Raw genomic sequence first — 72,089 nt, 5'->3', positions numbered from 1 at the left:
ATTGGATTAACCCTTGGCTGCTTGGATTCAATACAGTTCCAGAAAGGCGATCCTCCTGCAGGCTGCTCAGTGCAGTTGTACACTGGTGTGTGTCTGGCCTTTCTGCCTCTTCATGTCCTGTCGGCCCCTGCATGTCTCGTCTGTCTGTTTGTGTCGTGTATGTGTTTGGCTGTGTACTTCATGTTAGTCCTTGCGTCACTCTGGCAGCCTCTATGTCAGTCTGTTTGTTTCTATCTCTCGTGCCCGTCCTTGGCTCACTCCACCGGTGTGTGTCCTGTCTAGCTGTCAGCCTGCCTGTTTCACTGTGTGCTGTCTGTCTGTCAGTGTCAGCGTCTTTGTGAGTTTTTCTATCCTGGGTGTTCAACCTGCCTGTCTCTGTGACTTACTTACCCTTTCAGGTTTCCCCTTGCACCACAACTTGTCTGGACCTATTGTGGGCATACCAAGAACCTACAGTGGCTAATGACCCACCCTATTGCTTGTGGTTGGTTGGTTTTATTAGTGTTATCATTGTACGCTTCTTATTCATTAGCTTGCACTTTCCTTTATCCAAGCTTGTCTATCTCCCCAGGAGTATATCCTCTTTACCATGTCTCTGGTTTGCTGATGTCTGTCCGTCAACTGCTCATTTTTAGGGAAATATTTTTTTCTTTTTGCCTAAGCACTCCATGAGAGTTGATGTGTTTTCCAGCTGTCTCCCTTGTGTGCTGATTTTCCTTTCCCTGTCCACTCCCCATTGCTCCCCCTTCTCCTGTATTGCCTCCCACCAGCCCCCAGGGTCATCACCTCCTTTCTATTATTTTGAAACATTTTATTTTCATTTATTTTTCGTTTAGGGCCGTACGGGGCAGCATAATGGTGCCGGTCCCTCTGCCTTAAAAAACAAGCATAGTACTTTTCCACAACTTTTTTCTTCTTTATGTACTCATCGATCTCTGTCATTACAGCCATGTAATTGCACCTTTTCTTTCCTTGACCTTGGTGCACAACATGCAATTGCTTGTTAATTTTGTTTATCTGTCTCTGTGTACCCCGTATACACGTTTCACGACAGACAGAGCTCAAATCTATGCCAGAACTTCTCCTATCCCTTAAAATCAAAATAGACTGCGTTCAGCAGAAACCAAACAAAAGATCACACATTTCAGGCGAAGGCTTGCCAAGCATGCTGCTTCAGTTTTAAGAAGGCACTGAGTTGTAGGCAGCACCTTCTATGAAATATGTAGTGTAACAAAGCATCTTCTGAAGGTTGACATTAAGTTATGATTTAATGTCTTTACAGAAACACAATGTGATTACAGAAAAAAATGTGTGTTGTATTCTCTTAGCTTGTGTTGTGTAGGCAGGGATGGCCTTCACCTGTTTGGACATGCTCATTTCTGGAGTTTTTACTCCCCCTCTTGGATTGATGGTCCTGTTGCATATATAAATGTGTGTTGTATTCTCTTAGCTTGTGTTGTGTAGGCAGGGATGGCCTTCACCTGTTTGGACATGCTCATTTCTGGAGTTTTTACTCCCCCTCTTGGATTGATGGTCCTGTTGCATATATAAATGCACCGAAGGGGACTTATCTCCCTCAGAGAGGTAACAGTTCCCAAAAGCAGGGTTTATGTCTTGTTTTCATTTAAACTAAGCACATTGGCATTCATTCAGGCCTGAATTTCCTGGAAATTATGCCTGACAGCTGCTAGATTTTGCTCAGGACTTTATAATAAGTGGATCACCACCTGGGTGTCATCAGCACAGCGATGAAATTAGAAATCTGGCATCTGGAAAAGCTTGCGAAGTGGTAGACCATGGAAGTTAAATAGTGGTGAGAGCTGTGACCCTTGAGGGGCTCCGTAGTGCACTGCTATGGGAGGGCAATCCTGTTCTGTACCTGTTCCAAGATCCCACCACTTCCCTAATGTATGTCTGAAGATTGGAGAGAGTGGCGATGTCGAATGCACGACAACCTAAGAAGCACAGTGAGGGTGTGGTTTAAGATGAGGGTAAAGGATGGTTGAACCTCAATAAGGCACATTTCCAGCCTCATTAACAAACTCACAGGGTCTTGTTCGCCTCTCTCTGTGTTAACACAGAGAGAGGTTTGTCAACCAGTGAAAGAAGGTAGGTGTCCACCAACCCTGCCATGCCCCTCTCCCAACTACAGCTACTCTCCGTAACTGTGACTCGGTGAATCCACTTCAACAATACAGGTAAAACAAATGGTAACAAATAGGTTGACGCCCCTCTTCTGCATGATAAAAAACACATGGTTCTGAACTTAGACTCCTCATGTCATCAAAGTAGGTCAACATGTTTCAGCATTCTGAAAAAGTATTGGAGCTTTCATCAGGACTAAACTCACTCATATTGATAGAGAATACAACAAAGATCACAGTTGACTTCCCTGAGACTTCCAAAAAGGATATGTATCGATTATTTCTACAGTATAAGGTGCGTGCTTCCTTACACCTCCACTCATCCATGAGATGTGCCTTTGCAAGGAGTCCCACTAGGCCCGAGATCTGACTAGACTTGCACTTGCTCAGTGCCAGGATACTTTCTCGGTGATAGTGCACTCTAGAAATCTGCATAACATAAAACTTAACAAAACCTGCTTAGCTCTAGGATTCAGCTTGGATCCAGCTTAAAAACACAGTGAGACACTGTGCATGTGGGAGGGGGGCACGAGGAATCTTATGCTCCTAGTCTGTCATTTGGCTTCAGGATGCCAGACTCCTCTCCGAAACCTATTTCAAGGCACCTGATTACTTCCAGGACCCTCACAAATGCACCCAGGTGTACATGAGAGGAGCAAGGAAGGCAAAGCTGTAAACCAAGTTCAAGGCTCACAGGTGTGGGTGAGAGAGAAATCACCGGAGGGATGCTGAGCATACCTACTGAGGAGGATTTTTTTTTGTTTCTTACCTGTATTAAGGATGTTAGGTTCCATGTTTTTCTCCTAAAGAGTACTTAGACCTTTTGGGTAAGACTAGTCTATCATGCTCTTGTTATTACAATAGGGGGCATTAAACAAAATCTAACCATCACTAGCAGTGCTACTTACTACCGCCACATAGTGCCAGTCCCAGATTTACTATTTGTTTCTGTGTGGCTGTTGTATGAGTCAAAGTGGAGCATACAGGAGTGTCCATTCACCTACTCGCTCTAAAAGTCTTTGTGTCTCCAAAGCTGAGGCAAGTGTAACCCCAAAAAGGCCTTGCATCACAAAGCACCAAACTCAGGTTAATGTATACAAAGAGGGCAAAATGCAGTGATGGGGCATCGGGGAGGACAGCAAAAATCCCATGGACTTAAAACAAAGTAAGACGTACTAACCAAGCGTCACTTTGTATCACATCTTAATGCCAAACAATACCAGGCGCACACACGGAGCATGCGTAATAACACATTATAATCTTACACATGACGTGTCATTTTGACAAAATTACTCATTTTAAGTACTTTATACTTGGGGGGGCTTTGTGTGGCTGTGTGTGTGGGGGGCTTTGTGTGGCTGTGTGTGTGGGGGGCTTTGTGTGGCTGTGTGTGGGGGGGCTCTGTGTGGCTGTGTGTGGGGGGCTCTGTGTGGCTGTGTGTGTGGGGGGCTCTGTGTGGGTGTGTGTGTGGGGGGGCTCTGTGTGTGTTTGGGGGGGCTCTCTGTGGGTGTTTGTGTGTGTCATTTGCGAGATAAAGCTAGTGGCATTGTAAATGACAATGCCATTTATTTATGTTAAAAAAAACAAATAAAAATAATGTCAAGAGCAATGCCAATAGCTCTAACTTTAACAAAGGCAAAACCATTGCATTGTAAATGCTTGTTAGCGCTGGGAGCTTGTTCCACACTATAAAATCAACACGAACAGCACCACGTGGCGCACCAGAGGGCGCTGGATCTTTCTGCCGCTCAAGTATATTTTCTACTTGAGCTGCAGCTTTTTCAATGCAGACGGTTGCGACCTGCCGCGACTGCCTGCATTGAGAAAATCTCACCTGGTGGTGTTCTAGTGTCGGCTCTCTTACCATTGCCAAGCCGGGCACAAGAAAAAACTCTGCTACGCTGCAGTTGAAAGAGTTTTACTGGAACTCTGTGAAACAAGCATAACACAGAGTGGGCAAAACTCCACAAAGTCCGCTGGTGGACCGGAGTTTACTGCTCATCCCAGAAGCTCACAAATGCACACATGTCCAGCTGCTGTGGTGAGGGTAGCTGGGTGTTCCTGGGGCCACCAGGAATGGACTGGCCTATTGGGCAATCTGGCAATGCCAGAGGGGTAGGTTTGAGAGTTCAGTGTGAGCGCCAGTTTTTTTAATGCTAGTGGCCTGTTTTATGATCTGGTGGGCCGGTTTTTGCTGTTGATTTAATTGATATTATCACAAACATTGCCTGTAACTAGCACAAATGTCTGCAGTCTTCCATGCCATAATAAACACCTATATAGTGTCTATCATCAATCAAAACTGCCAAAATGTGCAAATTTGAGACCCTTTTTTGGGTAGCAAATCTGCTAATGGAGGCCACTTTTATTTTGGTGCCTAGGCCTACGTTCTCTCCCAGTCCAGCTCTGAGGGTCGCTCCCTCATGAGTTAGCCCCTGTGTGCAAGTTCTCTCACTGCTAAGCCCTGAGCCTATACTCGCCAGACAGTCTGAGACTAATGCCAGACAGCTTATGATTCAGCAACAGTCTTAGGAATGTTCTGTGCACTGCAGCTTTGTACAGTAGGAATTACATAGGCCTTTATAATTCTAAATGCATGCTCCCTGTGGTTGAGGCACCAGTGTGAAACAAATGGCTGCGAATCTGCAGATCTTTCTTGAGCATGATCATTCATTAGGGGTAACAGCCTCCAGGCCGGGCTTGCCCTTTGTTACCCCCTGGCACTGCCCTTGCTTACCCCTGATCTAGCCAATGGAAGGAACAGAATGGAAATTGTACTCTAGGAACCACATTCACTTTCTGCAGTTACCACTACATAGTCTTTCAGCAGGAAATCGGAGATTTATAAGGGGCAAGGGACGGGAAGTGGTCAACCCTGTGATGTCACTGGGCGTCAGTGATGTGTGGTGTAGTGAATCAGTGCTCATGTTCTTCAGGCCTCTGGTGGCACATAAATGTAGTCTATTCACATCTAATGTGAGCCTCCTATAAGACACCATCCACTTTTGAACCTGACCCAGTTATTATGTAGTGAGGAAAGGCTGCATTACCACTGCCATCAACAGTTTTTACAAGGATATACAATGAGACAGTACCACAGAACTGTTAATAGATGTCCTTACTTATAATTAGAGTACTTACACAGAAGCTTCTATATTTTGAAGAGCACAGCCTTCATTCTTTACAGTATTTGATTGTATATTGGGGATATCATACTACTTTTGAGCAGTATGCCCTGCCATTCTCCGCACAGGACAAGAACACCGTGGATTTTAAAGGCATTTGGTAGAATTTGTTAGTATCGTTTGTGGATAAGACTGCATCTGGATTTGTAATGTCCTCCTGGGTTATAGATAATCAGTAATGATATCCGTAAGCTGTTAGTGGAAGTGTTGACATCAACTGCTTGTGATGATTGTGACGGCGGCATTGATGGGCATAAGGAGAATTGCACCCTTTTCTCCCTACATGGAATAACTGTGGGCACATATATTAACTCTCAGCCTGACATCCCTATATATTACATTTTAGGGCGTATATTAATTTATAGTCAGACTGCAGCCATTTTATCAATATAATAAGAGCGTGGGCACCCACTAACTGTGAGTGGAACTGCAGCCTTTAGAATACATGTAATAACCATGCCCAAAAAACGGTTATTGGTCACATTACGTATAAGGTCATAGTTGAGGGAAATTATGACGTCATTTTTCATATTATGTCTGATGCCCGGCATGAGGGAGGGGTGATATAGATATGTTACTAATCATAATTTTCTCAGTGTTAATAGCTTCTATGTTTTTCATTTAATAAGTGGGTATTAATGTTTTAAGGCAGTACTGTGTGCTTTTAATAGCCTTACACACAGTCCTTTCAAAAAAGTGTTTTTAGTGAATATTTTTGGTTTTATTAAATATATTGTGTCCACTCTCATTAGTATCCATAGTGCACAAAGCATGGATATGACCATACCCTAAACCTTTGTCTCCCTGCCTGCAGAAACCTCTTAGCAGAAGCTATTGGCATGCTCATGAGATGCTACACAAGGTGGGGATGTCTGCTCCCAGTGCCTGCTTAGCAGTAAGTGTGGAATGTAGCCATACCGTGTCATGCATACCTCTGTTCTCTGTGGCCACTAAGCATAGGGGATATCTTTTGGCCACAATATGTCCATGTCCATGCCATCAAAACTCTAGGTGCATGCCATCTACCCATGCCTAGTTGTTAATGGTCAAAATACATGGCCTTGGGCCACATGGCATATGGCCCATCGCCATGAAACCAGTAGCTGCTGGACATGGCATGCAGCAATGCCAGGCAAGTACTGGGCACAAACTTTGGTCTCAGGATGAAACCTGCGGACTCTGGGGACAGGGGGCCTGAGCTTAGGGCTTTCTCAGAATGGGAAAATGCAGAGCCCAACAGATTCAGTGGCAGGTGTATTCAATGGGTTGCACAAAGTAACTTAATGAGCCTGGAGCGTTGGGGGCATAAGCAGAGACGTCTTAAGGCATGGGCAAAGTGGGCAATTGCCCAGGGTCCCACCTTATAAGAGGCCCCATAGGAAAGTAAACTTTCCCTACAGCTCACAAGTGGGGATTTTCGTATCCTAATCTGTAACGTATAAGTCAATATTGTAAGGCAACATAGGGCTTAATTAGCAATAAAAGGGTTTAATTCTTAGTAGTTCCAAACAGGGACTCCAAATATTTCGTCACAGGGCCCCCGAAAATTCTTAAGATGACATTGGGCAGAGATGCCAATTTCAGGGGGGTGGCTGCAAGCCACACCCATTAAAAACGTTTTCTGGATGTAGAGTGGCTGGGTGCAGGGTGTGGCCAAAGGCCATGCCTTGAGAGCTTCAAGTGTTGGTCTTTGGGTGCAGGGTCTGGTCAAAGACTACGCTAAGAAGGCTTTTGGAGTAGGAGAGGTGGCACAGACCTCACCCAAGGTCAAGTGGGCATAGAGTAAGTCTGTCACCTGGGATCTGGGTCATGGAACTTCAAACGGTGTATCTCCGAAGTTCATGAACTCCGCCCTGGCCACAGAACGTGCCTAGTGGGAACACTGGGAAACATAGGAAATAAACTGAAAAAATATGTTCAAACATGTTAAAGGGTCGTTATGGCTGCTTACTCGGATAACTGATTATATTTGTTACTTTAAGAAAACCATTTGATGGTGCAGTACGATTGTGGAGTTTTGCTTTAACGATTTGTTATAAACATTGGAGGGAGGGGCGGTAACTCCCCCAACAATAACGTTTCACAAAAGCCCTGACAAAAACAAACATATATTGACAAAGTCAGAAACCTTGCAGACAACAGCATGCGTATTGGTTTTGACAGTGCTCGTTTCTCAGTTACGTTGGGCTCCTTCTCTTTTCCCCACTGGTACAGTTACCAGAGTAGGGATTATAGAAGTGCAGAAATGAGCCACCAATCAAATGACAGTAAAAAAATAAAGCACAATTGCGGGCAGTTTGTTCCCCCATCCACCTTGGGTGCGACATCTGGCTGCAGCAGGTTGATTGGCAAAGTGAAGCTACAACTTCCTCTGGCAAAGTTAGGGAACTTCGTACTAAACCTCAAATGCAAGGTTCTTAAAAACACTTTGACCGACACTAATTGCCATTGAAGTGTTTTACTTTTTGTCCACTGATCAGAAATTACTCCAGGATTTACATGATTCGTGATATTATAGTTAATATCACTATCATATTAAGCCCTGTATAAAAACTACAAATAAATAAATAAATACATAGAAAAAGTGGCCATATGGCAAGATGCTGTCGTACTATACAGAACTAAGAAAGATAGGAGGGGAAGAAAGAAAGAAAGAAAGAAAGAAAGAAAGAAAGAAAGAAAGAAAGAAAGAAAGAAAGAAAGAAGAAAAGAAAGAAGGAAAAGAAAGAAAAAGAAACGAAATGCAGAAAAAAAAATTAGAAAAGAAAAAAGAAACACTAAGGGAAACAAACGGGCTGCGACCTCAAAACATTTTGCGACCGCAATAAATAAAAGAAAGGTAAATAAAAAGAAAGATAAATGGATGGATGTATAGCTATACATAAAAAACAAACAAAGAGGCGGTAGATAGAGAACAGTGTATTTGTAATGCATGCGTTTAGTTAAGCTAAAAGTAGGCAGAATGAAAAATGAAACTTTCAAACTGCTATAGCAACCATACTAGAAGAGAGGGAATCGTCTGATCGAAGTGAAACAAAACCATTACAGAGGCGTGATTTTAAAAGAAACGAGCGCGAGCCGCGGGCTGCCTCCAGCCCCGCCCCCGCCTCACAGGTCAACAGAGCTCCCCTTCAATCGAGCTGAAAGGAAAACACTCTTTCACCTTGTGGTTCAGCGTCCGGGAGTTCAGTCGAGGCCCCCAAGAGATCAGGCGTCTGAAGAATGATGTCTTATGAAAAATGTATACACAAGGAAGGTTTGTTCAAGGAGGGGTTTGGGATGGGTCCAAAGATACATAAATATATACATAGAGAGCAGAAGATAGTGGTGCCGCCTGATACCCAATATAGCATTTAAGAACCCGCAGCGCGTGGTTCTGACCCCCGCCCATCCAGAAGTCTATAGGTCGGCTGTCTCGCGCCGTCTCAAGGGCACAATTGAGTGGTAGGGAGGGGCCGCGGCATTTCTGAGCCCTACACCTACATTGACACTACCCTTGAAACCTTCAGACCACACCAGTTGCAGTCTCGCTTTGCAATTCACTTTTAGGGAATCCATCCACACATTAGCTACACATTATAGTTGGCAAAAAAACAGAATCAACTTCTATTAAAATCCAAGGGTGGCCGCCTCCGCGCTCCCAGAGGGGTTCAACCGCTTCTTGAGCCTGGCCTATCACTGGGTATGTTGGAATCAAATGAGAAAGGGAGGTTTGTCTCTCAAAGCAGCACAGAAATCCATCTTACTCAAAAAGTAAACATATTTCAGGCTGCGCGGATAGTGAAAAGCGATTTCTGCAAAATTGGAATCCCCAATGTGAAGAAAAGGGAACATGCAGGGAAAGAAACACAATATGGGTTGACTCATCTAAAATTAATTGATAAGTAATGTAAATGAAGGAGTTAATTCCACAGACTGTGAAAGGACACATTGCTGGAGCTGCGTCACTTTTGTGACACACTCCAGCAATGCGTCACTTTTGCGCCATACAGATACGTCAGAAATACTGGCGTATCTGTAACTCCTTGCGCCATGATGCGTCATACTGTAAATAGCATCATTGGTGCCGCAAGAAGGGCGCAGTGAAAAGTGACGCATCTCTGTTTTCACACAGCGATGTGTCACTTTTCATAAATGAGGCCCAATGTCTTTTTGGGTTCAAGAGGGAACAGTTGTCATGATTGTTTTTTCAGCTGTTGATCTTTAGTAATACAGGTACCTTTAAATTATTCTGAAGAGTTCACACATAACGTTCACATTTGGTTCTTTAGAGACACGGGTCATAGCTGGACTGAAGCTGCAAGTAAGTATGTTTGATCTTGGAAGTGAATAATTGGCACAGTAGAATTCGATTAGCATGTGCACTGCTCCTGGAAATGGAATGTGGAGGAAACCCTCCCCTTATGTCACTCATTGCACTGACATACACAGTCACCAGTGAGCACAAGAAGTCTGAGTCCACTATATTTGTTGCTCCATACTGGCTGCGCCCCGCTGACTGCGCCTTCAGAAGAGAGGTAACACGCCGGGCCCTTAGAGTTAATTCACAATCATAGTTATGGGATTAAAAATGTCCACTAAACCGTCAAGCAACCTCTCAGATGCTTGCGGAGGAAGTAAGTCAAGCAATTTGACAGAAGTCAACGGGCCTCATTTATGAGGCCGTGCGTGCCTTTTACGACGCCGGTGAGTCACTTTTTGTGACGCACTAGCAGCGTAAAAAATGTGTGCCTTGTTGCACCATATTTACAAAGTGACGCATCTAGGTAGATGCGTCACTTTGTAAGCCCCTGCGCTACATTATACCTACGCCAGGTATAATGTATGCAGGGGGGGTTTCTGATGCAAGAAAGGGTCATAGAAGTGACGCAGTGAAATCTATAAGATTTCACTGCGCCACTTCTAGGACACAAATGCGTCATTTTCTTACACCTGCCTCACAGCAGGAGTAAGACTGACACAGGCCCTTTCACATGGGGCTTGCCCCATGTGAAAGGACACATTGCTGGAGTTGCATCACTTTTGTGACACACTCCAGCAATCCGTCACTTTTGCGCCATACAGATACGTCAGAAATACTGACATATCTGTAACTCCTTGCGCCATGATGTGTCATACTGTAAATATGACGCATCATTGGTGTCGCAAGGAGGGCGCAGTGAAAAGTGACGCATCGCTGTTTTCGTGCACCGATGCGTCACTTTTCATAAATGAGGCCCAATGTCTTTTTGGGTTCAAGAGGGAACAGTTGTCATGATTGTTTTTTCCAGCTGTTGACCTTTAGTAATACAGGTACCTTTAAATAAATCTGAAGAGTTCACACATAAAAACGTTTCTTTCGACTGCTTTGTATTAGATAAAAAAATTATAAACTAAAAAGCTTGATATACTCAAATAAATTCATATACAAAAAAAACATTAATTATTATTTTGAGAAAGAATATTTAGGAGCTGATTATACCTTTATAGGCTCCCGAGGCCATTATGCATAACTGTGCAACGAGATCCAACGTTCTCCTTTAGAATTGTGTTCCACGTCATTGCTCACCCCGAGAAATATTGCTCAGTACCTGTTTAAGGCACATATTTTGATCGTGTGGCAAACAAGTCTTGCTGGCGGATCACTATCTAGTTGAAAAGAAGTAAAGGGGTCGCATGCAGGTGTTCCATTCAAGGGATTATATCAGTGCACAGACTTAAAATCGCATTTCACAAACCCAACAAACTAGATGATTCACGGCCAAAAAAGTAGATGCATCCACATAGCATAATCCTTAACCACAGCCTGGCCATCAACCCGTCAATCTATCTGCTTTTTGAAGTCCCCTGGATATATCTTTCTCCCTTATCAACCATGTCAACACTCCGGCAACTCAAATTTAGCAGCTCTGAGTACCCAGGAGGTTTCCACCCTGCCCTTAGAACTGGTATTTGCACATCCATTTCTCTTAACACCACAACATATTTGATGGAATGCTTTGCAAAATGATACAGCAAATTGAAGAGCATGACCAACATCAAAGTTATGGAACCTTCTTCTAGCTTCTGGAAACAGAGACACGAAGTAAAAAAAACAAAAGGACATCCATCAAATGCACCCACAATATATGCGGGGGCTACTCAGCCTTCCAAGAAGTCAAACATGTTCAGTCAAAAGAACAAAGGAAATTTACCGACTAAACTTTTAAGAAAATGTGGTTTCTCTTATCATCTTTAGTTGGCTGATATCCAAATTGCAGATACTGAATCACACCTGCATTCTAAGTTGAGTAGTGAAATAAGAAATGTATTCTTTGAACCCGCACCTTACTGACAGAAGTTATCAGCAACACCCACAGGCCTCATGAAAGCCTCCTGCAATTCCAGCCTCTAGCTCCAAACCACTCTTCGGAAGTTCCAATTCTACCTTCCTACCCAGAACTAATCATACAGGACTTAAAGAGACAAACTATTCAATAACAACTACAACTCGCAGACAAGTGCAACACATTATGATTCATCAAACATTTTTGCGGGCGCAAACGGTGCGAATCTCAGAATTCGTCCGCTTGCGCCCGCAAAAATGGCATTTGGAATTCATCAATGGGTCATGAACTCGCAATTTGAAAAATCGCAAAAAATTGCGATTTTTCAAATTGCGATCGCATTTAAGGAATCTCAATTTGAGATTCCTTAAATGCTAGTCATGAACCATTAAAAAAATGCGATTTCGCTATTTTTTGCCGCTATTTACCGTGAAGTCTGACTTCGTGGTAAATAGCGAAAACTGAGAACAAGCACTGGCGTTGCCAATAGGTCTCGCAGTAGGAAAGTTTGAGCTATTGGTCTTGTAAATGACATTTTTTTTAATTTATGTGTTGGTTTTGAAAATAGCTACATTAATAGCTTTGTCATTTACAATGCCAATAGTTATAACTTTCGCAAATGTGACACCTATATTATTTGTAATGCAACATGTTTGTATTTACGTGACTTAGATGTATTGATATTACAAATTACAATGGCTTTTAATTGTTTTAAATAATTAATACTTAAATAAAAGTGATTTTAATTTATAATGGAAATAGCTTAAACTTTTGTAAATAACTTTTGTGAAGATTATGTTCAGTGTATTTTATTGTGATTAAAATCCAAGAACAGAAGTGAAATATTAACATCTTTTTGTGACATTTGTAATAAAGCTTGAAACATTGAGAGAACATATTTAAACCAGTTGTTGTTGAATGGTTGCGCGTAATTATGTGGCACTGAGTGGTATTTGGAGTGTATGTGTTTTGTTATGCTATACTATGTTTTGTAATGCTATGCTATGTTTTGTTATGCTATGCTATGTTTTGCTATCCTTGTGTGTGTGTGTGTGGTTATGTGTGTCTGTGTGTGTGGTTGTGTGTGTGTGTGGTTGTGTGTGGGGGTTGTGTGTGTGTGGGGTTGTGTGTTTGTGTGTGGGGGTTGTGTTTGTTAGTGGGGGGTTGTGTGTGAGGGGGCGGTGCGTGAGGGGGCAGTGCGTGAGGGGGCAGTGCGTGAGGGGGCAGTGCGTGAGGGGGCAGTGTGTGAGGGGGCAGTGCGTGAGGGGGCAGTGTGTGAGGGGGCAGTGTGTGAGTGGGAAATGTGTGAGTGGGCTGTGTGTAAGTGTAGTTGTGTGTGTTTGTGTGTGGGTGTGTGGGGGGGTTGTGTGTGTGTGGGGGGGGTTGTGTGTGTGTGGGGTTGTGAGTGTATGTGGGGTTGTGTGTATGTGTGTGTGTGGGTTTGTGGGTTTTTTTTTGCATGTGTGGGGTTTTGCGTGTGTGTGCCGTTTTGTGTGTGTGGTTTTGTGTGTAAGGGGGGTTGTGTGTGTGTGTGTGTGTGTGCGTGTGTGTGTGTGGGTATGTGTGTGTGGGGTTGTATGTGGGGGTGTGGGGGGTTGCGTGTGTGGGGGGTTGTGTGCGTGTGTGTGGTTGTGTGTGTGTCCTGTTGAGTGCCACTCACAAGGCTGGGAAGCACCATATATACTGTTGAGGTCACCTCTGACGCAGTTAGAGGTGTCTGGTGAGATGCAAAGCGCTAGATGCAGTATTGCCATGCAATGTGACGCAATTGCAATAGGCTAACAGGGTGGCATGAACAAGATGTATATATTTATTTACATAGCGCCTTACTATTCCTGTCGAGAAGTTGACTTGTGCTGTAACGCACAGGCTGCTAAAAAAGCACCAAATATGCCTCTCAGGTGATTGAGATGCGAAGCGCTTGATGGAGGAGTGTCCCGTGGTGTGATTATGTTACACAGTTGTAATACTGTGAGGCATGGGACGGCAATGCTGTGAACAAAAAAAGCGAGAGCCTGTTGGGGCAGGGGGTGAGGCACAACACTGAGAAGCGGCGTCTAATATGGCCGTTGCGGGAGGCTTAGGAACGAGAGGTGAGCTGTGACGCAGTTATCAATGCAGAGGGATGAGGTGCTGTAATGCCCCATGATGGGTGCCCTGGTAGGAAACTGAGGGAGCTGGCAGCATTAAATAGACTGTTGGTCTTTTAACATAACGCGTGCGAGCCAGGAAGTCTGTAGCTGAGATGCAACCACTTGTGAGGCTCAGCAGGAGCAAGTGGGAGGAGGGAGTGGGAGAGGGGAAGAGATCTATATCAAAGCGCTTTCCTGGTGTCAGTGCTGCAGGCTGCACGTTTGGTTGTATCACTGACTCCCTTTCAAAACACACAATCTTACAAACGTGTCAGCTATGCATATAATTTCTGAACTGTAGGTGTGTTGTATAAAAGTTCAAAAGAATAAAACTGATTTTACAACCATCAGAACAAAACCATGAGAACAATCGTTACTACTGGGAGTGGCTTTATAGGAGAACTCTGTCAGACGGCGACAGCAACGACGGAACTGCAAGTTAGTGCAGAAGAGCGTTCATCTACTTTTCGTAATAAAGGCGGTTGTTTGAACAGCTATCATAATGTAAACCAACAGATCTATTTAGCTCATTCAGCAGGAACCAACTTTGTTTACATTATCTCATAGCTGTGGCAATGTAACTCCTCTTTAAACAAGGGATTGCTTCATAAGGAAAGTTATTAGTTGCCGCTTTCACCTTTTAAAATGTGTATGTTTCAAAGTGTCTGATCGATTGCAGTTGTGATTCGTAAATCACGCTCGCTTAATATATAATGTGCCCCTGTGTAAAATTAAATTAAGATCGCCTATCCACACTCGTGATTTAATTTTCAGATGATGACATAGGACAATCTTACGCCTTCTCTCTATCGATATAAGTTGAGCAAACGTTTCCTTTCCATGAGCCAGATGGTCTTTGGTAACCTACTGTGTGCAGAGTTTTTGGTGCACTCCCATCGCTGGAGATGTTCACTGTGCAGCCCGGGGCAGCCCCACCGCGCTCGCAAAGTACTGTGAGTCACGGAAGGATGACAAGAAGAACAACACGAACCAGAATCAATCTAAACATTGGGTCGGAACGACCAGCAGTGTGAGCAGACCAGTCAAATCTAACGACAAAGTGAACTTTCATGGCTTCAACAAGTCGGAAGTGTGCAAGGTACTTAGTACACGTGCACTGGCACACACAAGTTAATGACCTTTAAAATGAGGACACTTTAGAAAGATTTGACTGCCTTTTTATACAACGAAGTGTTAGAAATACCCATGCACAATATTACTAATGAAACGTACCAGTGGCTCCTTCTGTTTTGAAGTCAAAAGCAGGCTAAGACAAAGACAAACAAGACGGAGGGAAGGCAGAGAAGGGGAGGGGGGAGGAGAAATGCGACACGGTGTGAAGCAGCAGGGGCCTTTGAAGTGAAGCTAAGCTTCACTTCAAAGGTGTGGGAGGAGTGCTGCTACGGCCTGGGGGAAGCTGGCTGGGGACAGCGGCCGGGAAACTGAAAGTACGGCCGGCCTGCGGCCGGCCATGAATAATAAGGGGAGGAGAAGCCCTTTGATGTGCTGGGCTGGCCGTGAATGCGCGTGCTTGTTTGCTCACGTGATTCACGTGAACTTAAAGAAAACCGCAGGAACGAAGCCCTTGGTTTGACGAGGATTTTCGAGACCTGAATTCTCGCTCCGCTCAATGCGCTTGCACGCATTGATAGGTCGCGAGACCTAAAAATGCACTTTTGTGCATTTTCTCAGTTGTATGTTACACACACACATGTCCTTTGGACATGTGTGTGCGCAACATAAGTCTAAATTTACATTTCAGGGGTGCTACAGGGTGTCCGTTGGCCACCCCTGGCACCCTTGAAATCGCATCCTTATTTGCGATTAGCAAATTGCTAATCGCAAATAAGGAATAACTCCCCATTCATTCCTATGGTCCTTTGGGCCCATAGGAATGAATGGGGAGTTATTCCTTATTTGCGATTAGCAATTTGCTAATCGCAAATAAGGAATGTTTAGGAATCGCAATTTATTTAGCGATTCCTACATGAATCCCGTTTTCCAAGTCCTTAATAGCGATTCCTTAATAATCGCTATTAAGGACTCGCAAAACGGGACAATGATGAATCTAGCTGTACGTTATTAAGTTGAAAAAATACAAACTACACAAAAAAAATGTTGTGGCTTATTTCACATCACACGTACAAATATTTTCTATAAGAGACCTGATCGGCTTTCAGCTCTCCATTTTAAATTTTGTTAAAATGGAAGTCACTTACTATCCAGCCTTATTCGCACCACCATGCTCCCCTCTCATATCATGTTCCTTCAATCATATTGCTACCAACTCCAGCAGTCAGTTTTCTTATGTTGGTCGCAAAACCTAGGGTCATTGTTGCTGGGGTAATTGCGAATATCACCATGAAAGCTTCACTGACTGACTAGAAGTCACTTCTGGGGTGATTGTGGCAGTGCACCATCTGGGCCTTCACCAAAGATGAACCAGACTAACACAGATGGATATTTCGAACTACAATACAAGGGCGATCAAATACATGCTAAATATCAATCAATCAATCATTCAGGGTATTTGTTAAGCACGACTACTCACCCGTAAGGGTCTCAAGGTGCTGTGTGGGGGGGTGGGTGTAGGTTCAAGTCCATCAAGGAGGGGCTTTGTCGAAGAGCCAGGTTTTGAGTTTTCTCAAGAAGATGGGAAGCGATCATGTCTGTCTGAGGTGGAGCGCTAGGGCGTTCCAGACTCTGGCCGCGAGGAAGGAGAAGGAGCAACCTCCCGATCTGGTCTTTCAGGTGCGGGGGACCATGGCATAGGAGAGCTGGGCTGATTGTAGGGTCCTTTGGGGTGCGTTCAGGTATGCTGGTCCGGTGTCGTGGAGAGCCTTGTGTGCGTGGGTGAGAATCTTGAAGGTGATTCTAGCCTCGATGGGGAACTATTGGAGTGTGCGCAGGTGCTGGGAGATGTGGCAGTGTCTTGGCAGGTTGAGGACCAGTCTTGCGGCGGCATTCTGGGTGTTTTGTAGTTGGAGGTTTTTGTTTATTCTGGCATAGAGTGCGTTGCCGTAGTCAAGTCTGCTGTTGACGAGTGCACGAGTGATGGTCTTTCTGTGCTCGATGGGGATCCATTTGAAGGTCTTACGTAGGAGGCAGAGGGTGTGAAGCTTGAGGATGCGACATAGTTAATCTTGCGGTCCATTTTGAGCTCTGAGTCCAGGATGATTCCAAGGTTGCATGCGTGGTCCGTGGGGGTGGGTGGGCTTCCGAGGGTGGGGGGCCACCAGGTGTCGTTCCTGGTGTCAGGGTTTGGGCTCATGATGAGTACTTCTGTTTTGTCGGTGTTGAGTTGTAGGCAGCTGCTTTTCATCCATTTGGCGACAGCTTCCATGCCTTCTTGAAAGTTCTGTCTGGATGTTTTGGGTCATTGGATAAGGAGAGGATGAGTTGGGTGTCATCTGCGTATGATACAATGTTGAGTCTGTAGGTTCTGACGATGGGGTGAGAGGAGCCATGTAGAGGTTGAAGAGCGTGGGGCTGAGGGAGAACCCATGGGGGACTCCGCAGGTGGTTTGAGTAGGGTCCGAGACGAAAGGGGGAGTCTGACCGGCTGAGTTCTGCCGGAGAGGAAGGAGTGGATCCAGTCGAGGGCCTTGGCCCGATTCCTGCGTCGTGGAGTCTGCGTATTAGGGTGCTATGAGAGACTGTATCGAACGCCGCTGAGAGGTCAAGGAGGATGAGGGCTACTGTTTCTCCTCTGACCAGTAGGGAGTGGATGTCGTCTGTTGTGGCGAGGAGGGCGGTTTCTGTGCTGTGGTTTCTTCTGAAGCCGGGTTGGAAGGAGTCGAGGATGTTGTGCTCTTTGATGAAGGTGGCGAGTTGGCAGTTGATGGCTTTTGCAATGACTTTCGCTGGGAACGGGAGCAGGGAGATGGGTCTGTAGTTCTTGAGGTCGGTGGGGTCCGTCTAGGGCTTCTCCAGGAAGGGGTTGATCTCGGCGTGTTTCCAGTCATCGGGGAACGAGGCGTTCACCAGGGAGTGGTTGATGGTGTGGCGGAGCATTGGTGCGATGGTGTCGGCGGCTCAGTTGAAGATGTGGTGGGGGCAGGGATCTGTGGGAGCCCTGGAGTGGATTGACTTCATTGTCTTCAGTGTGTCTTCGGTGGTGAGGGCTGTCCAGTTGTCAATCGTTGGCTTCCAGCTGTCGCGGGTGGCTGGTGAGGGTTCAGTGTGTTGGTTGTCTTCGTCGAAGTTGTATATTTTCTTGATTTTGTGATTAGAAGAAGATGCTGAGTTTGTTGCAGAGTTCTTGTGAGGGAGGGATGTCAGTAGACTCGCTGGTGGGTTGGGCGAACTCCTTGATGATGCTGAAGAGTTCTTTGCTGTTGTGTGCATGTGTGCAGATTCTGTCTTCAATCAATTATTTTCTCATTTTTCTGATGAGTTGGTGGTAGGCATTGATGGCGGCTCTGAAGTTGTTGTGAGCCTCTGTGGATTTGGAGTTCCTCCAGGCATTTTCTAGGTGCTGGCACACGTGCCTGGTCACTCGAAGTTCAGTGGTAAACCATCCGTCCACGGGAGTTCGGTGGTGTGGCTGAAATTAAAGGAATTCCCTGTTGTGAAGAGGGGGTTGAGGGTGCGTCCTGCTGAGTGCGTGGGTTCGGTCACGATCTGGCGGAGTCCAATGTTGTGGAGGTTGTTCAGGAGGGATATGGTAATGAGGTCTAGTTGGTTGCCGAGGTGGAAGTTGAGGTCTCCCAGCAGGGTTTAGTTGGTGGATGCGATGGCATGCGGGCGAATGGTCGGCGGGGTCCAGGGGGTCGGTAGAAGAGTGTTCCCCGGAGGGTGGTGGTAGGTCTGGCCAGTATCTTGAAGTGAAGGTGTTCCATCAGGTCTGTGGGCTCGTTGGGGAGAATGCTAAGTCGGGGTGGTGCTGTCGAGGAGGTCCCAGATTTCGGTGGCGTCTTTGTGGAGTGATCAGACATTGAGGAGGATGCATTGCAGGGTCTTCGGTTGTGTTATTGCGGGCGGGTTGTGCTGGGTCAGTGTTCTGGCGGTGCTGCAGGTGTGTCTCCGCAGCGCTGACAGCTGAAGGTTACGTGGGTGTCGGCTGGTGATGCTAGCTTGCTGCTGTTGTTGCGGCCTGGGTTAAGTGCGTGGAGTGCCACTGGGTCGTAGTGTTGGCTGTGCAGAGATCCAGGGTTCCTGGCACTGGTCACGGTTGGGTCGTGGATGGGCGCAGACATGCTTGCCTTTAGCGGTGCAGCCGCCCAGTGGCCGCCATTAAGTACGGGTTTGGGAGGGCTGGACAGCTGGGAGGCGGGAGCGGGGAGGGGAGCTGTATCAGTCCGGTCGCGCTGGTCGTGCTGGGGGGGAGGGGAAAAAAGAGTGAAATAAAACAGAAAAGTGCTAGAAAAGTGGAGGAAGGAGATGGAAAGGAGAGTAAAAGGGAGAGATCAGAATGATCAGAATGAGGGTCAAAAGTGAGTAAAGGTGAAGGAGGGGCCAAGGGGCAGCAGCGGCGGGGGAAATAAACGGGTGAAAAAAAGTGGAATAAACAGAAAAGTGCAAGTGAAAAGTGGAGGAAGGAGGTAGAAAGGAGAGTGACAAGGGAGAGATAATAAAGAGGGTGAAAAATGAGTAAATCAGAGTAGGACAGGAAAAGCGGAGATGGAGACAGAGGTCCACTAGACCACCAGGGATGAGGCACAGGTATAACCTGTGGGTGGAGGAGGGCCTTGAACACCAACACTCGAGAGTGGAGGGGCTCGGCGGAGGCCTCACTTAATGGTGGAGCTGCGAGGGGAGGGAGAGCAATTTCACTGACAATGATTCAGTGGCTTACTGGTAAAATGCTGGTCAAAGGAGCAAATTTTACCAAGCAATCCAGGATGCAGATAATCGCATTCCAATTAGACTGCTTGTAACAATCAATAGAAAAAACAACTATTATAAGCTCCCCCTGAGCAAAGAGATCATCTATGAAATAGAAAAAATAAATACCTTATTGGCTTTTCATTTTTTTGTCCACATCTTGCTCATATTTTTAAATCTACCAAACAGAGAAATGTCAGATGTTTTTGCCGGAAAGGACCAAATTCAATCCGGTACTCCCAGAGAACAGCTCAAAATCATTCAGGATTTACTAGAAACAATAAATATAGCAAGCTGGCCTGATTCTGTTGGCGATGGAGGGTTATAAGAGGGCAAAGGAAGTTGGAAAGAAATTAGGCCAAACAATGAAGAATTTTTCAAAAGTTTTGACTAAAAGCCTTACAACTTGCAGTTAGTTAGTAGGAAGAAATGATGAAACATTCAATACTTTAGAGTCTGATTTCAAACAGTACCCACGAGCACCATTTATCAGTAGCAGTAATTCATGCATGTTAACAATTGCTAATTGTGCTCTAAATACAAAATACTGAGGGGCAGATTTACGAGCCCCGTGCGCCACATTTGCAGCGCCGTTGCGTCACTTCTGTGACGCAGCGGCGCCGTAAACCATGCACCACGTTGCACCCTATTTACAATGTGACGCATCTAAGGAGATGTGTCACGTTGTAAAGCCCTGCGCCACATGAAACCTGCGTCACGTTTCATGTGGGTGTTCCGGCGCAGGGGTGGAGGGGGCATTCCATCGCAGTAACGCCTGGAAAAGTGCCTGAGTGAAATCTACAACATGTAGATGTTCTTGATTTTGTGGTAGAAGAAGATTTCACTCAGTCACTTTTCTGACTCCGCTGAATCTCGGTTCGAAAAACTGTTTCCAGTAGGCATGACCGTCACATTTTTTCCCTGTGCTAAATTGGTGTGATTTGCCCTAAACTATGCATTGCCACATTGCTAAGATCTTCATGCTGGTAGATGGAGAGAAGTTCATTTTCCATACAGTCCTGCTTCACATATATACCTTCCAAATGATTCCGGGACAATAGTTCTAACTAGGGCCCTGATTTAAATCTTGGCAGAGCAGGTCCTGTCATCGCTTTTTTGACAGTCTTCCAGTCTGCCGGACTCGGGGTCCGCCTGCCATTTTTAGATGTTAGCTAGTATGAACCAGAACTCTGGCGGTCTTTCATCTATGAAGATGAAAGACCGCCAGAGTTCCGCTGACTCTGCCAGGAATTCTCAACGGCATCAACGGCGGTCTAGGCAGAAGCTCCTGTCTGCGGGGCGCCAGCCCAGATTCCCGCTATCCTGATTACGATGCGCTTTTCTGCCGTGGCAACTGTGCAGGAATCCTTCCTACTTCGAGTTGGCAGAATCAAAGGAAATGAGGTAAAAACATACCTTTTTTCCTGCTTCTGTTTCAGTCATGCACCCCATCACCCAGGTCCCTTATTTGCTGCATCTACTCCACCATGATGCCCAATAATTCCATTGTCACTGAGATCAACTGAAAGCTACTTGTACAATTATCATATGTATTGTGTATTGGCAAGTGCTGTAGCCTCGTGTTCTTATGCACTGCTTTCATATGCAACAGTTTTCTTAGGTGTAATGCAGTAGTGTTCATTTTCTAACTCATCAAGGTAAAATAAATACACCTGTATTGACATTTAAAACAAAAAAGTTGCTTTGGTACTTGTGCATGTTGTGCTCGTATTACCTGGCGTTCTCGCCCCTGGCAAAGAGGCCCATCACTTCAATCTGTATATTCACTGGGGTCCAAATCAAGACAATATTCTGACCCTTCTGTTTAATTTCAATTGTACCCGTTAGAAGAATGTGTAGTCTGTAAGATGGTGCATCATTTGCAAGACTTACCAGTCTTGGCCAACGGCTCTTCTTAAAAGCTAAATTCTCTAATGCAGGAAGCTCCAGATCAACATGAAGCAAATCTCTACTTACCTTATTGATGCAACAAACCAGGAAAACGAAGGCGGTAAAAGCAATACTTTTCGTCATTAGCCCCTTGCTTCCAGAACCTACTCCTAAAAGAGACCTGCTTCCATGGATAATTTCTTTTAGTAAACACTATTGATTAACCTATACTGTCGTTAAGTCAAAAAAATATTTACCTGTACATGGCTGCTAGTTGCGCCCACTGCCTTCCAGGCACTGGCTTCTTACACTCTCTCCCAATGATAACCCTTCACAGTAGAACAATCCACCTGTTTCAGTGTGTTGCTGAGTGGATTGTCCTCTTACTCCTACAGCCAGCTTGTATTATTTTTGAGACACTGACAGTGTCTGCACTACTTATCAGTAACTGACGAGCTCACATCATTGCTATTACACGGCCTGCCTTCCCATCCAACGCTCTCTCTGCTCATGTGCCTTCATCTGATCTTCAAGTTACACCCAAACGTACACTCCTTCCTGCTGCATGTCACAATGCTCTTCCACCAATTCCCAGTTCTGATCTCACTGTCCACATCTAAGCCATTCCTCAATCCTCATGGCCTATTCTCCAAACACTCTGTGTCCTCTTTCTTGCATTACTCATCTTGCACAATCTTCACCACACAACAGACTTCTTTTGCAAGTAATTTCTATGTCCGATCACTCCCCTGACTCACCCCCACCACATCTACGATAGTCCCTTCCCAGCCATGTTATTCCATTTAGAGAATTATGGCATCTACCTTAAAATCCTGAATACAATTGTTTATTTTGTTTCAGTAAGTTGTCCCTCGGGACAGCTACATCTTGGCTGGACTACTACAATTCCCTCTATTTAGGACTTTCAGCCTACCTATTACAAAGACTGCAATTCATTCAAAACATGGCTGCCCACCTTCTCTTGGGCTTACCTCCTCGTTCACCTATTTCAGAACATCTAATAACTCTCCACTGGTTACTGGTGGCAGAGTGGGCTATTTTTAAGGACTTCTGCCTATGCAGACATAGGGCATCAGGCAATTGATTCCGGAACAAGGCCTCAAAAGAAGTGGCGCAGACTCTCATTCTCTCTAGGCTCGACTATGGCATTGCCCTTCTCTCAGGCGTTCCCAAAGTTCACCTAGCCACTGAGAGCACCACTACATGCTGCAGCACGCTTCATCTTAGGTCTCAAGAAACATGACCACATTTCCCCTGCCCTGCTAACCCTCCAAAGGCTCCACATTGACACGCGGGTCCAATTCAAAATCGTTTGCATTACCCACAGAGAGCTGCACTCCTCCTCCCCCTCTTATATAAACGAGAAACGGAAAATCTATGGAGCAAATAGGAATTCCAGAAATGCCCAATCTCTGTTCCTGGAACCCCCCCATCTGCAGTCGAGAACGATGCATGGACCATTCTTTCTCTGGTAGTGCCACTAGAATCTGGAACTCTCTGCCTCCCTCACTCCATCTAACCACCTGCCTAGCAACCTTCAAAAAGGACCTCAAGCTCCTCCTACTTGACAGACAGCTTGGTTAATTCACCCTTGACCAGACTTAAGTCCTCTATCTACTGCTTCCTGATCTGCTTGCGTTATGTGGTCTAATCATCTAAATTGATGCTTGAACTGTGTATGTCCTCTGCCCAATTGTTGTAACTGTCTCTTGTGGAAACTCCAGCACACTTACACCAATGTAAACGTCTGAGTTTAACTACTATTACTGTAACGCGCAACAACCTTGTTTCCTGTGTGTTGTAAAGCACTTTGATGCCTTTGGGCTATGCCCACACTATATAAAATTGCAAAAAAGTGTACAATGGCGCCCGGCCAGCATAGCTTCAGAACTTTGTGGTCCTGGCAAGCAGTCTTTTGTTTAGGTTACTTCAAACCTTCTTCAACTATATGGGATCAGAAAAGCTGTGTTAGGAGGCTGTTCTTTTTCATTTCTTGCCGCTAAATATTCGAATTCTCTCCCTTCAGAAACGCGGCCATTGTTCATTTAGCTCAGTTACACAAGCAGTGTGAAATCATAGTTTTTATAAGTCTGACACTGCAGCTTAGCAGGTGAAATGTTCATCACTGACATTTGCTGTGATCTGCATATCACAAATGTGAACCCCAGCAATGACAACTCAGCCTTTCATCCTTCTGGTGCCAGTTTCTTTGATATAGGTAATATCAACACCTGCCATTTTCAGTTTTCTTCCAATGCAGGAAGTACTAATAGCCTGACATGATAACGGAGGGTGCCACCCTGGCTATGGGCTTGGGTAAAAATCAACTGAATGTTCAGTACGGTGGAAGGTAGCGCCTGAACACATTTGAAAGGTGCAGAATGGACTTTGGAATCCAAACTCGTTTTCGTATTGATTTTGCTCTGGCAAGAAACAGATGGCCTATTGCACATGTTAAGTTTGAAAGTACAGAATGAGTAGAAGTGGTGATGAAGTGAAGAAGTAGAATGTCAGGAGGGCCGTTGATTCGCAAAAAGAACACTAAGATGTGTTACAGTGTGGGTAATGAGCCGGGCTTCTAGACACTACAAGTTTTAAAAGTGGCTGACTAGGTGAACCCCTCTGTCTCACTGTGACAACGGTTTCCATCAATCTCTATATTTTAATGAGCGGGAAGGTGCAAAAAGCATTACAACTCCCAACTAATTTCAGCACTCCTCACATCATCTCCTTGAGTTTGCTTTGTTCGCCCTAAGTTGGCAGGGTATGCCCAGACGTGGGTCCCTTGCTCACTTTGCCACTGGATTCAAGCTATGGGGGGGTGTTACCCTGAAACCGGCCCCAAGATGCTTGTTTCCGGTCCAAGGAAGACGTGGATTGGCAGTTCGGGCTTGACTGTTCCCATAAGGGAAATGAGTTCTACAATAATCAAAAAATCAAAAAATCATCATCAGTGATGTCATCAAATTCATTGCATATACTGTTATTAATCATCTTAACTCATTTATATTAGTGCTTGGATATATAAAGCTCTAAGTTCATTTGGTGCGCGTTACATGTTGTTCATCTCTCATTGAAACCGTGTAAACAATTGGACTATCAAAGGTAACATTGAATGGCTTTCACTGAGCGCTTACTTCACGGGTATTTTGCTATTAACTTCTCTGGCGGGTGTCTGCCGTCTTTATGCTTACTACTAAGTCGCCGCTGATGTTCTACCCTCGTAACTAATAATGGCGTTTCAACCTCGCTCGTGCGCGCTGCCCTTTCTGATTAAACAACTGGTGAGATACTGCTCTAACGTCGTATCTACAAACAATGTTGGCATCTTGGTTGCAAAGCGGCTTACGCGCTCTCTATTTAGAGCCCCCCGGTCTTTAAGATACAATTTGCTCACCTCGGCGTGTGTTACGCCCTGCTCAATAGTTCAAACGACGCGCTACCTCTCATCTCTTCTGGTAAGCGTTGAGAGAAGTTCACGCCTGCGCACTGATATCGCCTCCGCGATTTTTTACTTACAATGTAACTTTATTGCTCACTAAGTTAATGCAAGGGTTGCCTGTTCGATCCCCCCTGGCGCCCGCTACCACCTATGATTAGTACTGCCTAAAGCAGGTACCCAATTCACAATGGTTAAATTGAACTTTTAAATAAATAGTTTAAACTGGAACATGTGTATTTATAATTAACATAGAAATTCAGTCCGTTCATTGAGTCCGCCTGGTTTCAGGCTGCAGAGATTATATATCCAATAATTCTCCTGTTTTAATAGACTGGTTTTATTGGAAATTCCTTCTTTTTTGGGCAATATTTCCAAAACGCACACTCTTAGTTGGCTGACGTTATGCTGCTTCTGGATGAAATGTTCTGCAATACTGGTCTTCAAGGATTTCAACCTTATGTTGCTTTTGTGCTCATTTATACGTGTTTTCAATTTTCTTTCGGTGTGTCCTACATAGACATCTCCACATGGGCACTTTATCATGTAGATTAAGTTAGTAGAGTCACATGTCGCATTCACTTTTAATGATATGGGATGCCCCTTTTGAGGATGTGTTATGGTGGATCCTTTTATAATGTTGTTGCATTGTAGAACTCATTTCCCTGATGAAGGCAGTAATCACTGCCGAAATGCATTGGATTTCATGAGGAATAAATGAAATTATGGATAACAAAACATGTTTTGAAGAAGCATCATTGTAATTAATTTGAACTTTAATTTCGGATTGAACATTTAGAGCTGGTTGCTCAGCACGAATCGGTGCCCAGGGGGACAGTAATAGCCAGCTAGGTATCACTGCTACTTGTGGTTCATAGACTTAACACTCCGGACGGGGGGTGAGCCCTGGAGGCACGAAAATAAGAGAATAATACATAGGTCTAACAGCAGTGCACGATCCTATACCTGCAGCTGTTCCCATAAGGAACATGGTCAAGACTGCTATGCATATAGCAGGGTCTGCACTGGGGTAGTGAAGTAAGCTAAAGAATGATGATGGATTCAACCCAGATCAGTGACTGGAGGTAAGTGTCTGAAAAGTTTCAGCGCTCCGTCCATCATCTCCTTGTGTTTGCTTTGCAAACCTCTATTAATAGACTGAATTTTTTAGTTTGAATAACATTTACTTTGAAACAATTAGTTACAAATTGTTGACAGTCTATCTTTTTTTTTTTACAGTTAGTTTGAAAACGTAAGGGGAAAAAAATGAATCATTGCTTATCCTATTTTTACTGTGTACTTAACTGCTACTGTGCAGTTACCTTTTCTTACCTCATTAGGGGTAGTAAGCGCAATACAATAAAAAAATAAAATTTACAACTACTATTTCAACCGAACTGTGTTTTAACCCCTTACCTCCGGCGGCTATTCCGCCGCAGCGCTAGGGGGAAGGGGGGCCGTGCGGCGCTCTCGTACTCGTGACGGAACCGCTCCGACACGAGCCTCGGGTGGGCTGTGCTTGTGACGGAGCGGTTCTGTCACGGCCCCGCCCGCTCTATAGAACGCGCCGCGCAGGCGCGGCGAGCGGGCCGTGACGGAACTGCTCCGTCACCAGCACAGCTCACCCGAGGCTTGTGAAGGAGCGGTTCCGTCACGAGCATGGAACGGGTTAAAAATTTAACTCCAGTTGTAAACACTGTATTCACAGACACATATTCAGTAAAATGTTAGGGGTAGAAGAAGATATGCTGCACACCCATTGACCCTTCCAAAGGCTTCACTGGGTTGTCCTACACTTATCCCCTTAGTATTCTCCTATTTGCTTCTCATGGGCTAGAAGGATGACAGGGTTCTATGTGCCTACTTTCTGTTCCTGCTGTCCTTCTTGACTCACAAGAACAGATCCAGGGCAGTGGCAGGAGACCAAATGGTAAGCCCTGGGCAGCATCTGTGTCATGCCATTCTGTGTGTACATGGAATCATGGGTTGCTAATCCGTGTTCCATAATTACAAGTTTTATGTTCTTTCCACTGTAAATCCACTGCAACTGATAAGGGCCAATATGGTCAGGAGCATACCATAACATGTGTATTTGTAAAGCGCACGTTCAACCCAACGAGGTCTCTTGGCGTTGAATAACGATGTTTATTGTTACACAACTCAATGGTACTCATTTTATCGACCTCAGATGGATGAAAAGCTGAGTGGACCCGCTGGGATTTGAACCTGTGACCATGAGGTTGAACACATGCCCCTGCAATGGATGCATTACTCCACTGAGCTACCAGACACAGCATTCGTTGCTATTGATGAATGAATAAAGTGAATTTTTTTAACAAGCAAACTGGTAGGCGTGTGAGTCACATCACAACATTTTAGCAATGAGGATGGAGCACCTGGAGCCGTATCACAATAAGTGCCATGGGGACGCAACAGGTGTTTGCGCCCACTTTGAGCGTCCGGGGCACTTTAGTGCTAAAGAAGGGGAGCTCAGATACTATTGCGTTCCCTTCAGTAATACCGATAGTGCTGGCACAATTAAACCACCAGTGCTACCTTCAGGGGGCGTTCCCTCATTTCCTTAGGGGCGTGCCACCTGCACTGTGAAAACACGGAGCGGCTGCCAGCAGCCGCCACCATGTTTTGTTGCCCTGGGGGCAGCGCAAGTTTGCGGCTGCCCTTGTGGCACTGCATACATCGTTTTATGGTACATTGTCATTGTTTGCGCCTGGCGCTCCTTTTAAAACCCACATCCCTTAAATCGGCTCCAGCACTAAAAACTACTCTGACCCCCTGAACTAAGCCCTAAATCCCAGCCCCCAGCCATAAAAACTACCCTGCTGCCCCACGGTGAGCACTAAAGCTCAGCCCCAGCCACAACAGCTACCCGACCCCAATCCCCCATTCTGATCTCTAAAACTGGCCCCTAGCCCTATAAACTGCCCAACTCCTTTGCCCTGAACCCTGAAACATGGCCATAGTCCTAAAACTCACCCCTACCCCAGCTCCAAACCCACAGCCCTTAAACCGGCCCCAGCCCTAAAAATGACTCTGACCAGCCACTCTAAGCCCTAAAATCCGGCCCCCAGGCCTACTTATCAAGCCGCGTCCCAATCCTTCCTGTCCAAATCCTTCCTGTTCCTCCTTCCAATCTCCCCGCACATCCACTCTGAATCTAGAATGCTGACTGCCTTTACCACACATATGCGTGGGAAAGGAATATGCGTGCCAAAAGCAAGCGTGGTTGTATTGTATTGTAATTGCATTTATATAGCTCTAACTACCCCTGACGAGGCGTCAAAGCCCTTTTTCAGCGAGTAGCACGCTACTCCGGAACTCATAAAGGATTAGTGGTGAATTAGTATTGTGAAATATGAAAGTAATTTGAGTGGTGCATATTATTCAGTTATTTGGATTGAGAAGTATAGTGGAGGAATAGAAGTGGGAAAAAGGTTTGCATTTATAAAGTACTTGCTATCCCTAATGAGGTGTTGACGCTCTTTTTCGGCGAGTAGCAAGCTACTCTGAAACTCATAAAGGATTAGTGGTGAATTAGTATAATAAGTTAGTTGAATTAGTTCCGCCCGCTTTGAAAAGGCCGTTTCCCTTGCATACCGTGTGAACATTGAAACATGGGGGCTTATTTATGAGCCCTTGCGTCAGTTTTGCGCCGCCGGTGTGTCACTTTTTGTGACGCACCAGCGGTGTAAAAAATGCGCCTCGTTGTGCCATATTTAAAAAGTGGCGCATCTAGGTAGATGCGTCACTTTTTAAACCCCTGCGCCACATTATACCTGCGTCAGGTATAATGTATGCAGAGGGGGCGTTCCCCCGCAAAAGCCTCGTAATAGTGACGCAGTGAAATCTATGAGATTTCACTGCGTCACTTTTAGGATGCGGTTGTGTCAAAATCTTGCGCCTGCCTCACAGCAGGCGTAAGACTGACGCAAGCCCTATCACATGGAGCTTTCCCCATGTGAAAGGACGCATTCCTGGAGTTGCGTCACTTTTGTGACACACTCCAGCAATGCTTCACTTTTGCGCTTACAGATACGTCAGAAATACTGACGTATCTGTAACTCCTTGCGACATGATGCGTCATACATTAAATATGACGCATCAGGAATGTCGCAAGGAGTGCGCAGTGAAAAGTGACGCATCGCTGTTTTCACGCAGCGATGCGTCACTTTTCATAAATGAGGCCCATGGATTCCAAGATCCGTTTTCCATTTCTACTATAATTTGAAAATCAACCAGCATTGCACTGCCCTGGATGTGGGTCTGCCTGTCGAGGAGCATTCGCTGTCGGGTATGAGTAAAAAAGTTACTTTGTTTAACCAGCAGACGCGCTGACTTGTGGGCCACGTCACAACCAGCTGCTATCCGACAAACAGCGAATTGTCCTAAATGTACTAGTTTTCTATATATAGTAAGGCCTAAAAACATCTCCTCTATTATGACATTTCATTTCAGTCTTTGGCACTCTCCCTCACAGCGCTTTAGCTCTCTCCTCTCTAGCGAGGTCTCTCCGCTCCCCCTTTCCCTGTAAAGTCTGAAGCTGAGGACACGCTGGCAAGCATCCTAAGGCAAGCCTGGCTATCTGCCCTTCTCATCCATACTCCAGCCTCTAATATAAGGCATTTGGAGGCCCACCGCGGCTGGGGCAGTCATGTACTTTGACATATGTGCTCACACTCTGCCTTTGGTACAAATAAAGCCCTTTGGCTTGGGTTCACAATGTGTGAGCTGTTCTCTGGCAAGAACAATTGCTCTGGGGGCCATCACGCGCGAGTGGAGCCCGGTGCCGAGGTTTCCTTTCAGTTGTAGGTTCATGCAAGGACAGGACTATTTGTGCATGTTTCTAGAAAGGAGGGAGCACAAAACAAGTGTTTTTTTTACTGCTTCCCTGCTGCACGGTCTCGATGAATTGCTGTTTTCTGGTGTGAATGTTTGTCACGGTTTCAATCTCATAGTTTTCGTTTTTTTCGTCTGTCGTCCTCGAGTCACCCCTCTACCCATTGACTACACTATTCAACATACAAAAAGAGCCAGCGTTTCAAGGAAAAAAGCAGCGCTAGGATTAGTTTAGCCATAAATTAAGTCTGTGTCGAAGCCCAGCGCTCTAAAGTAATAAGAGGTTCCCATGCGGTCGTTCGGCCCTTTGTCTGCAAGTCCATTAAAGGGCGTCTCCTCCTAAGCGTGACTTCTGCAGTCACGCAAGGGAGGAGGCCGTGACCTCAGCGTGCACCTTAAAAAGCAATCTAAAAATCTTTAATACTCGTTTTGTGCCTGTGCTAACAACCAGCAGTGCGTACCCCGTTGAAAACACTGCCCACACGTCTCTTCTGGGGGCACCTGCCCAATGACCCTGCCAGCCTTTTACCTGAATGTCTAAAACGTCATAGTCAAAGGTAGTGACGTCAGATACCCTTTGACCCCCCCCAAAGGTTGAACCTTTGTTGCACTCTTAGTCTGTCAATGTGCTCATATTTGCTGCTGAGAGGCAAAGGGTGAAGACTACAGAAAGTCAACAGGGCTCCTGCAGCCTTGCTTACCTGCCTTGAGATCCGCCATGGTGTGCATTACACCCTATAATTCATGCCCACATGTTTTGGTCTTTGCAGACAACCTTTTTATGGTTGGACTTTACAGCACAGCTGTTGCCAGACAATTATATGAGGATCACTTCACGGGGCTTTGGCTCCGCCCTCATGCTGGGAGCCAGGAGTACATGTTTTGATTGGGCAGAAGTAGTGTGCCTCAACAAAAGTGATTGCCCTCCACATAGCTGTGGTAAATGTGTTTATTAATCCAGCTGCTTGTGCATCAACTTTATGGGGCACACACCCTTAATGCTACTACAGTGTGTTAGGGCCTTATTATGACTTTGGAGGTGTGGGAGTGGGCCCCCATTTTGCCGACCCGCTCTCTCACTGCCAAAGCCAAAACAGACCACCCACATAATTACGACTTTCAAGTTGCTGGCGGGCAGTTCTTTGCCATCCCCATAGCAGTGCCTTTAAAATTGGAAACGCAATGGGAATGTCCAAGCATGTTCCTGCTCGGACCAAAAAGCACAATGTTGTGCATTTAATCCGTGCAGGAACATTAGGGTGCATGAAGACAAGGGGGCACACCATGTGCTCCCCTGCATGCACCCATGGCGCAGAGGCACACTGAAGCATTGTAGGGCGTCCTTTGTTTCCCCACCGCCACACTTTTCATGGCGGTGAAAAGTGCTGTAGTGAGGAAACTGCTAATATGCTTGGCGGTGCCGCAGTGGCACCGCCAAGCATATAAGGGGCCTCAGACCGCTGAGCCACTGCCAGGGATTGAGGATCTCTGACGGAAGCAAGAGTCCCATAGTGGTCTAACCGCCACAGTCCTAATATGGCATACAAACTGCTAGTCTGGCGGTCCACAGCCCGCCACCACAGGGTCAAACTCATAATAAGACCCTTAGATATCTAGATGATGTATGCTGTTTTTCTCTGACAGCAACGCAGAGAGGAAGGTAGTAATGAACCCACATGAATTTTTAACTCTGGCTTGAGAGTGCAACTGTCAGCTGACATTTTAACCTGCACCAATATTATTATACAGTTCTTTGCCTCCCCACAAATACATATCCATTCCCATGCTATCTACCTGTAATACTTCGTATTACCATACAACATTCCTTTAAAGTCTGGCCTATTGGCATTGTCAGTGCTTGTTTTTATAAGCCATCGGCTAAGGGGTTTATGGAGGGGGGAGGGTGCTTTATACAAGATATACAAGTGGTTACTCTCTCATGCCCACTCAGCACCTGTTGCAAACAGTAATATCTTAAAAACCATTGAACTGATTTGCACCACAACCAAAAAAAGCACATTTTCTGAGAACAGATCTGCATTCATGAAAAGCTTGGTGTTGAACCATTCAGTGGTGTTGGGGGCAGGTACAAACACATGTTCCAAAATGTGAGCGTAAATGGGCAAACATATGTTTTTGATCCCCTTCTTAAGTTGCTTTCCCTGAACAGAAGTTCACCAAATTTGGCAGACTGGACCTTAGTTGACTACTAAGCGGGTGTCAAACTACATGCAGACATATTGATAAAGGCCAAAGCTATAGGCAAATCTAGAAAGGTTTTTTCAATTGAAAGTGAAGCTCAACCATAACTACACAGTTGGTGACTGTATATAATGTAATACTTGGAGAAAGAAAGAAAGACCGAAAAACAAGAATATATTACAATTTTGTATTACGTTTTAGCAATTGCAACTTTTGCACTGGTGGGTTTTGCCTCTCAGGCTTTATGTATCGAAGTCATGGAGTCTTTTAAATATATTTGAGGAATGGGATTAATCACCTTCCTGCCTCAGGGGAATGTGGGCAGCAGAGCACCAGTTCCTTGCAATCCTCCTCTGTTCAAAGCAGAGCTATCAGTCACCTGGAAGTCATGAATGTTTCTCTTTGGTTAGTGTCTTAAGGACATTGACAAAGCTTATGGCAGACAATGAGCAGAGCTGCATTAAAGCTCCTGTAGGCAGCTGCCTTATGGCACTACAACAAATGGCCTTAAGAGGGTGCTGAATTGTAACTAATGGCCTCGTTGCTAGTGGAAAGAAACGACGCAAGCAACAAATTATAATTTTGCCTGAGTCTACAAGTAGCTGCAATGAAATAATAGTACAAAAGTTTTAAAGTTTCAAGTTAGTTGCCAACACCTGATACCAAAGCCATGACCATGGCTCGGTGTGAGCACCATTGTAACCTGGAGGTGTTACTTTTGTCTTTAAAATGATGGTATGACGCTCAGAATCCAGAAAATAAGCAATATTTATCCAGAGGCAGTCGAATCGACTGTTCTTATTACACGCAAGCATATCCCGATTTATCCGAGAAACATGGGTACGGGGGGGCGTCGAACCTGCTACGAACACACTACTCACTATGCAATATTTGATGGGACCTGGAGCGCACCTGACCAGATGGCTGACTCACGGGATCCACCCTGAAGTGGCGGTCTCGTTGCAACTGCTCTGAGACAAATGGGTAAGAGACGCAGGTCGCGTGTTTACCGACAAAGAATGGGATCATATAATAGGCTACCCCAAGAAGGTGTCTCGTAACCCCAAATTTAAATTCATCCAACTGATGCTGTTACATGGGGCCTATCTGACCCCACATAGATTGTGCTCGATGTTTTGGGGAATTAGAGATACATGCCTGCGATGTGCTGCGCCGAACACGCGACTGGTACACATGATATGAGATTGTCTGAGATTGGGACGCTATTGGATGCCAGTGTTTCAGATACTGATGGAAATTGCATCAGTGCGCAATAACAACACTATGGAATATTGTATATTGGGACTGGCACCCCAGGGAAAAAAGGGTAATCCAACGTATAGGTTTTCTAATCTTGCGCTTTTACTAGCTAAAAGGAACATTACCACATGGTGGAAAGCCACCAGGGCGCCAACCTTGCAATACTGGCATGCGGAAATGGTGAGGTGGGGAAAAGCAGAAGAGGCAGAATTACAAAGAGAAGAAAAAAGGGGTTTGAGACGGACCTCAATATCTAGGCATGGAATTTCATGTTGGAGGATTTTGCCACAATTGACATATTGTCCTATTGAGGGATCTTGGGTGCGCCTAGTGGAGCCCCAGCCCAAAGTGGATAACTTCACAAGTCAGCAACAGTAGTATTTTGCGTTATAATGTGGGCGGCCGGGAAACAAAATCATTTTTTATGTTGAACCGTTTATGCTTATCGTACTATAGCATAGAATTGATTTTAAACGCATGTTTTTTTATGAGCATTTTAACTTCCCTATTGCGTGTTACTGTATCGCATTGGTTTTAATTAACTGTGCAATAAACTATAAGCTGACACTGAAACTTATAGTGAGGTGTGAGGCGCAAACTGTAGTACCTGCGGAAGAACTGCCCACGCAGGATCACGATATGAGCAGGTGCCTAAAGTATTGATGGGAAGAGATGGCCGGGCATTCGGGAGGAGGGAGGGATGGGGTATTAGTGTTTTGGTAGGTTAGTTGCAAAATGTGAATATTGGCTTTTGTAAACTCAAACGGATATAAAATGACTGTTTATCATATTATTTTAATTTTTACTTTTTCTGGTTGGAGGCGATTGATACACAAGCTTGCACATTCTTTGAAAGATTGGAACTATCCTGTGACATCCGAGAACTGTGGCACTGATATTTACTAAGTGTTTAAAACTTTTCAAGTATGTCATTAAAGTCATGCTAATAATTGATGTACATGCAAACGACACATGTCACATAAGTGGAATGTTACTATCCCGTTTCTTCCATCCACGAATGTAAATTGTTGTATAAGTCAATAAAAAGATGATTTAAAAAAAAAATATATATATCCAGAGGCAGTTTCTTCATTAGGGCGGGGCTTTGCCCTCCACCCACTATGCTGCGCTAAACGTGAAAAAATAAAATGGCAATGAAATGAATTCATTGATATTTTATTTTTCACAATGGAGCGCCGCAACCGCCAGCATGCCCTCTGCTGCCGATTAGCAGCAAAGTACTGGTGCAGCAACTGACCGGGTGCTCCAGAGTGCCCATGTCACTTTTTTTTAAATTTCAGTAAATTTTTTATTGAAAATTATATTTACATGGTGCGTAACATATACATGGGGGAAAAAGAAGAAAATGCCCTTGGTGGGGGGGGGGGGGGAGGCAACACAAGTCCATCATCTTGGCAATTAGTCCTTCTGACTGTGGCTGTGCAGTTCTGCCAGTGTGTTCCGTTAGTTCGTGCCCTCGTATCAATAGTCTTTAGTTTCCCCCTCCACCCCCCTGATATCTTTCTTATTGTTTTCCGCTTGTTAGTTGATTACCCACTCCCCTAGCCCCAGTGGCCAGAAAAAGAGAAGAAGAGAGAGTGGAGAGGAGAGAGTGGAGAAGCACAGAGTGGGGGAATATTTCCTGGCGTGGTGTATGGGCGGTGTCTTGTTGATGATCTTTGACTCAGTTGAGGCTCCTGTGGTTGCGTTGCTTGTTGCCGTTGCTACGGCGGTTTGTGTGAGGACAGGTAGTTGTCCAGTGATCGCCACATTTCGCCTTTCTTGTGGGGGGGTCTGTGTGTGTTTGGCCGTTATGGTGTCTGCCCCCTTAGAAATGTAACCTAGTTAAACCATGCCTTGAATGTGGCTTTCGCTGTGTCCTTCCAGTTGCTCAGTATCGTCTTGACTGCTGCCGTCAGCAGCAGGTCTATCAGGTCCCTGTCCTCTTTGGTTTTGATTGAGGGAGCCATGAACCCTATGGCCAGGCTGTGGAACTCAAGTTGGATTGAGGTGCCTGTTATGTCGTTAATCAGTGTGCCTATCTCGTCCCAGAACCTCTTGACCTTGGTGCAGCGGAACAGAAGGTGTGCTAGATCTCCTGTGTGTTTGATGCAGTTCCAGCAGGAGTCGCTTTCTCTGATTCCTATGGAAGCTAGGCAGGCATGAGTCCAGTATGCTTTGTGTATCAGCCAGAATTTAGTTTGGTCTAGGTTGGTTGTTACTTTCTTCCTCGACGTGGATGTCCAGAGGTCGTTCCTCTCTTCCTCGTTGAGCTCTCTACCTATGAGTGTTTCCCAGTATGTTGTGACCTTGTTATTAAGTTTGGTGGACTTGGGGCTTAGGGCTTTGTACAAGTGTGCCAGGAATTGATGGAATACCGGCAGATGTATTTTTATCTGACCGGGCTAACTGGTGCCAATATTTTGTTTGGCTTGCAAACTCCATCGCTCAAGGAGCTGAGATACCAGCCTCATGGAAGGGCGCGGAGATCATTCCAGTTTTTAAAAAGGGGGAAAAGGCTTTACCAAGTAATTATAGACCCATCAGCCTTATCGACTCAGCACAAAAACTGATGGGTAGAATGATACAAAATAAAATACAAGCCTGGATAGATGATAAGGATATCCTTTCCCCATACCAAGCTGGCTTCCGCCCCCTAACTAGCTCGGTCGACCAGGTATTCCATTTTTTAACTCTTTACTGGAAAAATGTGACCTTGACAAATGGCCCATTATATGCTGTTTTTGTCGACCTAAAGTCAGCATTTGACTTAGTACCTCGACAAAAACTATGGATTGTTCTTAGCGAGCTTGGCATTAGCCCCGAACTACTGACTTTGTTAGTGCGTATGCACGAAAACAACTACACCAGGATTAGGTGGGGTGCACAGGGGGACGTCACAGATTCCTTCCCCGTGGAGCGTGGGGTGAGGCAGGGATGCGTCCTGGCCCCCGCCTTATTCTCCCTTTATATCAACGGCGTAGTAGTCTATTTAAAGAAATCGCCAACTGATGCCCCAATGCTAGATGGGGAGCGGGTCCCAGTATTAATGTTTGCTGATGACACTTTACTGGTCTCGCGGACCCCTAGCGGATTACAAAAGACAATTAATGCATTTGGAGATTTCTGTCGGATTCGTGGCCTGGAATTAAACACTACAAAGACCAAGTTTATGAATTTGAATCCCGCTAAGCAATTCAAAGGCAAAATAAATTTCAATGGGTCTGCTTTGGAAGAGGTGAACGCTTTCACTTACCTTCGAATTTCCTTGCAGGGCAGCATGAATTGGAAATCACACATTGATTCCGTGGTTTTAAAGTTCCATCAGCTGGCAGGGGCCATAGCACAAAAATATAAATCTTCATTAACAAAACCTATCCAGCCTATTATGGAGATTTATAGCATGAAGGTGCTGGGCGCCTGTCTTTATGGATCAGAGCTATGGGGCTTCGCCAATCTGGGTGTCTTGGCTACTGCAGAGAACAAATTCCTTCGCCGGTTGGTTGGTGTCCCGCAGAGCACTCCATCGATCCCTCTCCTATATGATCTTGGGAGGAAAAAGATCGAGGATATTGCTCGTTTGCGCCCACTTTTATAGTGGAGGCGCATAAAGACAACACCTGAACTGGGCCATTATGCATCTGCTCTTATGGATATTATTAGCTCTGATCGGTTCCATAAAATAACTTGGCTTAAAGAAATCAGAAACTTGCTACAAAAACTGCATCTAGACCACCTATGGACTACTACTGACCCTTCCGCCTTTCCACCGAAGGCGTCGCTGAAAAAAATGTATTGGGACATGGTACATCAATCTGTTTTAATTTCCAATCAACCTTCTATGTTGACAGCCCAGTATTTGGAGTCCAAATTAATCCCAAATTGTGAACCATACTGGGATCTGATCACAAAACCCTTGGACAGAAAGCTGTATTTCCAGTTCAGAGTTGGCTGCCTACCCCTAAATGCCTTTACTTTAAAATGGTCACCAAGTAATGTTAATACATGTTGTTACTGCAACGTTCACGTTGAGGATATTCCACACTTTTTGTTCGTATGCCCCTTGTATGCTGCTCCAAGAAGTAGATGGCTAAAACCAGTGTGCAAGAACTTGGGTATAAGAAAATACTTAGAAGCACTAAGAATATTAAGATCAAATTGCGCCCCCAATCTTGCAATTGCCCTAGCCAAATATTTGGGATGGGCCTGGATTATTCGTACCCGCACTTTCACTGCTATTAATTATGAATGATGAAAAGTATGTCGTTCTTAGCTAGACTCACTCCTTATGCACCAGGCATAGATACCCTGACTTTTAAACTGTATAAATTCTTTTTAGTGAAAAGAATTCGCCAGCAATCTGTATTTAATGCTTATCTTAAATTGATCTTAAACTTAGTATAGTATTTATTATGTTTAGAATAGGGATAAAATGCTTTTATGACAATGCTGTCGAATAAAGTATTGAAACGACAAGTGTGCTACCTGGTGCCCCAGTTTGTTTAGGTTGGTAGCGTTGGTAGGATTGAGGGTGTGTGTTTGTTAAGGCCTGCCTTGCTGATCGCCACCTTGATCTTCAGGAAGTTGTATAATTCGATGTTGCTCAGTTTGTATTCTTCTTTGAGTGTGTCAAACGTGGTTTGTGGGCCGTGCTGGTGTAGTTGGTCTACTGTGGAGATGCCATGTTTGTACCAAGAGTGTATGTCAAGTGTTCTGTCTCTGTATTTGATTCTGGGGTTGTGCCAAATGGACTCCAGCTGCGAGTTCTTTACGCTTGTGTCTAGTTGGCTGTCTATCTTAAGGAGGGCCTTCCTAGTATTCCTTAGTATAGGGTTATGTCTGATAGCGGGGTGTTTGGTTGCGGTGAGTAGTGCGATGGGTTCCATGCCCCCTAGTAGCCTTCTTTCTAGCGAGAGCCAGGCCGGGGTGTATTCTTGTTTAGGGTCAGCCAGTGTAGTCCTTGTTTCGCTATACATGCGGTTTGGAATATCTTAAAGTTTGTTATATTGAGGCCTCCCAGGCTCTTGGCTAGTCTGAGTTTTTGTAGGCTAAGTCTGGGTTTCTTGCCCTTCCACAGCAAGGTGTTGAGCAGTTTGTCCAGTTTTTTATGGAAGTCCGCTGTATTGATCAATGGGAGCAAGTTAAGCATGTAGTTCACTATCGGTGTGAGCATCATCTTGACCCGCCCATGTCAGTTTGTGAGGCCATCTTAAGCAGGCCAAACATACATGCGTACTTATATTTCTCCAACCCAGCTGTGTTGCACAGCATGGTTGGAGAAAGCCACAGGCTCCCTGTGCCTGTGCTAAGGTCCATGGACTGTTGGGAGGTTGGAGAAGAGCTGGAGAGGAGCGACATGGAAGTGTTCGCACAGGTAAGTCTTTTTTAATTAATTTATTTGTATTCCCATAACCCGCTCCCAAAAAACTAACATTCTCTCCTTCCCACTGGCCACCTCTCAATTTTAGATTGGTGGCAGCCGCCCCTGTATTTATCTCATCTTTTTTAGATGAACTGGTCTGCACCCATGGAGGGGGCACTGGAAAGTGAGTGTGGCAGTGTATTCTGCCTCCAGCAACCACCATCTTTGGGGTGCTCAGCCAGAGATAATTTTGGTGCATAGGGCTGTGATCATCTGCCAAGCATTCAGAATTCTGCAACCCTTGGTTCAGTTGAAACTCCGATCAACATTTAAGTACAAGTGACTTCCCAGGTTGTAGTTTCTGGATATACTTATGATGGGGATCATGTAGACATTGAAAAAGGGTGATGTCAGTGCCAAACACTTTGACAATTTCAGTAAGAAGAGGAAGGGAAAAAGATTTACCTAGGGAGCTTTGTGAAACAGAAAGAAGGTTTGGCATTGTAGGAAAATTCGGTCCCCTCTTCAGGTCATTAAGAGGTAATTTAGGACATCTAAACAACACTCAACAGTACCAAAGGCAGATGAGTTAAAATCAAAGCCAAGATCTGCCTTAATCCAAGGAGAGGCACTGACGTACAGGGACCACTCTATCCAATGGAGGTTAGGAAATCTTTTATCACATTGACTATTAAAAAATCGAGAACCTTGCTATCGATCTTGTACCAAGTAGCTGTATCATCATATGCTGAGTCCATCACACCTTCAGGACATTGAAGATGGTACTCTGCTGGGTGTGAAAGTAGAGTTGGTTAATTAACCCTTTCCCCAGAACCCAAGCAGCACAGTGGAACCCCAAGATTTGTCTGCAATTTCTCCACAGGACTCTAGGTCAGCATGCAACGTATTGAGCAGTGTACAGAACCACTACTGTTTTAATGCATGTGCATGCTGGGCAGTTGCCCGGTGGCCCACAAGCATACGGGTCCCATGCAGACCAGAATTTAACACTAATTTGTTATTGAAGATTTTGAGTCCTGTTATGGTTGTGTAGGTAGAGCCCAGTGCACTGCTTTGCCAGGGGGCCTATAATGCTCCCGGGAGGTACTGAAAAGGCCGACGATGAGTGCAGGCTGATCCAATTTGACGACCTCAGTGATGCAGATTCCATGGACTAAAACAACAGATTCCAGGTCTTCTGCGAATCCCGGATGCTTTACCCACTGGGACCGAAATGAACTTTAAAGACAAGTCGTAGCAAGTGGTTTCTTCCTTGCAAGTCTTGTGCAGGGTGAGTCAAAGTTTGCAGTTATACAAAGGTCAATTACCATAAATAATCGCTAAATTTTGATCTATGAAAATCCCCGTACCCACCCACTATGCAATGCAGCATTATGGCTCTTTTGTACAAAGTTTCTTGTTGACCGATTTCTGTGGCTGCTGTTAATTAATAAGAAATGAAAATGGTTTTATTAGAGCAAAAGAAGAGAACTCTGTATACACCTTTTCACCAAGGTTCATAGTACTATGGAAATGGTGTTTAGTCAATTTAAACTGCATGGTTGGTTTTAGAGCTATACACATTCTAACATAAACATTTGAAACAATGCCTAGAAAAGTATGACGTCCTACATCCACCACACTGGAATTATAGTTGGATATAATTCTTATATTAGTTTAAAATCAGTCTTCATGAGGCATATAGCATGTTTTGCAGTGCTTAATTTGTAAAAGAGGCCTGCTCATAAGCCTGCAGCTGGTTCAATTAATCTTTGGTGTGTAGATGTGAGGGCGGGTAGTCTTAATTCCACCGCAGGCCTCTTTAATGCACTACCAGACACTCCTTGCCCCTTAATCTCACTCTCGCAGGTTCCTGCTCTCTCCCTTTGTGAGTTTTGCCGTCTTTCTCTTATTCCGTCTTTCTGGTCTGTATATTTTCCCTCCTTTGTGCTCAGAAAATATCTTTTGCGAAAAATAAGAGCCAGTACCCCAAAATAAGTGCTGGAGGCCCCCACGTGCAATGAAGCTTTATAACAAGACCCCAAATATTAGATTTCATAAAAGGGAAATGTGGGTAAGCAGATAAGTGGGGTAAAACAGTCTGCTGGGTACTTGATGTTAGGCCTATAGAATTATAGGTGTCTCGTTGTCTATAAATGTATGTTATATACATACGGTCTGATACCAGTACAGTGTCATTATGGGCTTTAAACATTTTGGACCTGTATGCTTTGTTTGTTTGTTTGTTGGGTACTAGTTCTAGAACATACATATGACAGTATAATTCATGTGAGTAAAGCTAGGTGTATAGATATTTGGAAGTATGCGCAGGGTTTCTTAGAGGTGTGTGATTTTTTTTAGCAATTTGCCACTATAAATTAAGAAATGCCTTAGGTTGTCGTCTCTTCTAGTTTCCAGTCTGCTGAGGGGAACTTGGCAAAGGAGCGTCGCAAAGCTATTAGTGACATAATTGGAGTCAATATTTTGATTTTGAAAAGTCTGTTCACATTGGAGGAGGCCTGCGGCTCCCCTCACCAGTGCCAGCCCACCCCACAGTCCCTCCCCCACGCTGTTGAAAATGATTTCTCGGTTTAGTCACGCAGCCTTCTTTAACACATTCATTCATCTATGAAAATAAGCCTTATGCCTCCATTATGCCCTATTCTGATTACAAAAATCTCTGCACCTCGCTAACAATTGTAAACACTGTATAGCGCAAAGAAGTCCTATGTGGCTACACAAGCCACTTTTTGTGCTACACCCTTGAACCAGGGGCACGTGTGGAGAAATATTCTTTGTCATGCTGGCATGTTATATATGTTCCTTTCGCATACTACGTTGGTGAAAATTTAGTAAGTTTGTTTACATGTATTAGTTTTATGACTGCAGGTGAAACATGGACACAAACAGAACACACATGCAGGCCACCATCTATTGCCGCACCATGGTCGTCAATTTATCAAAACGCCAGGGGTAACGGAAGTGACATCACACACCATTTGAACTGTCCTTTAAGTCACACACACATGCTTAACCTCTTCGCTGTGGCGGCTATTCCGCCGCAGCGCTAAGGGGGTGGGGTGGCCGCGCGGCGGTTCCGTGCTTGTGACGGAACCGCTCCGTCACGGCTCGCGGGTGAGCTGTGCTTGTGACGGAACGGTTCCGTCACGAACCCGCCCGCCCATTGAATCGTCAGCGCAGGCGCGGAATTCGAGCCGCGCAGGCGCGGCGAGCGGGCCGTGACGGAACCGTTCCGTCACAAGCACAGCTCACCCGAGGCTTGTGACGGAACGGTTCCCTCACAAGCATGCAAGGGGTTAAACATGCACACGCATTTACACACTCAGATAAACACACTTACCTGCAAGCATGCATGCAACATACATATAAAAAGCATTGTTTTCTTACCTTAGCTGTCAGATAGGGTCATAATCCAGCTAGGTATACTCCATCTTTTAAAATACTAATAGTGAATAATAATATTCACTATTTATGCAATCAAAATTTGACAGAAAACCATGAAAATGGAACTCCAAACGACTCCATTAGGGTGATCTGCTCGTGCGTTCCAGGCACTGATTTTTCCACCACTTCGGCCAGGGGTCTCAAAGACATTGCCAGGGATAGCAAGGGGCAAGCCAGAGGTCGCAGCTGCAACCCCTGGCACCCCCTAAATGACGTCCATGTGCAGCTTTTTGAACAGGCTTGGCACAAGACTCATGTAATGTGTTTGATATAGCTCTTGGTACTGCAGGTTTCAGTTTCTATGTGCAGCAAGAACCAGGGGTTGACTTTAGCCAAGTCCAATGAGCTTTACGCCCCTAGGGAAGTGGGAAGACTAAGTTGTCCTTGTCTGGATGTAAACAGATCTCCTGAAGCTCTGGTCAGAAACAGTGAGGGCTCAACTCGCTAAGTCAGATTCCCGGTTTACCTGCATAGTTCAGAAAGTTTTAACTATCAATGCATATTCACTTGCTAATCATACATAAGGTACACCTTAGGTACAGTGAATGCATACATGTACACTGGCAAGTTAAGTCGACTATATTAGAATATATGTCAATGTTCCTTGACAGAAATGTGTGCAATGCTTGCAAAGAGCACATTATACATTCATGGGGTTATTCCGGAGGCGCGCCAGAGGCAAGCCCGTCTGGGCCCGTCCGGGCCAGACCGGGCCTAGGGCCAGTCACTAGGCCCGTGGTCCCTCTTAGACCCACGAGGTTCTCAAGGGAGGAACTCTTGTCACTATGGCGTTCTGCCGACCCGGGATGTCATCAGCGGGATGGGTCCAATCCCCCATTCTGTCGCTGCCCAGCCTGCCCCATCCCCATCCTTGGGGAGACAAATGGTAAGAAGGCTGGTCGAATACTACAGATGGCACTCCTTAACTGTAGATCTCTGCCTAAGCATGCGGTCGAGATCAACCTGCTGATAGAAGACGGCAATTTCGACCTGCTCTTCCTTACGGAGACATGGTTATCCCCTCATACAGATTTCGACATCATCTCTGCGCTTCCCAGTGGCTTCAACATTCAGTGTTCGAATAGGGAGAAAGGCAAGGGTGGGGGGCTCGCTATAATCCACAAGGAGTCCCTGACCTGTAGATTGCAGGAGGGTGGAATCTCAGACGCTGAAAGCGCAAGCTTTAATATTCAGCTTTCACCCACTCACTCTCTGTCAGGTCTTCTTATCTATAGACCTCCGGGGAGCCTAAAACACTTCTCTGACTCCCTACTAGAAACTACCTTAGCAGCAGCTGCCCAGGCCCCTAATTTCCTGATCCTGGGAGACCTGAATCTACATTTCGACGACCCCAAGGACAACTTAGCTGTGGATTTGATCACCAACCTTAACTCCTTTGACCTTGAGCTGGCAAGCAAGGAAGCCACCCACAACAAAGGCCACTTGTTGGACCCGATCTTTTCTAACATCCCCCAGCTTGTGGCCAAACCCCCTCTGCCCCTCCTATGGTCAGACCATTTTGTAGTGCCATTTTCGTGGGAATTCTATACTGAAAATACCAAGGCATCCTGTCCTCGCATACTTCAAAGGCCGTGGCCGAAGCTATCAGTAGAGAACCTGACAATTGCTCTCGAACAATCGGCACCCCCTGCAGAATCCGATGTTCTACAAGCAGATATAAATTTTCACGACTGGCTCACTAAGTCCTTGGACTCGGTTCTGCCCCTTAAACCTAGTACTAAAAAGAGCAATACTTTTAAATCCCCTTGGTTCTCGCCTGAACTAAGAGAACTCAGAAAAGATTGTAAGAGAGCGGAGCGCTTGTGGCGGAAAGACTGGGCACCTACTAACAAAACCGCATATAAAGCCGCCCTAAGACTCTACAAATCGGCACGGCTTAAATCTAAAGCTGTCTTTTTTGAGGAAAAAATCAGACTTTCGGCCAACTCCGCCAGAGAAACATTTAAAATTGTTAACCAGCTCCTCAAAGTCCCGGCTCCAACTTTGGTTCATAACGACCCTGTACTAAAATGCAACCAGCTAGCAGAATTTTTCGATGCTAAAATACGGAAAATCCTTGATAGCCTCCCTCAATCCTCTGTTACAGTACCCATCGAGGCTCCTTCCTCTGGCCCCTCCTGCCCCCAGTTTGAGGCATTCAGCTGTATTTCCAGGGAAGACTTCTGTAACATCCTATCTAGCATAAAAAGTGGTTCTCCCTCTGACCCAGTCCCGATGCACATTCTAAAACAAATCACGAATACTATTGCCCCAGCAGCCACCGAGCTACTTAATGCGTCACTATCTACGGGCATAGTGCCCCCGAGCTGGAAGCAGGCCAGAGTCAAAACGCTCTTAAAGAAACCGGGACTAGACACCTCCGATTTGGCCAACTTTCGCCCAATCTCCCTTCTACCTGGATTGAGCAAAGTAGCCGAAAAAGTTGTGAATAGGCAGATCTCAGAGTTCCTGGAGTCTAACCACCTCCTAAGTGACTCCCAAACGGGCTTCCGCCCTGGTCAGGGCACAGACACCGCCCTCTTAGCGGTGACTGAAGAGGTAAGATGCATCTTGGATTCAGGGGGATCAGTAGCCCTGATCCTCCTGGATCTAAGCGCTGCATTTGACACCGTAGATCATGTAGTCCTGGCTCAACGCCTTGCCAAGCTGGGCATTACAGGGTCAGCCCTTAGATGGCTGCAGTCCTTCCTGGACAATCGATCCTTCAGGATTTGGGAAAATGGCGCTATGTCCAACTCCACCCGCCTCCAGTGTGGGGTGCCGCAGGGCTCCTCCCTCAGCCCCACACTATTTAATGTCTATATGGCCCCGTAAGAGAAGGTAGTAGCCCCATTTGGGATTAAATCCATCAGTTACGCAGACGACACTCAGCTTGTCGTCTCGCTGTCACAACAAGGGGGCCGCCCGGATGACCTCCCGGATTGCCTTACGGCCATTTTCTCCTGGATGTCTAGCTCAAAACTTAAATTGAATGGAACTAAGACCGAGATCATGTTTTTAGGCAATCAAATCACCTCCCTGCCCCCTGAGTTGTGGCCCCCCTGCATGGGGGACCTTCCTCCCCCCAAGGAGCAAATTAAAAGCCTGGGGATCTGGTTTGAACCCCAACTAACCTTTAAGACCCATGCGCAGGAAGTTGCAGGAGGTTGCTTCGGTCTGTTACGAGCAGCCCGGAAGGTTCTCCCCCTCCTTCCTTTTCAATCCAGAAAGCTGCTAATCCAGGGCCTAATTCTGTCCAAACTGGATTATGGCAATGCCCTCTTCCTGGCTGCTCCCCGTGCCACTATCAATACTCTCCAGCGAGCCCAGAACGCTGCAGCCAGGTTGCTTATGGGGGCGCCTAGACGGGCATCAGCCAAACCACTGTTAAAGGCCCTTCACTGGCTCCCTATTCAAGAGCGGATCACTTTTAAGTCACTCTGTATTGCCCATAAAACTTTGCAGGGCAAAGGCCCTCCGGCCTTGAGAGGACTGATTCGCCCCTACAAATCAGCCAGGGCCCTCCGCTCAGATAGGGAAAACTTGGCCATCATACCAAGAGTGAGGAAGGCACGTACTGGAGGCCGCCGGTTCTCGCTGAATGCATCAAACAAATGGAACGCCCTTCCTAGAGATCTCCGGATGGAACCCGTTCACCTTATATTCAGAAAAGCTCTCAAAACCTTTCTCTTCCCTACCACTCCCTAAATTCGTCCCTTCTAGAGTTCACTATGTTCAGGTCATTTTCAGCGCTGGGACGCTCCAGGGCAGCCATGCGCTCTACAAATCTAAATCTAATCTAATCTAATCTAAAATGGTCAAATTATTCTTCATTTTTCGCGCAGCAATATATTTTCCTATCACAAATACTTCAACTTAACTTCCTACACACATCCTGAGAAAAACTCAACGGATCTATGCTTGTGTAAGGTGCTCTAGCAGGAGTGGAGATGTATGGGTGAATGCCTTTTCACACCCATAAAGTTACTGCATTGCATTTCCATGGCCAGCCCACTCTTGACACATCTCTAACTAGCCAGTTTGTTCCTGATTCACAAAAGCATTTTTGAGTATGGCAAGGGTTAGCATAGGAGTATTCTTACACATGGACTTATAGGCCTTAGCTAATCAGCCCCAAACATCCAACTCCCAATCAAATAAAGTGCAGGGCAGTCCTTTCTACTTGTGCTAACCATATATTTAGATTCCCTGAATATTCCCATTTTAGAGGCCTTGGGTCCAATTCACAGTAAGGGTGTGTGAGTATGCACAAGAGAACTACAGGATTATTACATTATGTAATGCAAAATACCTTTGTAAATAGGCCCCTCTGTGAGAGACAAAGAGAGAGAGTGAATGTGTGTGTCGGTATGTCACATTCAGGGCCGGCCTTCGCTCAGGCAGCACCCTGGACTAAACTAAATTTGGCGCCCCTCTCTCCTTAGTCTCCTTCTCAGCCCCTCCCCCATTGGCCCCTCCCACTGATGATGCTAGTCAGTGGCCATTTTGTGCTCAAGGGTCCCATCCTGGCTGAGTACCTCAGCGCAGTGGCCAACCTGTTAACACATTTGACCCTTGTCCCCTCACCTCAATCACCTATTTAGTGGCTAAACTGGAAGTGAGAATCCATGGGTGGGGGCAACAGAGAAGCAAGGGGGATTGGAAGAAACATAATCAGAGGGAAGTTAACGAGAGTAAAGAAAACAAGATTTTATAGACAGCCTGGAGGCTATGAACTGAATTGAAAGCATTATTCAAGGCAGCTCAGGAGGTCACCTAGGTGTGCGCCCCTCTAACTCTAGCTGGCCTGGGCCAAGCTCACCCATGCCAAACGCCGGCCCTTATCACATTCAGGGCTGGACTGGCATGCATCAGACTTTTTCCTGGGAAGCTGAAAGGGTGGGGGCATTTCTAGCCTCCTGGGGTAGACAGTGTTTCCTAGGGCCGGACTAGGAACCAAAACCGGCCCTGGCAAAGTGCTAGTACGACCCCCCACCCACCCCTGGGGGTTGGGGGTGCAGCCGGGCTGTTTGCCACGGCCGGTTTCAGACGATTTCTTTAGAGCCGGATAATATTGCTGCAAAAACGGCCCTGTAACAAAATCAGACTCCAGGGGCCAAAAACCAGCCCCCAACCCTGCGGGCGCACTGGGGAAATGCCGGTGCCCACTATGGCCAGTCCGGCCCTTGTGTTTCCCCAGGAACCAGGCAGCTAACCCCCCCATGGCTGGTCCGAGAAAATTGCCAGGGCTGCCTTTGGTTCCCATTCCGGCCCTGGCCACATTACAGGCTTAGTTAGGCCTGCTCTACGCTTGGTCAAGGTCTTTCTAACTCAGCCTAGGGTTGCATGGATCACACGAGTCATTGCTGTCATTTTCAGAGCATGAGGTAACATGCTCAGCAGTTTTAGGCTGCCCAATAGTGATGATTGGAAATGACAGTAAAAGGCTGAAACTGGCCTTTTTAAGTGCCTGGGGCGCGCTCCAGCAGCCGCACTTCTTCCGTCATTCCTTGGGAGAGAGCATATAAGGCCAGTGACTGGCTGCTGCACTGCAGGACCTCAAACTGAGGGGTTGGATGAGGTGCTTTGCAAATGTCCTGCCTTGGATTAAATTCTCACGATTGAACACAGAAGGCCTGCAGCTCAAGTCTGGATGCATTCTCGATTAATCCTGCACAAGTGATTTACAGACCAAGAGATTTCAGGGACAGGTGCTGTTTCAACACCTGGAGCTGCACTAGCAGAGAGGTGGATGGCTCCACGTTGCCTCAGTGCGCATGCGCCCTCTCGGGGCGCCCCCAGGGTCTGTGCACCTGCAGCACATGTTCCAAGTCAGTGCATGCACTGCAGACAACACAGCTTGGGAACATGGAGTGGCGGTTCTTCAGCCACTTCACGCTCCTGTGCAGGTGGCCCACTTTTCCTTGAGAGGGACCCTGAAGCTCTTCAAGAAGGGGGGGCCTGCATAAACTGAACCCACCCTGGTGGGGTTATTTGGCACTTTTCTGAAGGCTGCCAACACTGCAGCAAACTTTACATCAGTGCTTAATTTGTAAAAATCATAAGGGCTGGGGCTCAAAATGTTTCTTAGGAGCCTTTCAAGGGGGAAACAGCCTTTATAACAATTAATACATTGCTTCGTATGTTTTAGCACACATTTTTTTACAGCGATTATGCATTTACATCACATACCACTACCACCAATTTAAGGTAAGTTGAGGGTGTGGGGGGTTTCCCCCCACAAATACATGGGGGCATATTACCAAGCAATAGCGATAATTATCGCTATTGCTTGGTTAGAGATAAAAAATTATCGCCGAGCAGCATCGATTTTTATCGCAGATAAACCTTGGTATTAACAAGGTTTATCGCAAATGCGATAAAAATCGGCAATAATGCATGAATATCGCTGAAAAATCAGCGATATTCAGGCGTTACCGAGCTAATGCTTTTAGCCATGTTATCCACCTCCCATTGGATAACATGGCTAAGAACTGCTGCTGGGCAGGTGTTAGCTTTTGGAGATATTCGCGCTTAGCGCGAATATCTCCAAAAGTTGGTAATAGAAGATAGCGATGTTAGCGACTGTTTCCAGTCGCTAACATCTTGGCACGCCCACGTTGCATGTCATTAGTGATGAATTTTTCTGACATGCAAAGCGGGGCCCAAGATGGTCGCTACTAGCTGTCGCTAACTGGTGTTAGCGACAGCTAGGTAATAGGAAGATAATTTTATCTCTGCTTTCTTGGCTTTTAAAGCCAAAAAAGCGGAGATAAATCCCTTGATAATATGCCCCATTGTTTTTAAATATACAAAGTATGTGTGCTATTGGCATACAATGTAAATGAATGATTGCGGTAAAAACATGTGTGCTCAAAACTTCGAGGCAGAGGCATGCGATGTTTTCAACAGCGTTGTACCGTTGAGCAACCCTTGCATTCACACTACCGAATGTTGAAGGGGTCAAAACCCAAAGGCGCCTCGTCTTGATACAACCTCACACCTTTTTCTTCTCTTCCTGTCTCTTCATCTCACTTTTGAATTTTCTTCTTAATTCCTGCTTTCTCGCTTTGTCACTGTTGTCCTAACCTTCTCTTCCTTCTTTTTCAGTTGTCTGCCTCTCTCGGTCTAGATTAAAGTGTCTTGATGAAAAATGATGTCTGTGTCCCCTAAAATGAGTGCCGGTGCCCACCAACTGCAACCACTGACGCAAATCATGCACCAGCCCTCACCAACCTAAAGTCCACATCTCCCGAGCCACAGTCATTGAAATGGACCTGACCCAGGCTGGGATTTTTTTCAGATACTGAGTTCTATTAGTTAAAATTTGACCAGCCTCATGTTCGTGCCAAGGCGCACTCTATTACACTTTAAACTACTAATCCAGATTCACAGATTCATTCATAAAATGGATACAAAAAGAAACGTGCACAGATGAGATGGCCATAGCTGTGTCTATCCAAATGGCTCTGAAAATAAGCGAGGGCGCAGGAAAGCGTAAACCTTTGCACTTTGCTACTAGTGTGAGTCTGGGCACAAAGGGGATTATAAGGCACATCCTTGTTGGCTTCCGCTCTCTATGAGCTAATGGCTCGAGTGAATGATTACCAGGAAGTGCTCCAGAGTTGCGGCCTTGACAGCAAAAGCGAGGCTTTGCCTAACGCAACAGTGTCTAAGCCGCTGTTGGTACAGCGCCTAGACTCCAATTACGGTCCGCGCTGTCCTACCGGGAGGCCTTCCCGCTCTGTGCCTGGGACCTGCTGGTAAACCCGCAACGAACACAGTCTGAAACAAAAGAGTCATGGACAACTGGGCTAAAAAGATACAATACCCAATTGTCTACGTGTAGCCCCTGCTGACAAAGATTGTGCTTACTGTGCGCATCCATGGCAGGGCCTAGGACAACAGGCTAAACACAACCCAGACTCCCACTCAATGAGTGTTGTGAGAGGGTAATCCACTGGATAATTACAGTAGCAGTCAGTTAGCGTCATTCTTTCTGGCAGAGATAACTTATCTGTCCTGATCAGCGCAAATGTGGCGTTTCTGCAGTTGCTGGTTTCCTGAACGGGCGACCTGGCCTGTGTGAGCACAACTTCTGTATTTCCAGTGTGTGAGTAAACACCGGGTTAAGTGGTAACTCTAGGAATGAAACCAATAAGGGATATTAGAAAACTCTCCCAACAATTCTATGTACATTACTTGAGCGCCCAAAGTTGAGAGATCGACAAAGTGAAATGCTGGTAACCCTCTAAACTTGTATTCAAAATCAACTTCTTTTTTATCATCGTAATGTAAAACAACTCAAACTATTTTCGACGTTCGGGTCCAAAGAAGCTTTTCACTCCTTGTGCATCTCTAGTTCGATATTAATATTTCTCGGAGGTTAAAGCTTAAAGAGCAATTTTGATGATGGATATTGGGCTGAAAAATGCGTGTTCACCCTCACAAAGATGGCACGTGGGGGTCACACCTGCAGACCTGCAGTGGACCTTCACAAAGATGGCCTCCAACAGAACGTTGAGTATGAAGCAAGACGAAGGGGGAAGAAGCAGAGCATTCATTTTAGAAACTGAAATTGTTGCAGTGAACTACTGAAGCGTGTGGGGGTCATTAATTTTAGGAGAATAAACCCAATAAGTACCTATTTTCATCAACATGTTCTTTACTCCGATGTCTCAGAAATATTTTAAAAGCATTTCCAGGAGTTTGTAAAGTATGAAATGTACCTATAAAGAAAGTTATGCTACATACTCCCAGAATCGCCCCGCCGAGGGATGCATACGGACGCATGTACACGTACCTGTTGCACCGCTGTGTTGACTTTTGTATTTGGTATAGTACAAACAGTTGCCTTATTGAATTTGTGGGACTGTCTTTGTGTATATCTTCATTGGGGAATCTACTTTCGTCTTTCCAATTACCCCCAATGCCACCCTTCCTACCTCCCCCCTCCTCCCCCTGCTCCTTCTTTCATTAAGTTATTGGTAAAGGTACGTATACTTGGGGTTGGCGGCCTGGGTAGGATAGTCATCCCCTTTAGTGCATCTCTCTAGGCTACTTCTCCTCCCCCAAACCCCCTCATTTAACTTGTTTAATTTGCTATGATTGGTTACACCTGATATGAATGGCAGTACCCTGACTCATGTTCCTGTCTGCTATTCACCTGTATATTGACGTGCCCTTACACTTGCTCTTATATAATTACCATTTCAGTAAGTGTAGTTTACCATTTTCTTTTATTCTCACCAAAATGTATATATAAAAGTTGCAAAAAAGTAATGCTACAGAAAATGAATATTTATTAGATGGATAAGTTGACCTACAGTTAGGAAATGAAGGTAGATGGTGTAGTCTACCCACAGCACTAGGTTGAACCATCTAGATGAATTGTAAAGAACCAAGATCGTTTCACTCTATTTCAAAGCAATGCAGAGAGTTATTTATTGGTCAATTAATACAGTCTTCTGCTAGAGGATTACTCAAGTGAAACGAGTTGAGAGTTGATGGTGGGCCAATCACAGAGGGTCGTTGTAGGAAGGTGGAGTATTATGTGGAGGTGTTGTTTAGGCTTCACCCTGCAATACTCTCGAAGACCCCCAGAGGTGGTCCTTAGATTTACACTAATAATTTCTTAGCTCAGCTCTGGTAGTGTGGCAAACAGCAGTCAGGCTTTACTAGAGGAACATGTGTTAAGCATGTCAGAGTAACAACATGGACAATAAGTAATTGACACGACTCAAGAAAAATCCAACATCAATTTATTAAAAATAGAGTGCATTTTTATCTTAATTTAGACACAAAAAACAGAATAGCATACACATAACCAGAGGTATAGATTTTAGAAGTAATATAAAATCAGTGCAAAATAATATAGTGAAATTTTAACATTGCGGTCAGTGGGAAAAACCACGAGTGACAATTGGTCGATTTGCGTGATACCCGTGCAGGGTAAAGGTGATGCCTTTCCCAGTACCAGGCCATGAGAGTCAGTTAATTTTACCTGTCCATGGAGCCCGGGTGCAGAGCTGTGTTGACTGTCCCTGGTGCTGAACAGGCGGCTTGGCGAGCTGCTTTTACCGCTTACACGTTGCTGCAGGGAACAAGATGCAAAAACACAACTTCGGGGTTGTTGCTGGTGTTGGTTGAAGGTTGGATGGAGTACCCTCTAGGTGCAGCGTTAAGTGCAGGGGTGGTTGCCGGACTAGTGACCGACAAGCCTTGGCAGCTGTAATCCTTGGTCCCTGGGAACAGAGTAGCTGCATGTAACTTTGTGGAAGGCAGGATTACAGTTCCCACAGTGTTCTAGAACATCTGGATTCGGGTGGTCCCACGGAGCACCAGATGGCCAGGGATTCTTCAGATCTGGAGCTTTGTTTTACCTGCAATTTGCAGGTGACTAGTGCCACTAATCCAGAGAAGTTTTAGGATGCTTCAGGCTTCCTGAGGGTTCTCTCTGTCTAGGGAAACCAAGAGTTAGCCTAGGACGAATCTCAATCCGGCAGTTCCAGAAGCATTTCCACTGGTGCAGAGTATCCCTCTTTAGCTTTGTACAAGCCTGTTTGTCTCTGACAGAGGTCTCTTCTTTTTCCTCTTTGAGACAGGCTGTTCAGAACTGAGGTTCTGGTGTCCTAGATTTAAGGGCGTTAAGGCTGTGGGTTTAAGTGGACAATGGTCTGATTGCCCCAGCAGCTAATTCATCTCTGAGGTGATCACACCTGTGAGTGTAGGTCACATTTTCTACCCAGAACCCTCTATTCTGCCACTTCTAAAAATGGCAGAACCTTTTTTCAGTGTACATTCCGGGCTGCCCACCCTAGAGGTGTGGCTAGCCTTCTCGAGGTGTACGCCTCCTTGACTATCTAATTTCCCACCTGTCTGTGTAAAAATGCACCTGGGGCAGGCTGGAGGGATGTTTCCTCCTCTGGGAGTCAGCATTGATGCATATTAGAGGCAGGTCAGCCTTTGAAGCTCATTGACTTGATGTGCCACTTCACTAGCCCCCTCAGACCCCTGCCCTTGCCATGTGTACAACCTTCCCAGCCAAAGCCCTAGAGAAATAGATCAACAAGCAGCTTGCCACCCATCTTGAACAGCACCTCTTCCAGGACTCCACCCAATCAGGATTCTGCAGAAACCTCAGCATGGAAGCAGCCTTCCTGGCAGCAACAGATGACATCAGGTCATTCATTGAAAGAAGAGAAACCACTGCAATTATCCTGCTCAACCTCTCAGCAGCATTCAACATTGTTTCCCATGGCACCCTCATCATCACCCTTCAGGAATCAGGAGCCCAAGGACTGGTACTACGTTGGCTCACCTCCTTCCTCTCAAACATGAGACAATGGGTCCTACTCTCCGCTTTCACCTTTGAACTTAAGAAGCTCGTCTGCGGACTCCTCCAGGGCCCCTCTCTCAGTCTGACCCTGTTCAACGTTTACATGGCACCTTTCGCCCACGTCATAAGAACCCACAACATCAACATTGTTTCCTACACCAATGGAACTCAGCTCATCCTATCCCTCACCAACAGGAGCACCACTACCAGGAACACCTTTGCCGCCAGCATGTCCAACGTTGCAAACCTCGATGATAGAGATCTGCCTCACACTCAACGGGGCTTATTTATGAGCCCTTGCGTCACTTTTGCGCCGCCGGTGCATCACTTTTTGTGATGCACCAGCGGCGTGAAAAATGCGCCACGTTGCATCATATTTACAAAATGACGCATCTAAGTAGATGCGTCACTTTGTAAACCCCTGCGCCACATTATTCCTGTGCCAGGTATAATGTATGCAGGCTGAGGATGGCGGTCCTGATATGCAGAAGAAGTTTGAATCAGCTTTTGGCTGCGGTGAAGGTGAAAGTATAACCCCCTGTCTTGCTTCTGCAGATGTGGGGGATTTGTGTGAGGGAGAGAGAAGTGGTGTAGATGTCCGGAGGGTTGGTAGCGTCGGAGTCGGTAATTGAGGTAGACTGCTCCTACGTTGTGGAGGGGATGAGAAGCTTGAATTTGCAGTGTTTCTGGAGGGGTAGCCAGTGCAGCTCCACAAGGTAAAGCTATACAAATCTACACAACATACCAACAAACCTGGATTTTCAAATTTAGATTTTTTGCAAAATAAGTGAAAAACCTGCTAAACACACTGCCAAGAAAAAAACGTGAAATGGGAATTTTCTTTTTGTACAAAGTCAGTTTTCACAAGGTTTTCCAGAAGTTTGAGGATTCCTCGAGTGTATATAAAAGCGAAGTTTACATGGCATTGCCCTAAAGGCAGCTGAGAAGAGTCCAACACTTCGAGATGTTGTTTCTGACTCTTTAAAATAAAAGCAGTAAAATGAATTCCTGTTAATAAAAGTGGATTTCGGTCCGTTGTCACCCACAGAAGAGGGCCCTGTGCCCCATGGATATAAAATGTGTGTCTTGGGATAACAACAGATTTCAAGCAGGGTAATGGGAAAGCAGCTGCAAACCCTGTGCATAATAAACGGAATAAACCGCAACACGTACAGTCCCAGATATTTATAGTCAAATTTCTTTAGAGCGGCCAAGAGCTAAAATGCTGCAAAAGCTGGGCTGCTGCCAGAAGGCTCCACAGTGGGTAGATAATAAGTTACTGTCCCCGGATCAAACTGGTTTTAATGCTCTGAGCTCCACCAATTCTGCAATTTTAAGGGTTACTTATGATGTACTGTAGGAGTCTGTTCGCATCAAGGTCGCCTGCTGGAGCTGAGAGACGCCAACAGCTCAGTTATGCAAGACTCTTAATGTCTAAATTGTTAAAAAGTGTTGGCAGATAATTGCCAATTGCATGGTTAATTAGTCGGCTGCCAAGGGGCCATGTATACAGTATCTGGTTGGGGGTCGGAGGTGGCGCTGCTCCTGCTAGGAGCTGTACTCTGTGTGCTCGGATTCCAGGACTAGGCTGACAATTACAGCATATTTTGTTAATCAGCCAGCAAAATTAGTGCGAAAAACGCACTAAAATAGGGGTCGACGGGCTGAGTGCAGGGCCGGACAGGCTGTAGCGGGCATCGGGCGTTTCCCTGGGAGGCTGCAAGGATGGGCTGGTTTTGCAGCGGTGGGGGCTGGTTTTGTAACTAGGGGCCAGTTTTGCTGTGCTGCAACAGGGGCGGCCTTAGGCATGTGCAAGCTGTGCACCTGCACAGGGCCACCAAACCCCAGGGGCCACCACGCCAATATATATCCTTAATATAATAATCTTCTGAGGATGGATATATATTTGAGTGGCGGCCCCTGGCAGGGATTCTGTTCCACTTCCAAATACCCTGACGCCCTCCCTCTTCACTGGCCTCCGCGCTCCGCCCAGACCCCCTCTTCCGGGGCCCCCTACCCATGCTCCCTGCCCAGGGCCGCCATGAGCCTAGAGTCGCCCCTGGCTGCAATATCGGCCCCAGTAACAAAAGCCCTGGGGGGGGGGGCTGATCCGAGAAAACTGCCAGGACTGCTTTGAGTTCCCAGCCCGGCCCTGGCTGAGGGCCTTCCCTAGCGTCCCAATATTTCAAACGTAGTGAGACTTTTGAGGACGATTAAGTGAATACTATAGTATGTGTCTCTCGCTACATTAATGAATGAAAGGAGATTATGGCGGAGATATAGCCTAATGGCCTGAGCTGTCGAGTCACAGAGTTGGCTCAACATCCTGTGATTCCTGGCAAATCAATAAGGGCCTAATTATATGTTTGGCAACATGTGCCCCCTTGCAGGTACCCCATCAATGGGGTGCCGGCAGCGGGGCTCCTTTTGTTTCCTCACTGCCACAGTTTTTTGGCCTAATTACCATGAAAACGATAGCGCTGAGGAAACTCCAAATATGCTTCACAGTGCCGCAGCAACACCGCCAAGCATATTGCACCCTCTGACCGCCACCCCACCTCACCACCAGGGATCGTGGATCCCTGGCAGTTGTGGTGGTCTTGTGGAGGTGGGACAGCCGAACTCATAATCGCAAGTGCGGCGGTTCCCGCTGCTCCACCACGAGTATGCCAGTCCTATGGACCGCCGTACTCATAATAGGCCTTTAATCTAAAGGGGGCATATTAACAAGTGGCGGAAATAATATTATCGCCGCTTTAGAGCCTGTTTTCGGGCAAAAAGCTGCGTTCATATTATTGCATTATCCACAACGACACGCTAGCGCGTGTATCCGGGTATTAGCGCCCCTTGTCAGAATGCCTCTCATCGCATCGCTAATGAGATGCAAAGGAGGCGTGCCTGACAAGACTCCCATGGGAAAATATCGTTAACCCAGCTTCGTCATATTAACAACGAGGGTTAGCGATATTTAAAATCACGTAAAGTATGCCTTAACGCAGGAATTTTACGTCTGTTATATTCCTGACTAAGGTATACCTAACGTGGGGGGTGGGTTGTGTGGCTAAGACCACCGGCCCTATCACCAAGGATATCGCCATTTTCCATGGAAGATTGCTGGAAAACCAGCGATGTTCCAAGGAAAACATCGCTATCACTGGAATAATTATTGTCATTGCGCTATGCGTGGATAATACAGTGCTGGCGTGGCGATAATTATCTGCAATAGCCGGCAATAAAAATCCTCAAGCTAAGAGCGGCCAGCGATAATTATCACTGCTGCTTGTTGATATGTCCCCACATGCCTAAAAAAAAAAAATCTGAAATTGTGTAATGTGATCTGCTGCTTGTTTTTGGTAATCCCTCTCACTGGTCTACGGAAAGGTGGCCTGATACGGTGTGCTTTTCTCCCTCCCTGGAAGAGGTGTGATGCAGCGGCCAGTGCAGCTGAGTTCGGAGCACAGGGCTCACGGTTTGATCCCCAGCTCTGGGGGCACCTCAGCTCAGCGCAGTGTGACTCTAGGCAATAGCTCACTTAATTTCCACGACGGCGCCCAGCGCCTTGAGACCCATAGTGGTGAATAGTTTGTGCTTTACAAATACGGATTTACATTTACCCTAGCTCGATCCAATAATCGTTTCCTGGGTATAATTAAAAAGATCTTACCATACGTGCCAATCTTTTCTTTTCTAGGAAGATCGAAATACAGGCTCTAGTAATATCCGTATTGGACTACTGTAACTCGCTGTTTGCTGGCTTTCTGGGTATATGACCCACAGACTTCAGATGGCCCAAAACACTGCTCACCTGGCGCTGAGCAGAGATTCTGTTACTGCAGCGAAGGACTGGAATTATTTGCCAGTTAACATGCGTGCTGCAACTAACCTTCTTAAAATCCAGAGAACTAATGAAAACACATTTATTTGCAAAGCTAATGGAAGCATCTTTCCCTTTACCATTTTAGCCCCAGGACTCCCCTTTCTGGAGTATTTGTGCGCTTTAAGAATTATTAAATTAAGTCAAATCATAGGTGTACTTCTAAATTTTAATGAAAATATAAATCTTCCATTAGCAGAAGGCTTAGAAATAAAAGATAAGAAGAACTAGGCACATTGGGAACAGCACAATATAATATTTTGTCTTACTAGAACTCCTGGGAGAAAGAAGAGTCACAATAAGGGGATTCTTTAGAGACTTAATAAGAGGGTCCCAGTAGAACAGGTAAATTAGTATGCGTACCTACCTTTAAATCAACTCCAACAGTCTCCCCCTGGCCTGGAATAGGCCTGTAGTTGCTAGTAGAGTCTATTGGAGAGCAATAAAATCACTGTGGGCCAATCCCCAGTGACTTCAAGATTAAAGGCCACTGGGCAGGAACTATAAAGAGTTGGCCAAGGCACATTGATAGAAGGCAGGAAGTCACAAGCAAGCACTGCATGCACGATTTCCTATTTTCTGTTTAACATGGGGGCATATTTACAAGGGCATTGCGCCATCGGAACATCACTTTTTCCAACATTTTGGTGGAGCAATGCCCTGCTCCATATTTACAAAGCTGTGTTTAGCCATTTTGCGTGGCTATATGCTGCTTTGTAAATATCGTTCCCTTTCACTCAGGTATCTGTGTAAAATGGGCGTGCTATGGGTGTTGCTGTGGGTGTTCTACTGCAACACCCATGGCTTTTTGACGCTGCACCAGATTGACAAGGAACTGTAAATCTGAGGCAGCGCTAGAAAAGAACGCCACTGAATAGCAGGCGTTACATTAGTGCAACAAGGAGAAATACTTTTATTTCACCTCGTTTTTGCTCTTTCTATGTGTGTTGCATTTTGCAGCACACATAAAAAGAACAGATCACCTTTAAAGAATGTTTATGTGCAGGTAGGTGTCCCTTCCTGCACACAGGCAATCATCCCCGAACCCAGGCGCAAGGGTGTCTGTTTTGGTACTAAGTGTGAGAAGTTGGCCTGATATGTGATGTCCACTATTCTAGTGAACACCCTGTATCAGTCCAAACAACCTTTATGGTGATGGTTGTAAAGTCAACCTTATAGACCAGCTATCCTGGTGGTAGCATGGACAAAGCAGTCTTAGGCTAAACTCAAGAGTACATGTGAAGCCAGCTGTTTTACCAATACAATCCCTTGAATACCAAATGAAAGGACACCGCACAAGATATATATCAAATATAGATGTATTTATTCTAAACACATACCCTCTGAACTCTTTATGAGGTCAGAGGTCTAAGCACAATACAAGTAACTTAAAGAGCATACGTTAAGTTGCACAAATACAGTTTTGACCTAGGGGCCAAGCAAACCATATACTAAGACAGTGGTATAAGTACCACAACAGAAATACAGACAAGGCCTAAGGCCTAGGGAATCGCTGGGGCTACACTAAACAACCAGTAGTTAGGAAGTAGGAGGCCCACGGGAGACGTGTGCAGTGTCTAAACACACACGCGGGTTCTCATAGGGATACAATGGGAACGTAAAATTTAGAGTGTAGTTGATTTAGGACACGTCCGGATGGACTAGGAGAAAGCCACTTAAAACTAGGATACTTGGATAGTTAATACCCGCAGGAGCACCGGAGTACTCGCATTACCTCACCCAGGGAACCCGAGTGCATAGGTGTCAAATTGTGTTGGGTTTCGTCGCTGAATCTTATGGAGACCTGTAAAAAGATGCTGCAGGCGACCAGGAGAGAAGTGTTCGGTTGGATCCAAGGGTGGATCGAGGATGAAAAGTTCCTGAAAGCAGAGGGGACAGAGTCTGGGTCACTAGCCAGTGACCAGGAATGAACCAGGAAGGAACCAGGCGATGTCGTGAAGCAATCAGGTGATGTCGTGAAGCTTGTCTCTGCAGCCACGAGGTGCAGGAGGTGTCGACGACGACCAGGCGCTGGAATTGAGCTGTCCGACGATGGATCTGGATGTCTGCGGTGTCGGGACCCGGATTGGACCCAGAAGCCTTGGCAAACACAACCCACGCAGGAATCGAATATTGGATTCGAGTTAGACCAGCAAGGTCTGGGGCGCTTTTCCTTTTCAGGGAAGCAGGAGCAAGCCTGGAGCAACCAGGCCAGTGGTGTAGATTCGATGGGTCAGCTTCAGAGGGGACCAGAAAGGCGCGCCAAGCTCAAAAGCAACAGCAGGCCCCACGAGACACTCGTGGAGTGTGGAGGGCTGTGCGTCGGTGCAAATGTGGCTGGGGCTTCTCAATCCCCAATGCACAGCTTTGACGGTGCCTCAGAAGCTGCACAGTTAGCAAAAGCAGGTTTTCCAGGGTGACCGGTCCCACGTCTCTCGTCGCCGCCACGGGTCTCAGCTTTGCTGTGGATGTGGCTCGGGGTCAGAGGAGTTTGGAAGTCCAGTTCCTGTTTAGCTCTGTGCTCGGGCTCCGTCAGGAGCGTCGACAAAGCAAACCGGCAAATCACTGGTGGTGCCTGTTTGCACAGGATAGTCACTCCTTGACCATAAGGAAGATTCTTCACTCTTCTATTTGCAGTAGAATGTCGAAGGTCCAGAGTTTCGTTTCAAGTTGCAGTTCAGGATAATCTAAAGTCTCTAGACTCAACTCCTACCTATATACTGATAAAATAGGCTGGATTATCTGCTGGGTCCCTCCTATGGGTGGGACCAGGAAAGGGCGTGGGTACACCCCTTTCCCTTTGTCCAGTTTCACGCCAGAGCTGGGGCTGGAGTGCCCCAGCAACTGGTGTGAACCAGACTATGCATGGAGCACCTTGTGTGCCCCAGGCAGTGTCTCATTTCATTCAGCCCTCCCTTCTCCAATACACTATGGCCTGTCTGGGGTGGTGCTGGCACCTCCCAAGACAGGAAACCTATTGTCCAGGCCTCCCTTGCTGGAATGACTCCCATCAGCAGGAGGTCAGACTTGTGTCTGTGGCAGCAGCATCCATTTTGGGATGCTGTGGCTCTGGTTAACTTTAACCGGGATTAACAGGAACAACATGTCTTCTTCCTCTAGAAGGGTGGAATGCTACCCCCGCCTCCAGAACTGGCGGGGGGGGGGTAGTATTCCAAAGCGTATGACACCTTACACAACATGTTTTGATAGATCCAAACCAAAGTTAGCAATAGCTGTGAGGATTATAATGCCCTTAAGAGTATATGGTATGGCTATATCATAGAACAGCTATAAGGACATGGTTCCGAAAGCTGCAGATAGGCTCAGCTCATGCTAGAGCACCACCTAACATAGTACCAAGCACTCTGCCTTCAGGATTGTTAAGGCCTGCTATAGGAGTGACTTATAGGTGTATATGTGTCTATATATGGATACTATACCTCAGCAAGGGGTGATTACACAACCTTGCCCCAGCTGAGTGATCAGCCAGTTGTGTCAACTTGGATTGGCCAGCCAGGGGTGGCATAATACATGCTGCAGCCCCTAGTAGACCTTGGATGAACCTATGCCCTGGATACCTATGGTACACTATAAAGGAGCTCATAAGGTGACCCAATATCCAATTGGAGATGTACCTAAAGTACATGGAGTCCAATTTAAAGAGAGAGCATTTAGCCTGGGCCCTCATTAGCTGGATCCCAGGCCAACTAAGTCGAAAACCAGCTAAACACTAGGCAAAAAGTTGGGGGTAACCATAGTCAGGTATCCACCTTCCTACACTAAGCAGCTTTTTTAGTGCCAGAGCAAGGAAAAACAAAGGGGTGCACCATATTCTTGTAAACACAGTGAATCTCTGTGTTTTTTAAATGATGCAGGAACGCGTGTCACCGTTTCCTAGTAAATATACCCCATAGAGCTCAACAAAGTAACTAATGTCATGAACTAAAAATAAAAAGAATTGAAATCAACATGTGAGCCAAAGAGTCATGTGCAATTAAATTATAAAACAGACTTTTTCATATGTGTGTGTGTGTATATATATATATGTGTGTGTGTGTATCTATATGTGTATGTGTGTATGGGTGTGTGTGTGTGTTTATTTGTGTATATGTATGTGTGTGTGTGTGTGTATATATATATATATATGTATGTATGTGTGTGTATATATGTATGTGTGTATGTATATATATGTATGTGTGTGTGTATATATATGTATGTGTGTATCTATAAATGTGTAAATATGTGTGTATATATATATGTGTGTGTGTATATTTGTGTGTGTGTATTTGTGTGTATATATGTGTGTGTAAATATATATATGTGTGTGTCTTTATATATATGTGTGTGTATATATATATGTATATGTATGTATATGTGTGTATATATATGTGTGTGTATATCTGTGTGTTTATGTATGTGTGTGAATATGTATGTGTGTGTATACCTAGACCGCTGACTCTGAGATCAGCTCTGCCTGACAGCGCTGGGCTTTGGTCCACACAAGGCAGAGATCGAGTCTTCTCCCTGCTGGGTCCCAATCTTGGCCTGGCTTGGTTCCTGTTTTTTTTTTTTCGCCTGCTCCCCCGCTGCCCTTAACGCTCTTCCTGCGTAAATTTTTCCTGCCGCTACCAGCCCCGCTCCCACCTCCCAGCTGCAAGCCCCTCCCCCTCCCCTACTTATATGACGACCACTGCGGGGAGCGCGAGCTAGACCACTGACCCTCGGTCAGAGATCAGCTCTCCTCCCGCAGCTCTGCCTGACAGCGCTTGGCTTTGGTCCAGACAAGGCAGGGTTCGAGGCTCCTCCCTACTGGGTCCCAATCTTGGTTCTTGTTTTTTTTTTTTTGCCTGCTCCCCGTCTGCCCTTAGCGCTCTTCCTGCGTTAATTTTTCCTGCCGCATCCAGCCCCACTCCGGCCTCCCAGCCTCAAGCCCCTCCCCTACTTATATGGCATCCGCGCGCAGCGGGAGCGCCACTGGTGTGCCAAAGGCAAGCCCGTATGCGCCCGTCCGTGCCTTGACTGCGCCCAGCACCAGACCCCCTTACCCCTGCGAGCACCACAACACCAGACGCCGGTACAACGCGGACCACCTCCACGCACTCAAAGCCGGCCGATCGACCACCTGCTTCCAGGCCACCCCGAAGCACACCCATGGACCATTCACCTGCCGAAAATGCAGCTTCACCAGCAAGCATAAACCAGCACATTCTGCCCCCCGCCACCAAGGCAGGCAACAGCCACCTCGGATGCATACTGCTCAACACCCGCTCCGTCCACAGGCACGCCAACGAACTCTGGGACCTGCTCGACTCATCCTCCCAGGACGTCGCGATCCTGACGGAGACTTGGATGAACACCTCATTTGCACCCGACGTTGCCATAGCCATCCCGGATGGCTATAAGATCACCCGCAGGGACCGCACCAACAGACCGGGAAGAGGAATCGCCATCCACAGAAATACCCTCAGAATCTCAAACAACACCAAGGACACCGTCGGCACCGCGGAACACCTGCACTTCCAGATCCACATCGATCCCAACACCACCCTCAGAAGAACCCTCGTGTAGAGACCCCCCAGATCCCGGGCACAGTTCATCGACTCCATCACAGAAGCCGTCAGCTCGCATGCCCTAGCCTCCACAGATTACATCCTACTCGGAGACCTCAACTTCCACCTCGAGAACACCAACGACAGCAACTCCACCACACTACTGGACAACCGCGCCACCCTCAGCCTCAAACAGCTCTTCACAACACCCACCCATTCCGCCGGACACACGCTCAACCCCATTTTCTCCGCCAGCAGCCACGTCTCCGTCAGCCACACCACCGAACTCCACTGGACCGAACACCACTGCGTCCACTTCTCCTTCATGAAAACCACTGCACACAACCACCAGCAAAGAACCCCCCACCGCAGATGGAACAAGGTCACCGGAGACCAGCTAACCACCACCCTCGCCTGAAACCCACTAGCTGGCCACACCGACACAGCCGCCTGCAACCTCAGGCAATGGATCAACGATTGCGCCAACACTCTTGCTCCGATCAAGAAACCCTCAAACAAATGCACCAGCAGAAGAGCCATCTGGTTCACCGCCGATCTCCAGATATCCAAGCAGACCTTCAGAAGACTAGAGAAGAAATGGCACCACAAGGAAACACCGGACAACCAGGCAACCCTCAAGAACGCCAGCTGCAGACACCACCAACTCATGCGAACGGCTAAAAGGACCTCCTTCAAGGAACGCACCGACAACAACAGCAAAGAGCTCTTCAACATCGTGAAGGAACTCTCCAACCCCAACTCCAGCTCCAACGACATTCCGCCATCACAAGACATCTGCGACTCTCTAGCAATCTTCTTCCACCGCAATATCACAGACATCCACGACAGCTTCAACTCCCAGACCTCTCCAACAGCCACCGACACCCCAGACCCTCCGCCCCCCCAGTCACACCGGCTGCCTGACCTCCTGGAACCACATAAACGATGAAGAAACCATCAAGACCATGAATACCATCCACTCCGACTCACCATCAGACCCCTGGCCCCACTACATCTTCAACAAAGCGAGCTCCATCATCGCACCCCAACTCCGTAAGATCTTCAACAGCTCATTCGAGACCGCCACCTTCCCAGAAGGCTGGAAACATGCAGAGATCAACGCCCTGCTCAAGAAACCCAAGGCGGATCTAAAGGATCTCAAGAACGTCCGGCCCATCTCCCTGCTCCCGTTCAAAGTTATCGAGAAGATAGTCAACAGACAACTGACCCAATTCCTCAAAGAAAACAACACCTCAGACTCATCCCAATCCCGATTCCGCAGCAACCACATCACCGAAACTGTCCTCATCACCTCCACCGACCACATCAGGGCCCTGCTGGACAACGGTGAAACCGCTGCCCTCATCCTCCTGGACCTCTCGTCCGCCTTTGACACCGTCTGCTGCCACACCCTTCGCACATGCCTCTACAAAGCAGGGATCTGTCACAAAGCCCTGGACTGGATCACCTCCTTCCTCACCGACAGAACCCAGAGACTCCGCCTCCCTCCATTCCGATCCGAAGCAACCAAGATCACCTGCGGTGTACCCCAATAATTATCCCTCAGCCCGACCCTCTTCAACGTCTACATGACACCGCTCGCCAACATCATCCGATCGCAAGACCTCAACATAGTCTCATACGCCAACGACACCCAGCTGATCCTCTACCTCACCAAAGACCCCGCCACCGCCAAAACCAACTTCCACGAAGGGATGAAGCCCGTCGCCGAGTGGATGAAGAGCAGCCACCTGAAACTGAACTCGGACAAGACAGAGGTCCTCATCCTCGGCTCCACCCCCTCCGCCTGGGACAACTTCTGGTGGCCGGCCTCGCTGGGAACTGCGCCAACACCCACCGACCACGCACGCAACCTGAGGTTCATCCTGGACTACTCTATGTCAATGACCCAACAAGTCAACGCCTTCTCTTCCTTCTGCTTTAACACCCTCTGCATGCTTTGCAAGATCTACAGATGGATCCCCACCAGAACCAGAAGAATGTTGACCCAGGCCCTCGTCACCAGCAAGCTGGACTACGGCAATGCCCTCTACGCGGGCACCACGGTCAAACTCCAGAAGAGACTCCAACGCATACAGAACGCCTCCAAATACCTCATCCTCGACATCCCCAGCCACAGCCACATCACCGCCCACCTAAGGGACCTTCACTGGCTCCCCATCAACAAGAGGATCACCTTTAAGCTCCTCACCAACGCTCACAAGGCACTCCACAACACCGGACAAGCATACCGCAATGACCGACTCACCTTCTACACCCTGAACCGCCAGCATCACTCCGCCGCCCTCGCCCTCGCCACTGTCCCATGCATCCGCAGAGCGACCGCGGGTGCCAGATCATTCTCCCACCTCGCCTCCAAGACATGGAATACCCTCCCTGCCCACCTACGACAGACCCAGGACCTGCAGACCTTTAGGAGACTCCTCAAGACCTGGCTGTTCGATCAGTAGCTGCTCCTCCCTCAGCACCTTGAGACCCTCAAGGGTGAGTAGCTCTCTTTACAAATGATTGAATGATTGATTGATTGATTGTATATTTATTTATTACACTTATAAAGCGCCTGACTCACCTCCAGAAGGGGTATCTCTGCGCTGAGGACATCGCAGAAAGCACGTTTGGGAGAAAGGATTTTAAAAAGCTGAGTTTTTTTCTAAATGCTAGATAGTTGTCTTCCTGTCGTAGATCTGTGGATAATTGATTCCACAACTTGGGAGCCAAATAAGAGAAGGATTTGCCTCCGAGTCTAGTCTGCTTAATTCGAGGAATGGTAAGCAGGCATTTACCTTCAGATCGGAGTGGACGCAAGGGGGTATATTTTACTATGTATATTTATGTGTATATATATGTGTGTGTGTGTGTGTATATGTTTGTGTCTATATATATGTATGTGTGTGAGTGTATATCTGTGTGTGTTTGTGTATATATGTATATCTATGTATGTGTGTGCATATATATGTGTGTATATATAGGTGTATTTGTGTATATGTATGTGTGTGTATGTATATGTGTGCAAAAGTATGTGTGTGTGTATATATATATATATATATATATGTGTGTGAGTCTTTGGAATTCAACCCACGATGGACCTTACCCTGAAGACCTTTCTTTCATTAATCGGGCTGTCCCTTCATTTGCCTTGTCCTGAGGAAGACCCGCTGTCCCTACTAACCACTTACGCACTACTCTGCGTCGAAACATCGACATGCCTGTGATAATCCCGACTCTATTCTCTCCGCCTCATATGAAAAAGAAATTTAAATCCCAAACAGCGCAGAGATTTATGTACCTACGGTTGGATGTTCTTCGAATAACCAGTTTTAACCATCCATATAACACTGTATATATCCTGTCCACATTTAGCACTTTTTTCACACTTTCTTCACCTTATCACTTGCGCCGTTTGAACAATTCGTACGCTCATAAATTGTTACAGCCTTCTAATGTCATCTCGACATCATAAAGTGTAAATGAATATATTGATTTATTCCTCAATACAAGTTTAGATTCTTTCAATTTTCTGGTGTGTTTTTGTTCTGTTTTCTCTTTCCTTTTCATTGATTATTACTGAAAGGTCTGAGTATTGTTTTCTATTTATTATTATTCAGTAAACCAAGAATCAATTCTGTACCCGACAGAAACAACATTCTCCGCATTATTGCTGAATTATATTAGCCTGCTGCAGTCGTCTCTTATGTATCTACTTTGGTTGCCTGCATTTTTTTATCTGTTCAGCTAGCATGAATTGTTCTGTTGTCTTACTGTTTAATGTTTGATTTCAGAATGTAGGTCCCAACATATGAAGGTGAAGCTGGGTTTGCAAACCAGTCTAGTCCCCAAATCATCGTGAACCCCAACTAAGTTTTGGAAAGCGACTGATGTATTAATCAGTGGCATTACAAAATGCCCATTTGCAGGGAGTTGCAAATACTCTTGGTTTATAGGATTTTATGCTGCAGAAGTCCTTCTAGTACCTATTAAAGTTTCCAATGTAGCACCATCTTCACAAGTAAATAATGTTTCGTCATTTTTGCATCCTCAAACTGCATACTGTCTCAAAAATATTCAGTACATTCCTTAAATCCGGTATTAAAAAAAGTGTCCTTTAATTAAAACTTTGGTTTGTCCCCTCTCCTTTTTTCTTCTCTCTTTCAATTGCCCCTCTCCTTCCCTTCCATCCTCTGCACGCCTCCTCTATCTGAGCACAACCTACTCTGACACATGCACCTTTGACTATTCTGTATTTCAGCACATTTCCCACAACTCATTTACAAAATCACAATCCGTTCTCCCTCTGCTGACAGTTTTACTTATGCAACCTAACAATACCTAATCTCTGCTAACTCCTGTATTAATCCCACCATGTGTTTGAGCTTACCCCGACTAATGATTCCGACCAACCACTAATAATTTAGCCCACCATAAATAACTGATATGACTGCATGGAATGGTTTGCTTTGAGTTGTTACAAAGGATCAATGCGCTGACCAATTTTATAGCACCTCAATTTCAAAGTAAAAAGGTAAGTCCTTTGTCTGTGTACACCCGTCCAGATTAATACGGCGCCCTGACGAAGTTCCAATGGAACGAAACGCGTTGGCTGTGGTTACATTTTAAAACACATTAAAGAATAAAGGACATATTTGGATACATTTGAAGCTTCCTTTGTCTCCGTTTCTGGTGCACCGTCGTTTTCTTCATGGTTTGCTTTGAGTGAATAAGACTAATCTCAATAAATAACAAACTAACCAATAACACTGAACTAACCATCAACCTTGGTTTATGGAGCAGTGTGCTGCCCAGCGTAAAGCACTTTGACGCCTCGTCTGGGGTAGTAAGTGCTATATAAATGCAATTACAATACAATACAATACACTGAATGCATTTTTATTATCTCAGATGGTATAATATGGAAGCAAAGTGTGAGGTATATTTTCAGGCAGTCAAGACACTGGATCTAAACTAGCTACTGAGAAAATCTGCTATTTTTGTTCCACAACCCCACTTCCATCAGTTAAGGGTTAATATTACAATTCCCCTGTGCTACCTCTGTACAAATGGTTTCAGATTATTCGCTCAGTATTTACCTTGCTATCTTGCAACACACCAGTGCTCGCAGGACTCTGCCAGTAGCTTGCGACTAGCATTGCCCTTGAGACGGGCTTGTAAATAAAGCCATGGGCAGGAGGCCTGGTGAGTGAAACTCCAAACATGAGTAGAGAGTGTTCTCATCACAAGGGAGGTATCCAGCTGTGTGTAACAGGTCCCCCAGGGGTCTGTACTGGGATCACTCTGTTTAATGGCCGATGAATACATGACCCAGTCGGGGAAACCATTCCCAGGTTATTAAACGTGGTTGTAACAGGAGACCGGCGAACAAAGGACACAAATGTACTACAGAAATATGAAGTTAAGTCTAGCCTGAAAACCACAGCAGTCTCCACGATTTTCTTATGCGAGATTTCGACCACTGAATAAAAGCAAGAAAGCTCTGCGTGCCCCTGTAGCATGTTTAGTTAGAGCTATGCTGACACAAGTCCCATACCAACAGATCCCTACTAAAGGTGAAATTTCCAGTTGACTTCTTATCAAGTGTTTTCTACTGGTCAGATGTCTAAGACCTGTTGCGTTTTCAACATCACCTTATCCAGTTGTGAATGCTTCAAGATTATACCAACTTTCGCCACCTATACTTTACCAGGCTCTTGACCTGAAATTAATGCAGTTTGATTAATATATTCCTTTTTCCTGCAGCTGGTATTGGACTCCAGCTCCCCGGCAGTAGTAGTGTAGTGAAGTAGTGTGGCTCACTGGTTAGAGGCGGCAGACCCGAGAGCAGAGGACGGCCCGGGACCATGGTTCGATTCCCGACGCGGCAGGTTTCTGGACCAGGGTCAGCGGACTCGATAATTCTCTCGCCTCGGTGCCCACTCTGATCAGCGATCACACTCGGCAACTCTGGGCATTAGCTTGCCTCATCTTCACTAACGGCCCCACCAGACTGCCGGGGATGCCTGGTCTCACCCTGGAGATACCCATTAAGGGACCATCTCTCAGGGAAGCCAGGAAGGGTTTCGCAGCGGTCGAAGCGCGGAGATACTCCTCCGGGAGTCGATCCTAGCGCTATATAAACCTGCAATTAATTAATTGCAATCTGCTACCAGCCCAGAGGAAACGACCACAGCCGCGTGATCAATTACGCGCCAGGAGGTGCTTATAGTCAGAACAGGAGCCCCGCTGCGCGGGACTTCCTTCTTCCTGCAGCCGCATTGGACTCCAGCTCCTAGGCAGCCCAAGTGAAATGGCCACAGCCGTGTGATCAATTTTGCGCCAGGAGGCGCTTACAGTCAGCACAGGAGCCCCGCTGCGTGGGACTCCCTTCTTCCTGCAGCCGGCATTGGACTCCAGCTCCCCGGCAGCCCAGGGGAAACGGCTGAAGCCGCGTGATCTTTTTAGCACCAGGAGGCACTTATAGTCAGCACAGGAGCACCACTGTGGGGGTCGTGCCCGGGCTAAGCCCGGGCCAAGGCCGAGCCCTGCCCTTATAGGGGAGATACATCATCCCAAATTGGATCATAAGATGTCACTTCAGCCTTTGGGTTTCTTTTACAGGTACTTTCAGTCCTCCCTACCTAACACAATTAGACTAGACCCACTAGTCAACTACCCTGTTCTAGCATTTACCCCACCCCAGTCACTGATGGTTTCTAATAGATATCAGGTATTGAGTGACCTTCAGGATATTGATTGACATGAAATGGGCACATATGTCAATGGACATAAACAAACTGTCATCATCTTATCCCCCCCACTGCCCCCCCCCCATCGTCTCCTTGTAAGGGCGTAGTAGATCTTACACACATAGGAACTGCTCCAACCCATTTAGCACTACCAAGTAGCAGTGGTCAAGGGATGGTTGGGTACAGAATTGTGACATGGAATATAGGGTGTTTAGCCAAAATAAATAGGGTCCCCCAGAACGAATGGAGATTATAGGTTACTTGGATATTTTGTGCACCCAAGAAACTTGGTATATTGAGCCTGTTTATTTTGAGGGTTTCACAACACATTGGTTGGAGGCCAAGCCATCCACACCAGGGAGAGCCAAAAGAGGACTTATGGTTCTAATATCAAACGAAATCCCTGTAAGCTTAAAGAGCAGAATTTCAATTGGCCCCCACTCATTAATTCTGTGGTTAACATTTAGGGGAGGCCAGGAAATGGTTTTGGTCAACTTCTATACCAATGTTTGTAATAATACCCGGGGAAGGGTAGCCCTAGCACTCGAAGAGGGCTTGGAGACCCTTGTCCAGTCGATTACAAACAGCTTTATACTACTATGGGTCAAAGATTTTAACATTCACAAATGCCCTCATTCTGCCATACAGGTATGTGGGATGACCGACGAAGCTGGGCTTGGTTACTCACATTCCCTCATAATGAATATGATAATTTATTAAATTCTATGATTACTAAGTTCGAACTACAATTATTAGAAAAAAGCCCCGGATAGTGATGGGAACCACATCCCAACCTTTATTGGAAGAACTCATGTAAGTGGTACAACCCACCAAAGGTCGTTTGTCTGGGTATGAGTGACAATAACTGTGTTCTTTTTGGGACAGGCCTACAGCTATTATCCCTAGCCGGTCACTGACATCGTCCCATTTAGACCCAACGGGACTCGTATCAAGTGGAATGGAGTGGATCAGACCCGTTTTTTCCAAGATATCTGTATTAAGGGAACTCATTTTATTATGTGTTGCTTAGAAGACGTGGTTACCCCTGGTCAGATATTTTTTTATTATACTGGCATTGTTACTATAAATGATGCCCTTCTGACTCGCCCTATTAAATCTGGTCCACGTAAACGTAAAGGCTGGTTCGACTATGCCTGTACCATTGTCACTAGGCACCTGAAATTGGCTCTCGGTAAACAACCTAGGGACAAGCTATTGTTTAAATCCCTGAGATGTAAACACAAAGAGGTACTATCAAGTAGGAAAAAGAACTACAAAATGAGGCATGGTTGAAACTGTCCCAAGCAGCGGACACAGGGGACAGCAAACGCTTCTGGGATACTGTTAATTCCCCTTTTTTAAAGGATGATTCCTTCCTGGAATTGCGGTCACATGTTGCTTGGATGCATGGGTTGCTCACTTTGCTGGGATCTTTAGCCCAGACATGGCACCAAATGCAACCATTCAAAATAAGGAACAATTGTTATATTCACCTGCATCTTTAGAAATTATGTTACAAGGGGGCGTGGCTTGGATGGCAAGGAGGCAGCAGTCCTGAGTCCGGAGCTCCCGATCCCCCAAGCTTAAATAACGGCGAAGCAGAAGGACAAACGCAACTAACAACGAAGTGAGCACACGGAGAGGTGCATGAACTGAAGGGGCACCCACCGCGATCCTTCACAATCCCACAAACCACGCCGGACTGTCGCTGGAGACAAAAGGAGCCGCCGAGGGGAACGAGAGTAAGAAGCGCAAGATGGCGGCGGACTCATAAACTCCCGGGAACCTCAAGTAAGAACCACCGAGCGAGCCAGCCCATTAACGGCGCGCATCCCCCCCCCCGACCTTCAAGAAGGGACCCCCTAAAAGGGAGCGCCCAAACTAACGAACATAGAACATCGGCGCAAGGGCGGAGAAAAGGGGCACCGGGACGGAGACGAAGGGGCGGCCATCTTGGTGCAACGCAGCACAAAGAGGACGACCAAGCGAAGCAGGCATTACCAGCGCACCTCAACCGCCCGTTAGCGAGTGCGCCGACACCGGGGGCTGGCCGATGAGCACAGCGAGGGCATCGAGAAGGGAAGCATAGAGAAAAGGACCCCACGTCTAACACCGAGGCGGCGGCCATATTGGTTAAGTCCGGAGCCACACTCCAGGCAAGCACCGAAACAGAAAGGCAGTGCCACGCTCAGACCAGAGGCAGGAGGGCAAGAGCGCGCCCCCCCCCCCCCCCCCCCTAGGAAAAAAAAAAAAAAAAAGGAACCAGACGGAGGGGACGGGGTGTGAATCGGCGACGAGAAGCGAAGGAGTTGAACGGCGGCGGCCATCTTAGGTGGGGCAGCAGCGGCGGAGTAACTAACCAAGCACAACGAGCCCAGAACGGGCCAGAAGCCACATAGCTGCACATAAACGCTCTAAATCAAGGCACCTACCACCCGACGGCGCGCGTACCGGTCTCGGTGACGGAGCGGAAGGAAATCGATCA

The sequence above is a fragment of the Lissotriton vulgaris genome, chromosome 1_2 (genome assembly GCF_964263255.1).
Source record: "Lissotriton vulgaris chromosome 1_2, aLisVul1.2, whole genome shotgun sequence".
NCBI lineage: Eukaryota > Metazoa > Chordata > Amphibia > Caudata > Salamandridae > Lissotriton > Lissotriton vulgaris.
The sequence above is the reverse complement of the archived record's forward strand: the minus strand, read 5'-3'. Positions refer to the sequence as shown.